We start from the raw sequence: 63,008 nt of genomic DNA, 5'->3' as shown, positions 1-63,008 counted from the left end.
CAGCAAACAAAAAACTTTATCAGGTCATAATGACTTATTAACATGTATAATTGCAGACTTGATGGGTTATTATGAAGTGAAAACACCTTCAGTGGTTTGGATCTCAGTAGCAAATAATAAAAGAGAGTGCTGCAGCTTCACTGAATTTAAATTTAAGATGAAATCATGGCTAGACTCAGCCCAATCATGCACCCATCACACAAACACTTAATTTCATAAACAGTGAGCATTTTAAAGTCTTGAAATCTTGTTGTTATTGCTGTTCTTGCAGTTGTATAGTGTAACTGTATTTTTTTTAAAGCACCCAGATCCCAGAACATCATCGGTACCTATCTACTGAGCACAAGTGTTATCAATCAAGTGAGCACAGAGCCCAAAGGATGCTAAAAGAAAACACCCACCCCAGCCACAGTCTGTTCACCCTGCTTTATCTGCTGCTGCACCACCAGACTACAGAACAGTCGATTCAAATTCAACTCGACACAAATGTGTTATTTAATATTAAAGGAACATTTATTCAAACCTATCAAATGAACCTTTAATTTTCTTCACAGAGACTTACTACTCTGCTCAGGAACTACAGGTGTAAATTAGCTCATAGCTGACTGTGGTGCACTGTCCCCGTCAAATACACAAGCAAACACATAAACCAACAAACAAAAAAAGCATTGCAAACACTTAGAACTGCTTGATTACCAAGTAGAAATTGGAGAAACAACATCAAACCTGGCAACCCAAATGCTGTTTGGGTTGTGAAACCAGTACTAGCAGGGTTGGAGGAAGTATTTATAACCTTGTGTAAGTAAAGTAAAAATACTCCACTACAAGTAAATCCCTTATATTGTTGTTCTATTATATATTATAGGCTATTATCATTTATTACTGCATCATATAGCCTATAAGTAGCATTTTAATTGGGTGAGGAAGAGCTAATTTAACTATAGTATATTATAAGGTGATATGTTAATTGTAAAGTAACTATATCTTTCAAATAAATGTAGTGTAATAAAACGTAATTGTCTACAGTTAGGCCTACCACCTCTGCTTTTACAGCACTCAGTATAGGTGCACAGTCTGCAGGTTGTCCACATTAAACCAGTTCCCTGATGTTATTGTAACTGGTTGCATGCGGACACTTGTTGCTGCTGACTGATGAACGATGCTGACATCCTCAATATGCTGCACGCACTGGTGGCTGCCCGTCACCCGCGGCCTCCCTCCGGCCAAACAGCCTCCTCAGGAAGCGGCGCGGCCCCCCGCGGAGCTGCTCATCCACACGGAGAGAAAATCCCATGCTCCTCCGTCCGTCCACCCATCCGCAGTGCGTTGCCTTGACCTCACATAGCCTCTGTGCCCCGACAAACGTCAATCCGATGTGCCCCGAGTCCTTAAATTAGCTGTCAATTAGTGCAAATTAATCAACTCCTCGCCTAATTAAGCAATGCCGACGGGCAGCTACCAAACATGCCATTGTGGAGGAGCCATGAGAAAGCTGCGGGGCTTGCAAACTCTTTCTGTGCTGGGGAGGAGGAAGAGGAGGAGGAGGAGGGTGGAGGAAGGGGTGCATCGCATCACATCACGCCCTGCAACTGCTTTGGGAAAGCAGAGGCTCCGGCTGTGCTTCAGTTTTTTCCCCCTGACTCGGCTCTACATGTGTGCTGTCATCAAGTTGCTTCAACGCCGAGGGCGCCGCCTGATTCAGCACTTCCAGAGGCTGCTGAAGAGTTTTACACCACTTTGATAAACAAAGAGGGAGAGAGAGGGAGAGAGGGAGAGAGACAGTGAACGCACCAGTGGTGCATGAATAAAAGTTCATATGGGATGATAAATGGAGAATGATTCCGGATCTGTTAATGCATGCATGTTTCTGCTGTGACCTTCGCGCAACGAAAACAAAAAGTTATCTTCCTATTCATGACCACAAACGCATCTCGAGCCTTCACAGTCACATCAGCAGGATCTGATATTCATTAGAATGGGCGGTTTCTGCTTATGAGTTTCTGACCTGCTTGCAGACATTGAAGGTCACACGCTGGGTGCGTTCATCACTGCTGGTCTGTAAAGGTTTGAGGACACTTTGTTCCTTAATTTTTTGTATTTAATTTTATTTCTTTATTATTTTTATCCATTGCATTAAAAGTGCCAGGAGCGGAGGGTTGGTGGAGGAGGTAGAGGGGGCAGATAAACAAACATTTCCCAACAGCTGTTTGCTTTTTTTAATCTGCAGCCGTCAGATCCTGCAGGTCTTTGATGGGCAAACCCAATCTACACGAGTGACTGAACTAAATCTTCCCTTAATCTAGAGCCTTATTAGGCGGGCACTCTCTTCTGCATGTTAAATCAGCGTGCGGCCATTTTTCCACAGGAGATGGATTATTAAAAAGCCACACGGAGGGGAGACGTGTTGCACCATCGGCAAACAAACAAACAAACAAACAAACAAACAAAAAAACACACACGCGTCTATAGATTGCGGTGATGATGGAGTGAGAGGGAGCAGCGAGTCGCCTGTAATTGACGGGTCATCCTGAGTTACACCCCTCCACGTTAATAAATGACTCGATCCCAACAGGCTGATGTGTCATTAGCATATCCTGATAACATTGATTTCTTCATTAATAGAATTTCCACTAAATAAGCCCTAATTAGTTTCAACTGGCCAGCCACTAATTGCAGCAGCAATATTTTTCTCCCTCTTAATCAGCAGCTCATTTCACACTGTTTTGATGTTCTTGAATATGGCTTTTGTGGGCGGATCTATTTTCTGCTTCCGCCACAATCCATATAGCTTCAGGCTGCTTGAGTCATATTGTGCAACATTTTATTTTACTTAATTATTCCATTATTTTTGCTGCATTTCTTTCATGATGCGTTTGCGGGAAGTTTGGAAAGTCAATCTAAAAGCTGCACTTCAATCTGTATTTTGTTCTACATCATTTCCAAACGAATTATAATTATACTACAAGCAAATAGGGAAACAGCTAATATTCATGTCACTCTATGGGTTTTAATTTTGGCCCGAATATGTCAAAATTAGCTTTATTTTATTGAGATTCTCTCTTTTAATCCCCAGCATCAGTTTGACACTGAGACACCGAGAAGTAAAGATGGACTTTTCTTGCATCTTAAATATTCTTATAATAAATAGGATCACATGACCCAAAATATTTTAAATGCAGGCCTGTACTAAAAATGTAAATTCCAATGCAAAAATTACACTAATTGTATTTAAAATGATGAATAAAGCAGCATGTTTCATCAACGTCCTGACAGCAAATGTTTCCCAGTTTTGTTCCATAATTTCACTGAAACTTTATGCCTCCATGATTTAAATACAAGCCTTAATTAGCCATTATTCAGTGTAATCATGAGATGAGTTTTAATTGTGCAGATTCCCTTAATATATAGGCTACATAATATGGCTGTTATACATGAGATAAAAATAATAATAAAATGTTTTACACTTGTGCAAAATTGTCTGTATTATCATGTCCCTGTGCTTTAATCTGCTCTCTCTAGCCTGCACTGCTGCTGCTGCTGCTGCTGTGGGATTAGCGGCGTGCAGGACGGTGCAGGCAGGCAGCTCACTGCACACTCACTCCGCCCGTCTACCGTCCAGCTGTCGGTTTTGGGAGGGCCTTTGATTTGCGTGTGATGAGTTTCCCATAGCATCTGGAGATCAATTATCCATCCGTGTGAGCCAGTGGATCATAGCTGGGGCTCTGCGTGCGTGTGTGTGTGTGTGTGCGTGCGTGCGCGCGCGCGTGCGCGCGCGTACACAGCCTACTGATTTATTCTAGGAGATTGAGGTAATTTTCTAAACCTGCAGCATTTCAAAGAGTAAGTGAGAGGTGTGAAGTACAGACGGTTTAATTAGGCCTGACTTCCTACAGAAAAAAAATATAAACAACAACACCATATATTTGTAGTGAGTTTATAATGGCTTAAACAAAGTGGTGTCTGCTGCCTATAATGTTCATAATTAACGTCTCTGTAAAAACAAAAATAGAGAAGAAAAGAAAAGAAAAGAAAAGAAAAGAAAAGAAAAACATTGTAGCACTCCTGGTTCTTTTTGTCATTTCATTTCCACCCTCAGCCTTTCTTTTCTCCCTGCTGCTTGGAGAAAGCCTTTTTAATTCCTCCCTTTCTGTCTCCAGCCTAAATCCCTGCCGCGTTCATCCATACAGTCCTGAGGAAAATGCAGATATGTATCCGAGAGGGCGTATAATGCATCCATGATCCACAGGAATCCTGAATCCTTGCAGCTGATTGGCTGCTGGCTCCTGCCTCTTGTTGGGATGGACCTGTTGGATAAAAGGACCATTTTCTAAAGGACTCTTGTGTGTTATACAGAGGATCATGCACTGGGGACCATCCTGCAAGACGGCACAGTGAGAACAAAAATAAAGGCCTTTCATCGCAAGAGATCATGACGGGGAAACAAGGCGCCGTGCTGTCGGAAAGTTTAAATCTGTCGGAGAAAACCTCTCTGGGAGCGAATGGAGGGAGTAACAACAGCCACCAGCCGAAGAGCAGCGCGACCCATCCGCCGTCCAGGTGCACCGGCTTCGGCATCCAGGAGATACTGGGGCTCAACAAGGAGCCGTCCGCGGCCCCGAGGAGCCCGCTGGACGCCCTGCCGGCCGGGGCGCACCTGATCGCCGCCAGGTCGCTGCTGGGCCCCGCCGGAATGGGTATGGGTGTCGGGATGGGATTAATCGGCCACGGTGGGATTCCGTCGTTTTACAGCCAGCCCGCGTTTTTGGAGACGGTGCTGTCGGACGCACAGGATGTTCACCTGCAGCCCCACAGCAGGTCCATGGGGCCGCTGGACACCAGCCAGTCTGCCAGCTCAGGTGATCAGCACACACACCACAATAATAAGTCTTATAATAAATACTGAGTCGTGTTTTCAACCGGGCGACTGTGCATGTATTGACAATTATTATTATTTTTATACACTGTATTATTATTATTTGTTTATTTATTACACTGTATTATTATTATTATTATTATTATTATTATTATTTAGGCTAATGTATAATGTGGGATTTTAAATGAAAAAAAAAAATCCGATTCAAAGACGCTCTCACCACAGATGTCATCGCCTCTTTTAACACCTTCCTCCTGCTTTTAATCCAGATTCCGAGGATTTATCTTCAAATGAACGAAAAATCTCAAAGTCGTCAGTAAGTCAGAGCAAGAAACGCAAGAAAAGACGTCACCGGTGAGTGCTGATTTCTGATTAATAGTAAAGTCTGATCGTGTTTATATTTAGAGAAATAAAAAAATGGCAGAAATTTGCTTGTTTTTACCTGTAAAATAAGTAATGAGTGATGATTTACTGGGACTATTTATTCAATTAATATTTGATAGTATTTGTGTGTTTGTTGCAGCCTTACTGATACAGATAGGGTCATGAACTACTCTCTTTACTGTTATGAACATATTGGCCACAGATTAATTGTTATAGTGTCATACTAACATGAAATTTTATCCATTTCCAGATTTGGTTTGCACCATTTTTTGCACATGAATAATAACAGACCTAATTTTTTAAAATTGGCTGTTACCTTTTACATTTTTACTTCCGTCCCATTGACCTTTACTTTACTTGACGAATGATTTCTGCAGGACACAATATATTCTGATCAACATGCCCAAATATTTAAACTGACAATGTATATATCTATATATCCACAGGACCATATTCACCTCATATCAGCTGGAGGAGCTGGAAAAGGCCTTTAATGAGGCGCACTACCCGGATGTTTACGCCCGAGAGATGTTGGCCATGAAAACAGAGCTGCCTGAAGACAGGATACAGGTGATACAAGACTCTGTTTTATTTTGTATTCGTTATTCAATCGAAGGTTTTGACTTGTTGGTGTTATGGAGCCCTGGATATTTTTCTTACACGCAGATGTTATTCTTTTGTTTTTCATGTTTATCATCCTTTATGATGTATTTTAAATATAAGATTTTATGTTGTCAGGTCATTTTGTGTGTGCCAATTTTACATTTGCATTAAATAAGATATGCTGATGTGTTTTAATATTATTTTTTGGCTATGCACAAACAGCAAAAAATACTATTTTATTTAAAATGATTTAAACCTTTTTACTTACACCAAGATTTTATGCTGTGAGGTACGACTTTGGCCAAATTGCCAAACGAAAATGCCACATTTGAAGGAAACGAGGTGTGCTGATGTGTTTTAATTGTATTATTGACTATGCAAAAACACTCAAAATTATTTAAACCTTTTTATTTAAAGCACAAATTGATCTTTATTCTTTTTGAGTGCTCGATGAATAATAACTGGCCAAACAAGCACAAAAATATAGATAATAAATTCAAAGCAGTGTCTTATTTCCTTAATTCAATTGCATTCGAAACACTCAAGATTCCTGAATTTCTCGAGACTGACACTTGTGCACACACACCGCAAGGCACACATCATCAGAATATCCTTTAATAAAAACAGAAAATTAAAATATTTCTTTAATTGAAAGGCTAATTAAATCAGATGCATAGTATAACGTGGGCTGAATCTGATGGTTAATTCTGAATATGCGCCTGTAACGTCCCCATCAGTGTTAATAAGCCCCTGTAAGGCCCCTCATGTTTGAGGGGTAGAGGAGCCCCTCTCTCCTCTGTGAATCGATCAGAGCTGCTCCCCTCCTCCTCCTCCTCCTCCTCCTGTCTCCACACAGCCCCAGCAGCCTCGCCAGGATAGATCATCTCTCATCGGGCTGCAGTTGGATGTGAAACAATTTGTTCTCGGAGAAGGAGCCGCTAACGACCTAATCAAGCTATCAAGGCGGAAGAAGATTGCGGTGTGACCTGGACCATCCATCTGCCGGGAGGGGAGGGGGGGCCTTTTAATCTCATTCTCATTACGCGGCGCGCAACAGACACAGCCGCGGATAAATAATAAAAGGGAAATAAATAAATAAGCCGCGGGTCTAGCTTCCTATACCTAAATAAAATTAACACCCAATTTTCTCGTTGAGTGTAATTAGTTAAATCAGACGAGCTCGGGAGGCCGGGCTGCTGGAGAGGCGCAGGGAGTTCAAATGAAATAACTACATTGAATTTATTAGCACGGGTCAATAGCGCCGCTCCCCCGAGTCCCGGTAGTTTAATTTCCCGTGATATTTGCCCGCCTGCCCGCCATCGATTGGGCCCGAAATTAACTTATTTTTCAATCAGCCTCGGCGTGCCCCAGGGTCACTCCTGCTCGCAGCTCCCACACTCGCTTCTTTTGAGGAGCCTGAGAAGCAATTTCTCTTATAAAAAAAAAAAAAAAGAAAAAGAGAAAAAAAGAAATAGTGTCTTGTATGAATTAAGGGTTATCATCAGAATTACCAGAAAGAGGCTCGAAAAACGGTTTGATCGTTTTCAATTTAATATCTGTCCCCTCTCCTCGCAGAGCCCTCACAGCTGCTGCCCCTAAGTAGAGTGTTTAACAGTCCTGTGTTGTGCTATACAATCAATTTGGCCCCTCTCTCTCTCCGTCGCTCTCTCTCCGAGCTGACAGATAGCCTGCAGGGCCTCAAGCAGCTGTTGGGCTGCGGCCGACTCAAGCGTCTTGATGTGTCAAGCCATCTATAAGGCCAGCGCAGGTATAGCTGGAGATCAGCTCTGACAGCAGGCAGAGATCCTTCACACCTGTAGCGAGCAGCTTATGGGAAATCAATGGGCTGGATCCCAAACGGAGCAGCTGCTATCTTAAGTTAGTTTTGAGTCAGATTCCCAAAGAGGTCATCTTTGAAATAACTGAAATTGAGCTTTCATCTATAATTAAGGGTGTAGTGTTGTAACTAATGGCTCTGATAATGGTTAATAACCCCTTTCTGACAAGTTTTGGGTTGCCAGGTTGTGAAAAGTGATTGTGCAGTGTCATATTATCTGCGATTGTGACAAATGATATTAAGTCATCAATAAAATGTTTCTCACACAATCTGTCAAGTCTGCAGTATATGAATTGGTCCAACTGGACATTACCATCTGGAGAATGACTACAGAGGAGATGGACCAAAATCCAAATTGGGAGGATAACAAACAGCCTCATGGATTTTTCACAACCACCAACTCAAACTTAAGTCTCATTAATAGCTTATAATTGATCTTTAAGCATAAGTAAATGGTTTATTGGTCATCAATACGCCCAAAACCTCTTTTGGGTGCCCTGTTTGAAAGTGGTACCAATTGTTGCATCTTGTCCAGAAGAAAATACAGATTGCAAGCTGCTGTCGGACTATTTCAAACCCTTAAAAGAAAAACAAATCCAAGAATTTACTGGTTATCGACACCCTGCAAAGGTAAAACTTCCATCTCTGCCAACCCCAGATGACTGATGATGTTCTCTTAGTCTGTGCCGTGCTGGTTAAAAGTTATCAGGACCACCAATCTTATTGAATGTGAGCCAATATACCACTCAAGAACAAATATTATGCAGACAAACTTCACTTTCCTCACTGGCAAAAACTGCAACACTCTCTTCTGACAGGCATACGAGATGCTGACTCGTGTCTTATTCGGAGGTGAGGTTGCAGCTACCAAATATTTTGTGTCACTTTGTCCCCCTATCGCAGGTATGGTTTCAGAACCGCAGAGCCAAGTGGAGGAAGAGGGAGAAATGCTGGGGCCGGAGCACCGTGATGGCCGAGTACGGGCTGTATGGAGCCATGGTGAGGCATTCAATCCCCCTACCAGAGTCCATCCTCAAGTCTGCCAAGGATGGCATCATGGAGTCCTGCGCTCCCTGGCTGCTCGGTGAGGCTTCATGTCTGACTGTCTCTGCAAACGTTCAGCACCATTGTCCCATGTATTCATCACATTGTAACAATGCGGCTGCTCATCAAGTTATTCATGCTTAATCGTGACAACACTGAAGTGTTTCACCGCAGTAGTGATGGACTGAATGCAGGCACAGACGCCTCCTATGCACAACCATGGTAGATGCTATCATATGCTAAGTATGACCCTTTAAAGGTGCAATATGTAAAAACTTGCCACCGGTTTAAAGTAATACCCCAAGAAAAAAGGGGGCAGCATATCACTTTAGTGTCATGTTTTACAAAAACAGGACCCAAATGCAGAACACCAAGGCAGGCAGGTGGAAAGTTAAACGCCAGCTTTAATGAAAGCAAAGTACAGAAATACAAAAATACAAATACAAGCAACAGAAAGCAGAAATAAAGGCTGGAGGGTGGACAAAGAGAGGAAGTGGAAAGATAAACACGTCACATTAGGATATACACTACAAAATAAAACACGAAATGCCCAACAGAGAACCCAAACCATGGCACGGACTAACCACTAACTGCTGCAAACTGTAGCTGCCTTTAGCTAGTTAGCTCAGTTAGCCATGCAGCTAGGTGTCATATTAGCTGATTCTGCCTGGGACTGGAAGCTCGGAGCACCAGGGAAGTTTTGGTGTTGTTTACTATGAGACTATCTCCCCTTTAGGTACAAAGTGGCTAGGAGCTAGTTGGTTAGCATGCTAACTTCAATATCTCTCTCTGCAACACAATACATTTTTGACATAACGTCAAAACTGTTATTTCTTCACAATCGGTCGATCATTTTTAGTTTATTTTTTGAATGTTTTAAACTAAAATTAAAATAAATACAACGTATTGCACCTTTAAATACAGAATATTTTGCATTACATGACATTTTTCCAACCTCAACGCTGGTCATACATTGCCATCGTCCCATTCAAACATTATTTTCTAAACCGGAACTATTTTTGCTTGCTATTTTCAGTCCAAGATGGCTTACCAATCAACAGACGCTATTCTAAATCTGAATACCCGCAACTCTTTGCAGGGATGCACAAAAAGTCAGCGGAGACAGCAGTTCCCCCGCCGACTGGAAAGTGCGATGCGCCCCAGCAGCCGAGCTCTCAGAGGGCGGAGGAGTCTGAGGCTGAGGAGAAGAGGTCGGAAGGCAGGTCCACCACCATTTCTAAAGAGGAACTGAGGGAGAACAGCATCGCTGCACTCAGAGCCAAGGCACAGGAGCACAGTGCCAAAGTGCTGGGGACGGTTTCTCAAGACAGACTGCTGGAGGGCAAACAGGAGAGACAGGCGGCCGAGGAGAAGGCCGGGGAGCCCCTGAGTCCGGCAGAGGAGGAGAAGAGTCCATAGAGACTATCACCTTCCTGAGGACTGTTATTCTCCTGAGTGAATGCAGTCACCTGGCTGCTTTCAGCATGTTAAAACTCTCTGTCCAGCTCATTGACTTCTCTAAACTGGCCCGCATCTGGACTTCTTTAAGAAGAAAACTCTGCAGAGAGGATGCAAATGCACTTTTTCTGATTTACTTCCAAACATACAGTTGTACATGCACAGTAGAGAAGGTGTAAGTGGGAGTAAAGTGTCAATATTGGTGTATATATAGATCCCGCAATTATATATAGAGCCAGATGAGTAAAAGTTTATCCATTATAACAGTTATAACACATTAGTTAGGACTACAAATGACCACTGAGCATTCTGAAGGTCTACGTTTCATTCTTGGCATTCATTTTTAATGTTGCTCACACTAAATGGTGACATTTGAAATAGGAACCATCCCACCGACAGGACTCTTTTAAGAGAAAGAAAGTAATTGTTGTATCGCGCTCTGTATAGTTGATATGTTAATCTCTCTCTCTCTAAGGCACAATTTGAACAATGTTTTCTTGTAGTCTTAAAAAAAATGTTTGTGTTTTCATTTCAAAATATGTATAACTCAAAATACAAAAGCATAAAATAGAAATCACCTTTTATTAAATGTGGCTTTTCGGTGTCTGCTTTCTTGTCAAACAAGTGGTGTAAATCTGTAAAAAAAAGTAATTTCATTGTAGCTCTTCAGCGGCATGAAGTTGCCCTCATTGTTGGAGGAGCTACTTGTTGTCACTTGATGCTCTGCTGGCTGGGCTCATTAGGACAGAGTCCACAGCTGCATGCTTGGGCTAGCCCCTGTAATCTGTCGCAGTTGAGAGCCTTCAATTTCAGATTAAATTAGGGGACCGGTGCTTTTGGGACAGAGGAAAGAGTGAAAGCACCCCCGCCTCAAGTAGGATGACCTCAGCCTGATTTCAAATCACTTTAATAGATGCTATTACTGGCCGCCTCTCAAGCTGTTTCATCCTCTTATCTAAACACTTAGCCAAAGTCTAACAGCTTTATTTGTTGGCAATCTTCCTTTTCCGCAGGCTGTGTCCGTAAAACCTTGTATCAGGCCACTTGAACTCAGCTTTACAACACGTCTATGTGTCTGCATTAGCCGTAATCCATATCACATTTTACGCTTCATCCCCGGTTAGCGGAGGCTTCCTAATGAGTTGAACAATCGAGTTCTCGTCCAATTAAACAGAGAGCAATTTCAAAGGGCAAGGGACGACTATTATCAGTATGCTGCTGCATGTCTCAGCACTGAATGGCTCTCAGATTGGAACCATAATGTCACCGGACGGGGAAAAGGTTGCTAATTACATTGTTGACAGAGATAAGTATACACACAATAATTAATGGTGGCTGGGAAATGGACTGGACTGTGTCAGAGTGATAACAATAACATTGATTGGTTGATGTTAGGAAGATGCTTGACCATGTAAACAAGTGAAGAGTGGTATACTTGAGATCTGAAGGGTGAGTTTGTGATGGGGACCTCAATGCTGCAACATGAAGGAAGTTTGTTTTAAAAAAGTAAAAAGACCGAAGAACTTCAGAAACTATGCATCATCATACAGTAAAAACAGTACTTTAAAACCAGAACATGAAACAAGCAACCAAAGAGTCTCCCCGAGCTGACAAAGATTCAGTGTTACATTTCAGCAGAGAGAGTGCTTGAACCTGCTAACACTTGTTTCATTCATAAACTAACTAATCTAATCTAATTGCTTTCTTGGTACTGATGCAGCGTCTATTTTCTAAGTCACCAAGTTCAAGAGATTTTTTAGGGAAGGCAATCTCTGATGGATAGTGTCCAACTGAAACATCTCAAAAACTATTGGACGGCATGCCATCAGTGTTCTCAAAAGTACCCAGAAGTCATACACGAGTGAAAGTCAAGATATAGTGATAAGTATTTCATATAAAATGTACCAAAGTGGCATCAAAAGTAATGGCCTGGTAATAAATGTACCAAACGTACAATTAATATGTATTTACATGTATGTAAATTGTTTATAATACAGCATCTTACTGATGATGATCAGTGTTTTTTAACTGAATGCCCATTATAAATTAATAAAGTGTGGTGGAGTGAAATGAAACACTTAAGTAAAGTACAAGTACCTCAAAACTGTACTTAAGTAGCTACAGTACTTGAGTAAATGTACTTTATGACTTTCCACTGCTGACTGACCGACATTGGTGTTCCTCACAGGCTGAATTACAGTGACTTAACTTTTCATATAGTGCCATCATCATGTCAACATCTCCATTTGTCCAATGAGTTAACCAAAACAAAAAACAAATGACAGACTCATCAGCCTCGGCTGTACTTTGTGTTTAGTGCTAATTTGCACGCTAGCATGCTAACACAGTAAACTAAAATGGTGAACATGGCAAATAGCCTATTACAGGCCTGCTGAACACCAGCATGTTAGCATTGTTACTGTAAGCAGTGTTAGAGAGTAACTAGTTACATGTAACTGAGTTAGGTGATTAACTTACAATATAAATGTAATTCTAATCCATTAAGTTAACGAGAAAAAATATATATTTAAATGGGCTCTGTGAAAGTTGTGTGTTGTCTTGGAAGCTGGACGTCAGTTTATGTTAGCGGACCCCATTTCTGAACTAATGTTAGCTATTGTTGCTCTCTGTTAGCAGAGCAGAGAGAGGCACTCGAGGACGTAAATAAAGTCTCATCCTTTGAACTGTCACAGGAAATCTGACCCGAGTCTTCACAAAGAACTTAAAGCATTAAACAAATTCAACAAACTGTCCACAGGCTTGTATAGACAACCGAGAGGTCTCATTTAATATGTCATGTTATAATCCACTCACAAATGGACAATAAAAAAGTGATAAATACATGTAAATTGCTACAAGAGCCCCTTTAACTTACATTTATTCCCAGCGCTGACTTTAGCATGTTAGCATTTAGCTCAAAGTGCAGCTTTAGGACAGCTAGCACCAGAAAGGATTCTTGGTCTTGTTTACGTGTGAGTCCCTCCTACACCAAAACCTTATTAAAAGTTAAAGTATTAAGTATTTTCCGGCAGCAGTATTTCCAAAAGTATCTTTAAACTCAAGCAAATTGGAACATTTTGATTTAATCTTAAATTTCAGGCAAATGAAACACATTTTAAGAAGCAAAAATTACAAGAAATATGATTTTTCAGATCCTCTTCTAAAGTGGAATTCTCAAGGAATTCTCTGAGGCTGCGTGACTGAAATCATGTGCAACAGACCGAGCCCTCACCTCCACAGACCCTCAACCCAATTCAGTTATTGAGGCCAAGACATATACAGAGTGAGGATTATTCCTCTAAAGTGCAAAGCTATTTAATCCTTTGAGAGTGGGAGGCTATGATAGATCAGATTTGCTGAAGATCAAGCTGTTTACATTGGATATGAAGAGGTAATTCACAGTATCCCTTATGATGGACAGTCTGCCTGCTGAAGACCATCATAAGATCATCTCAATCCATGCAAAGTGAGATCAGAGGGATGCTTATGGGGAGATTTCCACTAATGCAATATTAACATTCAATTGCGTTTTGATAGGGGTGAGAGCTGTTTTGATTTCAGTGGTGAGATTAAGTCCACGCAGATCATTTTGGGAAGGCTCCTGGCTCCTGTTGCATGCTGAGTTGAGATGAAACACAAGATGCAGTGAGACTGAAGAGAAGCCAAATGTGGTGTTGTTCTGCCCTCTGCTGCATGGAGCTGTCAGTGCAGCTGAAGCCAGGGCATACCTCAGTGTAATATAGAGCTGGTTGTTATAATTAATCCTGGATATTCAATTAAATCTAAATAAAGACATGAAAAGAGCCTGACTTTGCTACTTGCATGTTTTTAGTTAAATTACTGCCTAAATATGATGAATGAATATAATCTGTCCAAGTACTACCTTACCCTAATTACAGCCAGAAGTGAACAAACTGAACCTAAATGCTTTAACTCTAAAACTACAGAAATAAAATCATAATAAAGTATCGAGCTGATGGAGAATGATCAGTTATTTTCAGGTCTTTTAAGCCTAATTTCTGTTCTCCAGTTTCTCTCCATGAGAATTAATTTCCTTCTTCAGTACTCATATGCATTTTGGCCCCATGGCTGCTTAAGGCGGAATTTTAATTATATAGTTGAGCAAACAATCTCACAACCATTAATGTCCATTAATAAACACTCTGCAGCATTTTAAAGGGGCTTCTGATTAAAATGTCTTCCCCGAAACTACATAGTGCACCTTTAACAATCTCCTTCTCATCACGAGCCTGAATCAGAAAGAGAGAGAACCTTATGGAGCAACAACTGACTTTGAAAGTACTTCAAATATACAACTGAGCTGTCAGGTAGTGGTAAAGAGATAAAATAAAATGTACTTTACTTTAAAATGCCGGTCTGACATAAGCAGACAAAGACTGTGTGATTTGGTTGAAATCTCTTTAAAAAGTATAAGTAAAAGTAAGTAAATAGATCTGGCGCTGAGATTGTTATATCTTGTTTTCTTAACTCTTAAATACAAGCTGTTGCTTGTGTAATCCCGGGTAAAATAGTCTTGAGCATACATTGAAATCAAGTTTATTGCACACAAACGCATATAAAAAAAACACACAAACAAATATAATGCCTAAAGAACATGCACATATTCATTCATTCATTCCTTCAAACCTTTATTTATGATACACTGTCACAATACAAAGCTGCTGCAGTGCTGTAGCCAATGGAAGATCCAAATAAATCAACTAAACTATTTAAGCCTTGAAAATCTTTGAGGTTCAGGAACATTTCAAAGAACAATACTCAATGAAAACACACTGACGTTAAGTGTTTTTGTTATTGTATACTATGCGATAAATACACATACAAGCATACACAAACTGTACGTGTGTGCATGGGTTTTAGAGTATGTGTGTACTTAATTGTATTTATGAACAATGAGTGTGAGAAGTTACAATATGTAGACTGTGATGTGTGTGTGAATGTGTGGACTGTTGATCTACACATGCAAACAGCACATTCTTTAACATAAAGCATGTTAATCACACACAGATATATGTGGGACATATAATTACATAATCACAAACACTTTATGTTGATGTATGTGTACATGTGTGCATGCATTTTCAAGTGCTTCATTAATTATGTTAATGTTTTAGCTTGTTTGTCATCATGTTTTTAATGCAGGTAATCTAGAAATCTAGAGCACCTAATATTGAAAACAGTGCAACATTTCATCCACATGGTGGCAGTCTTGAGCTTCATCCAGAATCAGAACCTTCTGTAAAAAGATGCTCCTGTGAATTAGCTAACAGGTTCACAATCACATCTTTCCTCTAATACAGTCAATACAAGAAAATCTTGATGCTGAAACATCTCGCACGTCTTGACATTGATCCATATTTGTCCTGATGAAAAAAGGCTTACATTACAAGCCTTTGAGCAGACATCTGATCTGATATCTTGATCAATATTTGTCATCTCTCGTCACTCCTGTGGTGCTCTCAGTGATGATGCTGTCTGCTGTGGGTTAATGGAGACTGGATTGATGCTGCGGCTAAATGATCTGTCCTGGCTGGGGGCTGATTTCATCTCCCAGGTTCTTTTTTTCCCCCTCCAAAACCATCCTGGTTGATCACACAGAGCCAACCAGGTTTTTTTCCACTGGATATAAGTCTTCATCTTACTACTGCAAACTGAAACAAAATCAATATTCAGAATATGTGCAAGATATAAGCTTTATTTGTGAAATAATCCAGCTGCTCATTTGTTGATGTCTGTGGCCTATTGAATCCTAGAAGAAACAGGGAAGTTAAATAATGGAAGGTAAACAGCATTTTATTTCAACTGCTGACCTCTTGGCATTTCATTTAGCATTACAGCTTTAAAATTAATGACTCCATAATGTACAATCCCTTAAAAATGCATGCAATTTATTTCCTTTTTCAAAAAAGAAAAGGCACTGACAGTTCTTTAAATACTGTATTATGCATTAGGATTATGGGGTGATGGAGTTCTGTGTCCCTGGATAACCTTTGCTGTCTCTGCTCAGCTTTATGGACCGTGACTCCTCTCTGTCACTCGCTGCCTTGTCTAGTAATAGACATCGGTTATCTCTTGAAGTCGGACTTGACTGCTTGTCCCAAAAGATTTATGATGTGTGGCACAACCCCAGCAGCCGTCCACTGCTGCCACCCTGCAGCCTCCGCTGCTCGGTATTTTCAGCAGGCCATCTGTGGGAAGTTTCAGATGCCAGCTCCAGTCATACGAGCAGACTTTGACTGTGTTGGCCTGCCTTTTACTTTCATGTAATCTTACTGGCTTTTTATTTCTTCCTGCTCGAACATTTCATGTCGACGTCACCCCTCCCTGTGAAGTGTCAGCCACTCGGTTTGCAATTAAAACCCATCACATCTCCGTTAGAAGCCTCTGCTGGCACAAGACAGCAGATTTGAGGAATGCTTAGAGCAAAAAAAAAAAAGAGGAAGAAAAAGTGTCCAGTCTGGACTTATCAAGAGAGGAGAAACACGAGCAGATAAAACAGACAGTGCTGCTTGTTGCTCGAGAGTGATAAGTGAAGCCAGAAGATGAGGCTGTGAGGCCCTTATCAGTCCAGAGTGTGTCCTGGCACAGAGAGAGGCATGTTGCTGTGCGACAAAGGTGTGAGGCCAGATAAGCATGTATGTGTGAAATGCTTCAAAGATGAGCTTAACTCTGATATTAAAGTGGGGTTTGAGAAGAAGAGAGAAGAAGGGAGGGGGAGGCAGTGAGAGAGGGAAGGAGGGAGGGTGATGGGTTCACAGAAATGGATGCTGACATCTGTTGTGCTGTAGGGATGTCTTCATTTCCTCATGCACACTATGGAGGGACGTGCTGGGAATATAGATTTGTCCTGTTCAAAATCCTACTGTGAAAGTACAGTATGTGCTACATGTACATAAAGAACAGAAAGATTCTTATCTTAATACATCAACACATCGGTAACATTTCACTGTTGTAGCTGGTTGAGGTGGAGCCAGTTTGAACTCCAGTGGTTCTCAACCAGGGGTCGAGCTTCTCCAACTGGTCCCAAAATAAATATGAGGGTTTGTCTTGTCAGATGATTCATAGAGAGGTAAGAAGAAGAAAGAAAGTTCCTCTTGTATTCATCCTTTATATTTGCCTTTTTGGTGAAATATTGGAGGGTTTGCCCTCTTTGGACTTCAAGCGGTCTTTTTTTATAATCAAACAATCTTTAAGTTTAGAGGAAAATCAGTTACTAGTGACACTGCTAACTGCTAACCTCAAGAAACAGTTCACCCAAAAATAAAAATTCTGTCATTATCTAGTCGCCCTCATGCCGATGGAGAGGCTGGAGCTTTTCTCTCCAGAAGCCCAGAGATCCCAAATTGATTGAAAATACGTTCTTTAGACCCTTTTTAAATCCAAAATCATATCATTTTGTATTGCTGCTTAGCTAAAAGCATTAGTGTGTACCACTTCTGAAGTGGGTGTACAAGCACCCAGGGTTTAAATAACATGTTTTCAAATCAACTTGGGTTCCGGAGACTTGGTTTATGTTGGACAAGCTGTGTGAAGCCACTATATGCTTTTTTTTCTATTGTTTTTTTAAAAACAAGTCCCCATCTGCTTCAGATGTTTAGGAGAGTGCCACTATGCTGTTTTGCTGCGAAGCTCCATAAATGTTTTGTGGACCTTGAAACTTTACCCAACTTTCCATCTGCATGTGGGAGAACTGTCCCTTTAAGAGGGTCAAAAGGTTGGCGAATGTGAAATTAATGATGTGGAGCTGAAAGTGCATTATTTCCCTCTGAAACGTGGTGATGTTAAAGTATAAAGTAGCATAAAATAGAAGTACTTAAGTAAAATACATGTAGATCCACCACTTAAGCTAAGAGCTATTAGACTGAATCCTTTGAGATTACCATCAGAGGGATGCAAATTAATAATAGCTGGCATTATTATTTGATGAATATGCTATTATTCAGACAGCAGATGAACAGAATCATTATGCAACTGCTTGTGAGACTGTAGCTTTTCATCAGCTCCACAGTGGACTATCCTTTTTTTTTTTACTGCATTAAGACTAAGTTGCCAAAATATATCTCAAATATAAAAGGACCCTGGCAGCAGACTGATTGAAGCCCCAAAATAAAAAAAAAACACATTCATATTCCTCTGTAGATTTGCTCAATTATATATTTGCTTTGTGCAAGTATCTTTCTGTTTTGGAAGAGGCATATTGACATAGATTCTTGAGACGGACATAAATCTTCTAGGAGGTGTTAGATTTGAAATTAATCCACCCATACGGAGGCTTTTTGGGGAGCCGGAGCTTATCCCAGCCGCGTGAGAGGAGGGGTACACTATTGATGGGTCACAGGCTCATTAAAATACTGCAAAATCATCACACTGACAGCAGTAAAAAAGCTTCTGAATATGTTTGAATACCAGTGTCTGAAAATCCTGGGGTGTTGAAATGCTGAGCTAGTGCTGTTACAGAGTCATTACTATTCATATCTGTGTGCAAACTGTTGAAATCTCAAAGGACGTCCGCCGTGAGTTTAGTTCCATCCATCGAGACGCCATTGGTGCTGCTGTTGACCTAGAAAGTGTCCCTTGAATAATCAAATATACATAAAATACATCTGCCTGCATGGGAAATTATCTCTGGATGAACTTCAAACAGCATCCCAGTGTCTGTAATCTACCAAATGAACTATGTGGTTTTTGATTTAAGATCTGTCGCACAATACAGAGCCAAGAGCTTTTCCACTTTGAGAAGATAACCACCATTTCCCCAGTAGCTTCAAATTTCAGGTCACAGTCTGTACACTCCTCCTTCACATCCTCCCATTGTGTTTTTTTGTTGAAAATTAGTCTGTTGAATGCTCTTTTTTGAGTATTACGCTTTTCATGAGGGAAATTCCTCGATTCTTTTCTTTTCAGATATTGTTTATGCGCCTATGTCCATGACCGGTGACAGGTATTTCATCACAGCGACGACAAGAATCTGAAAATGCCTCTCTGTGGCATGAACAGTCGATAGCATCATGCTCCTTATTAATGCAGCACTCAGCTCTAATGTCTTTTTGTCTTTCCCTTTCATTCTGTTTCTTATCCATGTTGTGTACAGCCCATTCATCATTGTTTTTCCACTACAAATGTGCTTCTCACTTTCGCTCTCATGTGCAACAACCCATTCATTTTCTTTTTTTCGCCATTTGCTCGATGTGACGGGTCAGGATGTGACTTTTGGTTAATTTTAGATACCAGGATTATATTTAGAAACACTACTGACTAATTATATTTTAAAAACACAGACCTTTAATACGCACACCGAAACCGGACATGTAAATTTTGCAGGAGATCAGATTCAACCTGCTGCAGCCTCTTGGAAAGTTTTTAACCATATGGGGGTGGATGACTAATAAAATCAGTTTGCTTCTGGTGGTCTGAGCTAGCTATGGATGCTGTGAGTGACTGAGCGAGCGGGCGTGGGTGAAGCTTCCTATCTATTGAGGGAGAGAAAACACATGCAGCGCTGCGCTCGCTTTGCAGAGTGAGCCCACTTCAGCACCCCATACAGCTCCCATTGATGAGAGCAGCACTTTTCGCCTCCGTCTCCCCCATCGAGCCACATGCATTAAGAGAAGCTGCAAAAGAGAAAATGGACAAATATAGGAGAGGGTCAGGCTGTGCAGGACTTGCTTACCTTGCCATCTGCTCCATTTCTCCTGGTGCCGTGAATGATAAGGCTTGGATGGAGCAAGTCCCCTCTCTTGCGCTTCTTGGGCTCAGTATGTGATCAGTGCTGTCTGCGAGTTGAACCTGAGGGCCACTGAGTGGTTTAGGATACCGTGGCCCTGGAGGCTAATGTTCTGATTAGATGGCAGGTGGGGCCTGATGGTCCTTCCAAGTCCCGGCGGGAGAATAAAGTGCTGCTCTCATTTTGTTCTGACACCCTGACTTGAGAAAACAGGCATTGTTCCTGACACTCACAGCAGTCTGGCAGCGAAAGTCACCTCGAGGATAGACAGTGAGTGATGCCAAAAGACGCTGAAGAGCCATGCCAGTTACGGCCGAGGCTGCAGTCAATATAACGCCCTGTGATCTGACAGCCTTCTCTAACCACACAATCCATGACTTGTTTAGTGGTTCCCAATCTTTGTTGTCTGATTTTGCTACCCTGACAGCCCCATTAGTCGAGCTCAATTACCCCTTCATCGACCCAATCCATCATGTCCTAAACATATTCTTACTGTATGGATTATAAACTGGATGCTATAACACTATTAACAAGGCTATGTAAAAGTGAATTTTGCTGCAGTGTTATTTTATACAATTACATTTCCAGTGTAGGTTTAAGCTAACTGATGCCCGAAGCAGGGACTGCCCATTTTTTGCCTATATTCTGAGAAATGTCCAAAAAGACCCAGCCTTGATTGGCAAGTGATCATTGCTTGTTTAGAGTTTGGTTAGGTGGTTGGTTAGTTGGTCAGGGTTAGAAAAAAATGTCACAGTCAGAGCCAATCAGAGATAGTGTAGTAGCAGAGGCATTAACCTATAAGAGAGGAGACAAACCACTTTGATTTTAAGTAGAAATATCTTAATCTCCGGGGATAGCCGTTGTATGACACATATCCTGACCTCCCTCCCCTTGGCCTACTTAATAAGATCATATCACGCTAATGCACAGGATTACCAAGAAAGGTGAGGTTTTCCAAATATTAGACATTAAACGTAGAAGTGCTGTGGTTGAATGAGCTGACGTCACGGCACGCTGGACTGAGCTGGAAAAGAAGCTGGTGTAATGAAATCATGTGAACATGCAAAAGAAAAAAAAAAAAATTTATTTGAATGATTATTCTGTGCTTGCAGTGACCACTGAAAGTGAAGTGATAGCCCTCTCCCATTCATTCAGATAGGCGTACTTGAACTGTTTCTACTTTTGAGTAACTTGCGTATTTTGACTGGTAAAATGTTTAGGCTACGTTTAGCTATCCCACAAACCTAACTTATCCATTAGCCTACTTTTAGTTATTTAGTTTCAGCCAAGTTTTTAAACTGTTTATTTATAACTTTGCTTCTCTGCTTGCTTGCTGAGGAGCAACTCTCATTTGCAGCATATCCTGTCTGTGTGTTACTACTCACCGGTTGATGGACAGTTTATCTGTGGGAATCAGCATCACACCAATCATTATTTGGCTGTTTATTTTCCTCCTTCACAGAAATATGGGACTGTTTTCCTTTAAAAAATCTCATTTAAGACTAGTTGGTCTTTACACATACCTCCCCTGGCAACTACAGAAGTACCTCGTAGACTTACCCTGATTTGGAAGGCAGACAGAAGCCCACCTCTCAAAGAGACAATGAATACGAGCATGAGAGATTTTCCCGAGCATGTTTCATTATTCATGCCAAATGTATTTATTGACTAATTTTACAGTACACAATAAACACAAATAGCCTAACCCTCTTGAGCACCGCTCAGCATCTGTGTGTACACTGTGAAAATCACCTTTATTCCCTTTCCATAAGGGAGTCCACTTCTCTCCGTTTACTGCACCAGCTTCCAGGATATTCCTCACATAAGCAATCACATAAAAACTGGCCACTGGCTGACTGTTTGTCCAAGGAATCATAAAGTTGACAATACACAATCTGCAATAGTATTGACAGAGAAACACCTACTATGAAGGTAAAATAAAACTGCTGTAAACGGCTATTGTGGTAAAAGGTAGGTAGTTCTTTACTGCTATGAGCTCAGTTTTTGTCTAACATATAAGTACAGCACGGCCTTAGTCATCTTTCTCGGGGCGGATTTCTTCTGCATGTGGTGGTGGAATACCTTGGTGGGAGTGTTGAATCCCAGAAGTAACGATTCAGTCTGGATCAATATGCAGTCCGAGTAATACTTCATCCACACATCTTGTTTTTTCTCCTTTTTTTCTCTCTTTCTCTTTCTGTTCAAGTCTTTTCTCTTCATATAGATTCTTCTTTTCACAGCAGCACAGGCGCACGCCTTCAGGAGAGGTGAAGAGATCTATCCAGCCTAGTCTTTTCCCTTCCTCCCATCTTGCCTCCTCTTTTTTTTCTTTTTTTTTTTATCTCTATCTTCCCCCCAAGCAAACTGGTCCCAGTGCTATACATGTCCAGGCTTGGACAGGTAGGCTATGAGGGCAACAACCACCCCCACATACATCCCTGTTCCAACGGTGATGGAAAGGGCAGCCAGGAATAGGGCTCTTCTGGAGCTCATTCCTGCTCTGGAGAAGTCTCCCTTAGCGATGGCCTTGCCAGTCTGACAAAACAAAGCAGAGAGTGAAATGAGCCGGTGTGTTACTCATCAGCACTGAGTGTATGAGTAGGTGTTAAGCCACAGTTAAAAGAGAGAAAACAAGAAATGCTCTCGGGGAGCCATTAGTTACCATGGCAATTAGGTCATTATCCCTCTGACAGTGACAAATGTGTTGTTTGGGTGTTTTGGTTTCCTATCATAAAAATGAACCTGGCCTTTATTTATTCTTCTGACACATTATTTTCTGCTCCGGTATAATTGTCCCTGCAATTACTGCGGAGGATGTTGCAAACCCACTAAGATATGCCGTACTTTGTTTGAGGGTGCGCAGCGTGAGCTAAATGTTTCCTGACCAGAAAGATACTGACACTAGAGGATGTCAAGGTGCTGCAGTAATTACAAATGTGGTCTCAGCTATGGATGCAACAACCTGAAATAATGTAATTGCAGTGCACCGCTCGCACAGAACACACCACGGACCGAAACCTCAATGTTAATGGTTTCCTAAAGTGAATACGAACGACTGACAAGTGGGCCGAACCTGCTGAATTTACGTAGTCAATCATCTGTAACAACTGCAAAGGAGGGTCGCAGGGTGGAAAATAGGCTTCGGTAGTACCGAGTCTGAGTGCTTGTGCTCGCTGACCTTAAATAGAATGCAGTGTAATCAGAGTTAATGACAGGCTTGAGGTCTCTGGGTCTTTACCTTGTGAGAGTAGTAAAAGGCAACGATGCCCAAGGGCCAGAAGCAGCAGAGCATGGAGAAGATGGCTAGGCCCAGGTAGTCCCGGGGGGGCAGCACGATGAAGTTGTCCTCACTCTCGCTGTCGCTGGAGCTGTCACTCTGGAAGACAGCGGGTTGATGAAGAATAATTAAATGTCAGAAAAAGAGCGGATGATGCACTTTTCACATGACTACGTGTGCTACAATTTGTGAGGCAAACCGCACATTTGCATTTGTGATCTTGATTGACACACAGATAATAATAAACGGAGTGAGGTTGACATGTGTAGATAGTCAGGTGGATTTTGCACATCTTCTCGGTGGCCAGGTCAGTGTATCTGCCCTTGTTGCACCATCGCCCAGGACAGGATGTGCTCAGCCAGCCAGAGAGGATTTGGTGCCTCTGTCAACACCCATGAGCGGCCTGACAGATAACACAGGATTAACGGATTGTTCCATCATTGCACAGTGACAGGGGAAACGGCAAGAAGACAGTGTCATTTATGTGCTAAATTGCTTCTACAGCATGAGCTAGACCTCCACCATCTCTCCTCGATACACCTGCCGTCTTACGGGGCAGCGAGTGTTCAACAAGCTCCCAATACTGCACCTCGATACTCTCAACTCAGGGCCACAGGGGCTGATGAATGATAGATTCGAACGCCACTCAGACACTACATTGGCACATCGCGCCTGCAGCGAGGATGGCAATGTGAATGCATGGGTGACCTTTAAGAGGACGCTGCCTTATACTTCCCTCAGCTGTCCCAGAGACGGAGTGGATGTTTGTCTAAATAAATAGCCCCCATGAGCAGCAGGTTTCATTTGTTAGTCTTGCTGCCTGCAGGGATCAATCAAAGCGGGGAAAAGGAAGGAACAAAATAGAAATCGATATGTAAGGCAGGAACTGGACCAACCATTTTAGAGGTAATTACAGAACAGTCAGGAAGGCAGACAGAGAAGAAAAGGACCATACTTGTGTGCTGACATCCATTTTTGACCATGTTGTGTACAATTTTCCCTTTTAAGCTCTAATCTGATCTTCAGTTACCAAACCACGGGGGCGGCTGTTTTTGGGGGTGTTCCTGTCTGGAGACCTTATTGGGATGGTAGGGAGTAGTTTAGGACCGCAGCTCTATACTATCCAAACAGTTTCCAAACCACGGCCAATAAAAGATTATGAAGCTCTCTGTTATCTGCTTTATGAACACTGTCCACCTGGACAGCCGGGTGTGATCCATCAAAACAGCAGCTGGTCATAACCAAGTAATCTGACATCACATGAATAAACCGGTGGGAACAAACAGCAGTAATCTCCTTTTATCTTTGTAGCGAGACCTGATAACAGTTGTGAGTGACTGGTGCATTCAGTCCTACTGACAATCTGCCTGACACCGAGTGCGGCCGGTTGGGGACACACTCCCAGTCTGGTCTGATGCCAGTATAACTGATGGGGCTCCTTGCCTTTAACAACCCTGTCACAGCTCTCTCTGAGGCCTCGTTTGAGCCTGGAGGGGACAGTCGACTCTACAGCAGGGCACACACGGACCCCTTCACCCTGTTACCCAGGGCAATCACAGAGGCACTGTCCATGTGCTCTTGTTAAGTTGTTACCTGCTATTTATTTTTTCTTCATCACACAGCTGTCAAAAATCTGCTGATATACACTAGCTCTGCACTGTTTTTGTGCTGGTCTAACAATGGATGAGGCACCATGGAAGCTCAGTCACCAGAATAAAATTTGAGCATTTTACGTCTAACCCTTACCCTAACCCTCGGGTGTTTAACCCTGACCACAACCACGAAAACGTTCATATTTTCACATGTCATTCGTATCATATCAACGTTTTTATAAAAGCGGTGTTACAGCGAGGAGAGACTGTGTGAAACAGCTGGATATTTTCAAGGAGGTAAGCCAAAACATGATCTTTCCGAACCCCGATCAAGATGTTTTTGTGTCCAAACCTAACCAGACCATCACAATATAAAATTAAAAAATTGAAGTAACGAGTAAAAAACTGCATCAGCTGACAAACGATACACTGTTTTATGGGTGAAAACTGCCACAGACTATATCCAGGAATTTTAGGATGTGTATGAAACCCTCATCAGCTCTACCCTATCCTTATTCCTAATCTTCATGGCTCTATAAGTCCTCTAAATTGAATTAGTCCTCCCTGCATCAACACACATCTAGCACAGCCCGTGTGTCTTTTTGGGATTCTCAAAACACTGAAGAACACAAAAATACAGACACACAGGATGGGAGAGTGAAGAAACGCAGGTGCTGGGCAAAGACTCTCATATTCCAGCTAAAAAAGCCAACTTTCATCTGTGCACTGTTCATCAGATTCATTTGCTCTTTTGAATTGACGTGGAATAACTTTAGCTCTGGGCACACCTGCTCCGACAGCCATGCATCAGCCGAGCCCCGCTTAATACCCTCGCAGCACGGCATTACTTATGGCATTAATGGCAGTCGGTGCCACGTCTCTATCTATCTGCCAGGCCTCCGAGTGACAAGCGCTGGCTCGATCATCAGCCCAGTTAGGTCGCAATACTTCTTCCTCTGCCAGCTCGGAGCCCTGGGTACTTCACAAGCATGCCTGGATGAAATTAGATTTCTTCTGAAAAGACTTCTGCTCTTTTTCTGTCACGCTTCCCTTTGGAGAGTGAAGTTTTATATCTAAAAGAACAATAGCCTGGGTAGATGAACTCAGATGTGTCGTTTTCTTCGAATGTGATTATGAAACTAAAGCGTACAATTACCCTGCGCTGGATTTGAAAGACTCTGGTAAATTGACCATTTAGAGAACAGAGAGAAAAATGAGCGTGAATCACACTGGCAGTCTATTAAAATGAAATAATGAAATAATAACACTTTAAACGCCGTGACTCACTTTCTGCTGAAAGATGGCTCTGACAGCTACGAGTAAGTGTTGTAACGCCTTTAACTTCATATAGCAACTCAATATTCTAATTACTCTGTCAAACACTGCCAAATGGCTCTTACTTGCATCAATTTGCGCTTTACTGTGTGTAGTTATGGTGATTATTTCCACATAGCTCATAGCAAGAGTGAGAAACCTGAAGCATACTTATTTCGTTAGGCTACAATTGAAACACAGACTGCTTGTACATCTCCAAATGAACCATAACTGAAGCACTGCAATGATATTTTCCTCTCACCTCGTACTCAGGTCCCTGCTCCTCCTCCACATCGTACGACACCGTCTGGATCTTCACATCCTTCTCCCCCTGTATGCTGTCCAGAGGATTTTCTGCGGAAACTCCATCCAACACAGCGTCCTTACTCTCCGTGAAAGTGGTCTCAAAGCTCTCGCTCTTGGAGTCCTTGCTGTGAAGACTGACGTCGTCCTTGTACAGGATGAAATTGGGCCTGTAGAAGGCCTCCACAGCTAGATGCAGGGAGGTGGCATCCAGATACTGTTGAGTCTTATGCTTGCCATTAGTGTCAGTGTAGTAGTAGCCGATGAGGCTGTCCTGGTAAGGCTGGCTCGGGTAGTCACACTGGTAGCCCTGGTAGTCGTTGTGCACCACGTGTCTGCTGGTTTTGTCTAGCAGGGGGTTCTGGAGCTCGCTCAGGCTCTCCATGACGGCAGCTTCAAACGTCTAGTGGGTCAGTCCAAAAGATTTGGCAGTCTGGTACCTGGAAAGTTAAATACAATCAAATGTGTTTAATAAAAACCTTTAAGGGGCAGTTATCCCCCCCCAAAATACATATTTTACCTCCTACTTGTGGTGCTATTTATCCATCTAGATCGTTTCGATGTGAGTTGCAGAGTTTCGGAGATATCAGCCATAGAGATGTGTGCCTTCTATCAAACATAATGGAACTAGACGGCACTATGGTTAACTACATGTTTAAATAAAAAAACAGCAATATCTCTTTCCGGAAATCATGACTGGGTTCTTTACGTTGGAATGGATGTTAAGCAAAACATCCACGAGAGGGCAGCTTAGAGTTGAGAGTTGCTGACAACAACAAACGGTGGACGAGGTTGGGATAATATACCTCAAAAGTCAGGGCAGCGTTGTAGACTGCGTAGAGAGGCCATTGAATACATCACAACATGTGGACAGAGACTCTGTTAGAGTACACACTTTACTGTAAATTGATCGAACACTTAGTTGTGAAGTTGGAGTTAGAATTGTTCGCCCGTAAAGACAAACTAGTGAGCAGATGAGTCACCGTCTTCTTCTGTGCTGCGATACGGGTGGTGTAGTTTGGCAAAAACAAAATAGTTCCTACATGAAACTGCTCCCAGCAAGCTCTGTGAATTATGTGGAGTAACCGGGTCATGATTTCTGGAAAGCGACATTGCCGCTGAGTTTTTCAAATGTATTTTTTCGGCGCCCTAGGCACCACAAGCCGAGTGCCATCTAGTTCGGTTATATTGGAGAGAAGGCAGTCATCTCTGCAACTCACACCAAAACAATCTAGATGGAAAAATAGCACTACAGGCGAGAGGAAAATGTATTTTTGATTTTGGGGTGAACCGTCCCTTTAAAAAACACGAATAATAAGCAGTTCAATCAAATCTTGGTAAATTCTTGGGGGAATACAGTTATGTAGCTATGCAGTCAGACCCAAGATTGGGTTTTTTAGTAACGTAATAATCTAGGACATGAATTCTGTGCAGGAGAGGTTTCATCTTGCCCGGCAATCAGCATTCCTCTCGCAAGCTCTTGCCAGTCTGAGCCATAAAATCACCATCTGCTGCATGTTCAACTGTTGCATCTCACACCCCCTGATTCACACAAACATATAGGGGAAACGTATATTCCACATAGCACGGCTGCCTATATCGAAAACCAGGGAAGGGCTGGCAGGTGCTGCTGTACTTTGTACTGCATACTGATCACTGCGACTGTGTGTGAACCGGCCTCCCTGACTCCTCCTTAATGCTTTCAGAATAGTGATACAGGTGATTTTGAGATCAGTTAAAACATTTGGGGCTTATGTACTAAAAGGAAACACGGTAGCAATGTCAGGAGAGGCCGTCACTTAGGCAACGAGTCCGCCAATGAGATGTGATCCGAGTGTGTGAGTAAGCAATACATTATTTTGTTTTGCAAAGCCAGTACCGATGGTCGATCCCTTCAGGCCAACAAAGACCTCATCCATCCAATTAATCCTGCGTCTTACAGTGTGTTTGATGATGAAATAAGATAATGAGATAATAACAGCTGAGCTGCGGTTGCATCATATTTTAGAATTAGTGGCAAATCAAGTCATTTCATGCTTTTATGTTGAAAGAGCTGTAGTGAGAGATAAGCCACAGGGTAAAGAAAAATGAAAGATTTTCCCCGCATTAGAAAAAAAAACAGGTTGATCTGTGATATTTGGGAGTTGACTGAGTTGCACAGACCTGGACAAAATAACACGAACGCCCAAAAATGGGTTGCCACCTAAAGCAACAACGTTAAAAAACAAAAACATCACAAAGCAGGTTTTCATTGCAGAGCACTGTCTTTCTTTGCGTTATACTACCCACATCTGCAATGATTTCCTGGACTAAGAGTAGACATGCAGATCAACAGCAGACCTTTGCCCTCTGTGACCCCTTTGAGACCAAGACTCATGCAGGCGCAGTAGGTTTCAGAGCTGCTTGACGTAGAGAAGCACGAGTAATGTGGGCCAGTGGCTGAATCTGAGTCCACATATCCAACGCTGTGTGTCCCGCGTTCTCCATCCATTCTCACATGCTTCTGAGGCTGAGCCACTCTCCAGATAACAGGGAATTCCATTACACACTACATTAGACAACAAAAACCACATCCCACATCCACAAATAATTCATCTGACACGAGAAGATGTGCACTTAGCACATGTGAGTGTGTGCTCAGACTCCACAATTATTAATGATCATGAGCACATTCCCCTTCTCTTACAGCTGGTCGTGTAGAGTGTATGCCAGCCTCTATATCTCCCTCACACACACACACACACACACACACACACACACACTCAATCTTCATTATTTTGATGACATCACACCTTTCTCTCCCTCTCTCTCTCTTCTTTAATGTTTTTTTAACCTCAAATAAAACTGCAAATACTTCCAAATTTTATAGAGCTGGTCATGAGAGAAATCTCGCTATTTTTTTTAAATTATTTATTTATTTATTACTGTTTTGCTCTTTCTTTATCATAGAGGCATCTCATATCTACCCAGAAACAAAAGGCTGAGGATATTTTTCTATGTTGGTCGCAAAACATCTGCGAAAATCCTCTTACCTGTGGTGGAAAATCCTCCCGCAGCTTTGTTCAGCATCGTTCCTCGGCGCAACTGACTCGATGGAGACGGACGGACGGACGGACGGAGCCACCACCTTTCTACTTCACATGATCAGTTTTTTGGGGGGGGGCAGAACTGCCACCGCAGCAGCGCAACATATGGCATCCGCTTGAAAAGGTAAACTTATTCCGTGTGTGCGAGAATGGACTTTGCTCGCCGCTGAGCTCTGCCCGCCATGGCACCGCTGCTGCGTCTGACAGGTAGATTTTACGCACAGTATCACACTGAGCTCGGGCTCCAAAACAACTCCGGCTGAGAGGCTGAGCTGACTCCAGCTAACTGATTGGCTGAGTGAGGCGCGCAGCAAACTCTAACACCGACCACGGATTTGACATTTCCAAACTCTTCTTGCCTTGCCTTGCCTGGGCGTCTTCCTCCCTCCCGGTGTCTCATGTGCCACCCTCTGGCATTCCCACTTTGCAGACTTAAATAATTACATAGCTTGGCCTCCTTGAACAGCTGATGTTATCCCTTCCCACTGAGAACGCCCACTTAATGTGGAAAACACACAACAAGCTCTCCTTCTGCCGCATGAATTTTTAGGATCCCCCCTCTTCACATAATTCCAGCTTTTATTCTGTTTCACAAAATGTGCCACTTTACATAAATTTCCTCATCCCTTGTCTCTTGCAGTGTGCTCTGAATTGCTTCCAAATACAGCAGAGGAATAAGCCACTATTAAATTCATTGCACATTTATATTTGATTAATATTTTAGACAAATCCCATGCATTTATCATGAGCCTGCCAATTTTGCTTGCGCCTTTTAACCCCACTCTGCTAAGCTGCTTATGAATCCATGCCATCGTTCATCATTGTAAACACTGTTTACATAAAATTAATAAAGATGCATTTCCCATGCAAGCACTTGGGTGACATAATGGATTGCACACAGCCCAACCAAGCCTAATTTATTTTGATCCCACTGGAGAATAATAATGACATAACTACAGTATTTAGCGGGCCACCGTCTGTGCATTGGACACATGTAAAAACACACTAAAACAGTGCCTGCCTATAATGCTATGCCAAGAACTAAAAAGACTGATATACAGCTTCTGAAGCCTGGACACATATCTTATTCAGAAGGAGCACTCTGTTCCACAGGCTCATAAAAATGTCTGGAGTTAATAATGTGCAAGCCCAGGCTCTGTCACTTTCACTGGGAGATGCATTAAGGTGCTGATGGACACTTTATGGGCGAAACATGGGGCTGCATTTATAAGACTGGGCACACATGAGCTGCGTCCCTCCCAGAGTCACCTTGTGTTCACATGCACGAGGCGACGTGGCATAACAGCCCCGCGCCGCCTCCGTGATGGATGCCACTCCCTCAGGAGACGAGTATATTAGAAGAGGGGGGCGAGGTGGAGACCAGAACCTACAACCGATTATTCTTCTTTCTCTCTCTCTCTTTCAATCAGCATTCACAGCAGGATCCAGAGCAATGTTTTCTAATGAAGATCTGCGTCAAAATGGCACAGGAACGTCCACAGCCACCACACCTCCAGATCAGAAATGTGGCACCATGAAGGCGTGACCGGTATAGCTCAGTAGTGCCACATTAAGCATAGTTTATGAGAAGGGAAGATTTCTCCTCGGACCGGGCTTTTGCCAGCTTTTTCTCTAGATGGACTGTGAATATTTATGGTCGTCGCTGTGCCCCCTTCTTCTGCTCCATTTTCCGCTCTATATTTAGGCATTGTGTCACTATAGAGCAGATGCACCATTTGTCAAGCATTTTCTCATCCGAGTCTTGCAATTTCGGGGGAAACAAAAACATTATTAGAGCTGAATATGCAGGTATTCATGTGGGGCTGATTGACAGACGGCAACACGAAGGCAGAAAATGTTCTTATTGACGTTCCTCCACCCCTGCTTGATATCGCAGTCAACCCCTGACACCGTGAACTTTCCCGAGGCCCATTAACCGGCTTTAATCATTTAAACACTTTTGGGAATTAATCAGCCTAATCCGATTGGCAGAGAAAGTATCAAACCACTTAATTTGATCTGGCCTAGCCGGCTTTCGGGAAGAAAGTGGGGGATTTAAGCAGCTTTTCCCACATGGCCGTCCTGTGCATTATTTCCTGTTTGATTAAACACTTTAACAAAGCGTATGCCAATAGAGCACCTTTGACCGCTGCAACAGCCCATGGGAGTGTGAAAAAAGGAAAAACTACACAATTACATCTCTCTTTGTACTGGAGTTCACACTTGCAGCATAATTATGTGTTTTTAAAGGGTATCTCCACTGATTGTACACATTAAAGTTGGTTTACAGGTCTTGGGGAGTACTACTGTGAAACAAGTAGTATAAAGCCTTTTGTGGCTCCAGAGGAAGCTGCATGTAATCTGATAAATTGCCTCCAGTGATGTCACAAAAGGCTTTATACATTTTTTTCACATACAGTATGAAGTAGTACTCCTCAAGAACACACTTTCATGTGTAAAATTGGTGGAGTTACCCTTTAAGTTCATTCTTCTCATATCAAAAACATCCAAACGTTTCTTATTTTGGCAGTTATTCTCACTGCAGACATCAGGTGCTGTGTAAGGACCTCATCCATTTGGCCAAAAGAGGTCAGTTTGCAGAAAACGGCGGGTCTTCATCCCCCCGCGGCGCCAGGTTCAGGTGCAGGAGCGGGAGGAGGTGTTGGCAGGAGCACCTTCCAGACCTGGAGGCATGCTGCAAGCCTCCAAATGAAACCTCACAGCATTACAGCAAGTCCTGCTAAATACTGCCTCATATTCACCACCTGACTCAGGGGTACAATGAGCTGGCAAGGAAGTAGATGACGGTGTCACGTCATGGGCAGAGTGAGAGTATGTAAATGAGAGTGGGTGATGAATCAGATCGTAGGTACCACCTTCAGGCAGTGGGTGTTTCTTCCAAAGGAGCAAATTGAGCTTAAGAGCCGACAAGCGCAACAAAAGCTCCTTTATACAGCTCAGTTTGTTTACCATAAAGGACCGCTATCAGGCTCCCACAGAATTAATTTCAGAGAGCCGTATTACAGAACTTCACTTTAGTTATTTGTTAAGGTCTGATAGTGAAGCCAGGCGGTCTGCGGGGCATTAAAGAAAATGGATTTATTGCCCTCTTACATCCAGACAAAATGAAAATGAGTTTGACTCCTACAGTAGGTTGTCATAATGAAAAACATAATAGTCGGTGAACGCCAACATTATGAGAAGCAATTTCATTAAAGTGTTAGAAACTTGCACAGTATGTGACTTTTCAAGGTCCTTCTACAAATGTTCAATCAGAATATTAACAGTATGTGTCTGGAAGTTGGCCCACGCCGGTGCCGGTGCAGTGGGGATGGATGCGCGTGGAGTCCCGAGGGAGCGGCGGAGCCTTTTGGCTTGTGCAATTTTCCTGCACACAAATGCAATATGTGTCGAATTAGCTGAAAGCGCTCCATCAGGAGGGGAGAGGTCGGAGTTTGTCATCCACAATTTGAGACAGAAGCACCACTTTGTAGCTTTACCCTTCACCTATATGCACATATCCCTTTAGCAGTGCATAAAAAATGCAAAGTGTGCAACTTGGGAGAGATCCGGTCTGGAGCGGCGGTAGTTAACGTCAATCATAATTGCACATCCTCCCACGGACGGAAAGCGAACGAGGACAGTGGGGAGCTTCTCATCTTCACAGATCGCTGGCAGTGGTACAGTAGTCGACCGTTCCACTCCGGGGAGATGCTGCGTGCAGATTAATGGCATCCTCTGTGGCGAGATTTGAAAACTTCCATTAATGCAACACCAATGATAATTTATTTGGACAGGCGAGCTGCTTCTCTGTGAATAATGAAGTGGCCTTGGGATCATTAATATGATGGATTCCCTCTAATGTGGTGATGCCGTGCCAGGAGCCCTCGCTGTAAAAAATATATATAATAGCTGTGTGCTTTGTTTGCATTATTGATTGTGGACCGAAATGATTTGAAACCAACACTGTCTATCTTTAAAGGGATTAGGGATTTTTAAAGAACTAATACCTCAGAGGATTAGCATTCGAAACATCAGTAGTGCTAATGAACAGCACGCTAATCCTGTGAAGACTGTTTGCAAATATACCAGGTGATGAGTCAGCCGGCCATGACAGTTTGCTGTATGACTTGCAGGGATATGGTTTCATTCTCAGCGGTACAATAAGAAGAATTAACAATGAAATGCTGCCAGAGCTGCAAGTCCTGGTGTGTCACAGGGCCGGCCTTCATATGCTAGACCTCTCCACTTTAGGATGTTCCATTAAACCTGTTTACCAGCGGAGGATTTAGCGTTGTGTCTTATGCTTCAGAGCAAAACAGAGCTGAGACGACGCCAGACTTCCCAGCGTGTCGGTGGTTTGTGGGACTGCTGTGGAAGAGCTATAAATAGGCGATCGTATAGAAGCCGCTGCAGGTTAAGCAGAGGAACGCGCGAGGGCCCGGGTGACTCATCGGCCTGTCTCATTGCATTATGTCAGTTACCTGGCGTCTGCACCTGTCACTGCACCCCCCCACCACCACCACCACTTAAAAGCCACTGACTCGCACGCACTAACAAGAGCCCGTTGAAGGGCGCATCACTGCACTCAACTGTATAAATATTTATACAGCTGATTTATTTCAAGGGACACTATGTAAGAATTTTAGTTGAAAACGTTGAAAAACTTACTAAAAATGATCAACAGGATGTGAAGAAACAGCAGGTTTGACATTGTGATGTCTTTGTATTGTGTTGCAGCAGTGTCTACTGAAGTTAGCATGCTAACCAAACCAAACCGCTAGCTGCATGACCTAACTGAGCTAACATGCTAATGGCCACTACAGTTAGCAGTTACTCTGATGATATCCCTTGTCAAAAGAGTTGAGATCTCTACCATCGGCAAGTAAAAGGACATTATACCTAGTTCTAACAATCGATTAAGAAATATATAAGAGCTCTGCTGTTAGCGTATTGTATTAATAATCAGATGTGTAATGATTGTTAGTTATAAAAATGAGAAACAGATACAGAATCCAATGAAGAGATTAATCAGACAAAAGTAATATACAAGCTGAAGTAGGGTAAGGGTCGAGAGTTCACAATGAGTTTGTGAAGAAAAAGAGGAACAACAGTTGACCAGTAGGCCATCGTGCCACCGGAAGCGGCTGCATGGCCTCATGAGGAAGTAATCAAAATCTCCCTCTTAAGCAATAGATGGCCATCTGAGAACGTATAAAAAACGCACGATGTTCTTCCTCCGCTCTTTTACCTTGGATTAACCTGGCCTATCATCGTAGAATGGACTTCAAGAGATTCACAGTTGGATCCAAAGAAAAGGGAGCACAAGGAGGATTAACCATCTTTACCAATCAACTGTGGATTATAATCTGGACATTGGAGTTCTTTTGTTCACTCTGCTGGCAAGTTTGGACTTTGAGGAAGTTTGGGGACCTCAGGCGGGGTCGTGACTTACCGCAAGGACCTGGACTTTCAGCAGGAAGGGAAAGGCGTACCTGCAGCATGGCCTGACCCTCTCAATCTCTACTACATGTAAATATTTTAACCAGCCTCATATAAATCTTATATTTATACACTGAATTGTGATCTTTATCGATAGGTATTCGTGATAATGATTGATAGTAATTGGGATAAGATTGAGCTGTATGCTTTGCCTTTGCTAAAACTTTGTAATAAACCTTCAACTGTAGTTAAAGTAGAAGTTGTGGGCACTGATTTTATGTCTCTTTGATGGAAGGAAATGTAGGTGATAAGTGTACAAAATATCTAGCGGTACTCTAGCCTACTGAAATTGAAATAGTCCCTTAGGGTTTACAAAAAAGCCCTTAAAATTCATCCTAGCACCATACTGAGTGCTCAGATCATTTAGAGGAGAGCTGTCATTAATGGGCGTGGCTGGTGGCCGTATCTGACTCAAGGGCTCTCTGTGAGTGGAGTGGTGAGAGACAAGACACTCAAGAACGTGTATTGAGTCACATCCTTTAGAGTGTCAAGGAAAATCCGACCCAAAGAAATCCACAGTCGAGCAGCAGTAAACAACTTCAAAAAAAGTCATCCACAGGCTTGTACAGACAACCAAGAGAGACGGGGAACTTTAAAAAAAGATTCATTAATAAATGTAAATTGATTGATATTGTTACACAGATCACCTAGAAGGAAACCATGACCTTACCATGGCTTTTTGAACAGTTCAAACCCGGTGGAAACATTTTCTGCTGAAGCCATGATTGCTTTGTCTTCAACTGCAGTATTTAGCTAGCTTAGCTCTGCAGCTCTACTGCAGTGCTGGCACTTGTGCGCCCTGATAAAGATTTGGGTTTATTTACGAAAGTCTAATGCCTTTGTGCATTCGGAAATTCTTTATCCGTGCAATACAGTTTTTGTGGTGCACATTATCATTTTGTACTTTGTGAACAATAGAACTAAACTGCTGATACACAGATTGTTGTAGATTGCATAATCGTCTGCAGGGTAATATGTCTGAAAACCATACTCTCCCCGAACCTAAAACAGCAAAACCAATTATTTCATTTCATGAAGCTTGTATTATGTATGCGCCGTAAAACTCCTCCTCTGCTTCCCCGTCTGATTTGAATCAACAGCCACGCGTTCCCTAATGTTCCTCTTTAATGTTCTTCTCTGAGCTGTAATTTCAGGTGGGTTTATTGTCTGAGCCTTGGCAGGCTGCTGTTGGCGTCCTTATTTAAAAGCTATTTTCAGTGCGCACTGTCACTGCGGCTGGTGTTGTGACTAATAAACAATATAAGAGACCCTGGGATTCCTGTGGGTGTCAAAAGGTCAGGAAGGACTACTTGTTTGTGCCAGCCTGCCTCTCATCCTGAAAAGCTTCTAATGGGCCCGCAGGAGATGCAACTCTTTCACGGTGAAGGACCGATCCGGACATAATTACAGTCCGCCAGAAAGCTGTGATGCTCTGCCATGCGATCGTTTGCCGTGTCAGTGGCAGCTCTCAACTGCTCCACAGGACATGTGTTGACTTGGACAGCCTTATAAGAGAATCAATGCTCACATGTGTAACCCCCTGGAGGAGGAGTAATCACGAGGATCCAAGATGAAGAAAGATGAATTTCTGTAAGTGCTCATCCTTCTAAGGCACTCCGGTCCAAGGCTCTTTAAATGGCCGGTCTGCTCTGCTATATTAGTTTGGCCATTTATCCCCGGACAGCTGTCTGCTGCAATAGAGCGATCCTCCAAAAAGCAATACAGCGGGAGAGGATGTAGCTCATATTTCTCACCCCCAGTGTGGTCATGGCGTGCTCTTATTTCATGACAGGAGTATTCCCACGTGCTCAAACATAAGAAAGGAATGGTTCGCTTCATGTAAATCCATGAAACAGGCATAAAGTCAACATGACAGCTTCTGCATTGAGTTGATCTGACTATGGACGATACTTGACAATATGTCTGCAATATCATTGACATTGTTTTCCCCTGTTAGGCTGAATAGTGGATGCCTCACTATACATAATTCATCTGAAATGATGTATTTGTGGATTTTTTTTTTTAGGCTGTAGTTGCCACAGCTGCTGTCACCGTGTCAGTTGTGTACTCTCGACATGAAGAGAGAAACGGAGGCTATCTGCAGGATGTAATAAGCGAACACAATTGGACCATTCTGAGCAGGCCAGACCACAGGGGAGGTGTTGCTTTTGCTTTCTCTCCTCTTTGACTGAATTACAAACTGAACATTCATGCATGTGAATGACAACTGGCACACAATATTGGCCTCTGCACCCACGGAACAGATTTCTAAGGTCCGTGGCAAACTAATTGTGACTCCAGAGATGCTGGACACTGAAGTTGAGTCAATTTAACACCAGGGACTGCTGGAAGTATACATATTTTATTGGCGTATCCATATTTTATTGAAGCGCTCATTATGTTGAGTGATGGCTCGGATGGAGATTTAATCAGGTCCTTTTTAATCTCTCATTCATTTCATAATGACCTATTTCCCACTTGACATTGAGTCAGAGGTGGACACGCTGTTTCACTGTGGCGCTCAAAACTGTCGGAAAGTAACATGCAGATTTCCACTTTGCAAGCAAGAAATGACAAAAACTAATATTAGATACGGATGATTTTCTTGATAGCTGGGTAACTCAAGGACTCCCCGTTTGATATCAAGCAGTGACATTGCAGGGAGACTGCCGGAGTTGAGAATAATAAGTCTCCTTAGTCGGATCATGTTTGACGTTAATTTGCCGAATCAGTGTCAGAATGTCATTACTGTATTTAGTTGAAACACAGGTATTAACTGGCTAGTGTGATTTCTGATCCTCTAATTTCTTGTTTTTCTGATGTTGAGATTTGACCTGCTTGTAGCGCTTAAGTTAAACCCGACATTAGGTTTCTGGGATCCATGAATATCTGTGCCACATTTCAAAGGTACTCCATCCAAAATTCGTTGAGATACCTATTTCAGTGTGGGCCAAAGTGGTGCACTGACTGATGAACCGACACTGCCATCAATAGACCCACATCACCAGCATGGCTAAAATTAGTTCCTGCGTAAACCTCAATTCAGTCTCTATACCAATATGTCTGTACTAATTAGTATCTTGTGGCGCCAACATAACACGGTCTGGTGCTGTATTTACACTGTGGGTGCTGTAAAGGGATTAGCGCGAGTTAAACATTACATAACTGAAAATATCAGCATGACAAATAGCTTCTTCCTACAAAGGGTGCGTGTGGTGATCTATATAAAGGCTGATAGTTTCTTAAAATAGGTTTACAATGTGACACCTCAGGCAACCATGGTTACCAAGAATGAGGTAGAGGAAGGGGGGGAGGTGCTGCAGAGGAAACATGGGCTTTCTGGGTTACTGGGGCTAATGGTCATATATTTTCTGTAGACGGTGTATGTGCATGTGGAGACTGCCTTGTAAAGAATAAAGAGAGCGTATATGTTGAGATTAAAGCTACTAAATGGCTTTGTTCCATATAAAGGTGCCCATGACTGTAGGCTTGCTCGCCAACTTCCATTGGCAAGCGAATTTGTGAGAATCAGGAAATCACACAGACAGACAGTCATGGCAGGAACGGATATTTTTTCATCAGAAGTGTTTGATTTTTTTCTGACACATTGTCATTGGCTTTTGTAAAAACGGATGAAAAAAATATACTCTTTGGTGCAGTAATATCAAGCAAGTTTGCAAGTACATGCTCTCATCACAGTAGATATGATTAATATGATATTTTATATGTGTGTCTACATCACACTAACAAAGTGAGATAACGAATAAATGTATCCATTGACAGTAGAATATTGCATCAGTGTTATAGACATCTCCTAACATGATATCGTGTACAATGAAGTAAAACAAAATTAAACAAATCCTGATATTTTTTAAGTTTGAATAATCTATATATGAGAGCTATCTAATCATGTACTGCATGTACTGTAGTTTAAAGTGTCAATCCATGCGCTGGCTACAGAATCCTTCAAATGATACTGTGCAGCAGCATTATGACCTTGTTTTTGCTCATTATTTCTGTTGTCTCTTCCCCCCCTGTCCACTTCCCACTCCAATTGTATGTTTAAGGGACTCTTGCAAGCAATTGCAACACTTCTCGCGCAGCTCAAGTCCGAAGTACAGTAGCAAATCCTAAATATAGGTTTGTAAAGCAGTGGGGGTGACAACTACTGCGGGTGGGATGTACAATCTGTGTTCCTACCCTTGTGTACCCAAATATCCTTACTCATCAAAATGCCCACCACCTCACAAGTCGACAGGGGCCGTCCTGCAGTTTGTGCAGCATATTGCACCATTCGCCGAATCCACTGGGACGTGACAGTTTCTAGGTTCTCTGACATGCCAGGAGAGAGGTTCCCACAGGCGATGTGATGTATAAATGAAGAGCTGTGGTTGCACGGGTCTGAGCTGTCGACTCACATTATCTGCAGGCGTCCTCCCCTCATGCAGTTGCCGAGGCTCGGGTAAGGTCAGGAGTCAGTCGTATCTCTGGACCTCGTGGGTCGATTGAAAGATGAGACCTTGTGAGCGGTTCACCGGCGTGTGTAGTCGTTACCTCGCAGCAGTCTCACATAAATGACTGATGAGCAGTACAGGTATGTTTCGGTTAAATCAAATCTACTCCAATTTGAAACATTGGACAACAATTCAAAAAACAAAAAAGGGCCATCTTTCACTTCCAATTATCCTGTTCTGAAGGAAGTGTCTACAATGCTAATGGTCACTCTCCAGGGACGTCTGCAGGGAGGAAAACATCAAATCACATTAATGGGAACAGTTGGTCGCTCCCTGTGGGTTGGCCGCTCACAGATGGTGGAGAGTTGTGTGTGATGTGTTTAACTTCTCTCCAGTTGAACCACATTAACTTGTGCCCATCATCCGACTGACTCCAGGGATCAGCAAGGTGATCCTCGATGAGTACAGTGAAAAATAATGACCTGAGGTAAGTCTACAAGTAAGACAGGAGTTATGCAGTGTCGTCGAGCCAAAGCAGTCACAATGCTAAACTTTTTCAAATTATAATTACAAGAAGCTGCTCAATATCTAAATGATGCGTCATGCATTTTACATTTGGGGATTTTATTTCTTGCCAAGAGTTAGATGAAAAGAGTCTCTATGAACTACAGCCAGGCATAAGCATAAACATTGAAGAAAGGGGGAACCAGCTAGCATTGTTCTTTCCAAAGGTAAAAGCTTGGTGAGAATGGAGCCAGGCTAGCTTGCCAAAGTGTAAAAATGACAACTTGTAGTTTTACACAGGATTATGTGCAAAAGTGTATCTTGGCGGCAACAGTGACTTGGCACAAACACAACTTCATTTACTTTTGGTTTAAACAAGATATGTTTTAAGGGTAATAGGTGGCTTATTCTCCAATAAATGCATTTCCTAAAATGGTGAATGCTTCCTTTAACTGTTTATACTGTACATAAGTAGTTCTACCATTGACTGCATAAAATATATCAAGCCAATGCGGAAGTGCACGGAAGTGGTTTCAACACTGGTTTCAAAAGAGGTCAGATTGTATGTAATCATATGAGAAAGTTACCTTCTTCAATACAGCATGATGTTCATTTTGGGACTAACTGTCCAATTCGGAGTACCTTGTGATTGGCAAGTTGCTGCCATGGCACGGACATCCAATTAGTATCCTCCCCCACCTCCACACTCTCATCCAAGTATGGTCACCTCTGGCTCCAAAAAACAAAATGGAGATGAGTGTAATGCCAAACTCAAGGTTACAGGGATTACAGGGAATTATGTGCAAGAGTACTTCTTGGCGGGAGCAGCTGGCACAAACACCGCCTTTACAACCACAACTCCACTCTTACACGTAGGTTTTCGACAGATTAAACAATTTATAACAAGATAATTAGTCAGTTTTAGAGGAGGTGGTGAATGGATTATTTATTACTTGGGCTACTTAGTTACTCCCTCTTTCCTGTCTTTATGCTAAGTTAAGCAAACTGTCTCCCGGCTGTAGCATCATATTTATAATACAGACAATAGAGTGGTGTTTATTTCCTCTCCTAACTCTTGTCAAGAGAGCAAATTGGTGCGTTTCCCAAAACTATTCCTTTACTGGAGGATACAAGTGTTCTCCTATGCTGTGAGTAGTTTCACACATTGAGTTAATAGATAAAAACTCAGAGGAAGGTTTCACTCGTGTACCTAATTGGGAGAATTTAATTCGCTGTCACTACAACTGAGCACCCACCAAATATATCACACATCATTGTTCTTTGAAATCTCCAGGCAACTGTTCTAATACCATGAAATAAAGTAAAAAGCTGGTTTCCAAACAGAAGCTGTGCCACATTTTGTTTTCACCATCCAGAGACTGCACGGCTTCTCCTTTCCACTTTTTCTCCTGGATATCTGACCTTCAAACAGAATATATAGTAGATGTGGGGAAGGAATGATAGAACCATGTCTACTCGTGACCTTTACATGATGTATTGCCACTGAGCGGTAATTCATATCAATGGTTTTCGTGCCGTTATGATGTGCCAAGTACATATGTCACTGTATCCTCCAGGCATTCTAGGTAGACTGTGCTGAACACGTGGACATGTCCTTATGTCTGGGGTCATTGGAGAAATCAACAGAATGTGGTGGACCAACAGCAAGCAGCAAACAGCCTGCTGGCCTTCATTAAAGTCCTGTGGCTATTTCAGCCAGCCATGATGGAGAGGTGTGGGACTGATGGTGTGAATAAATGGACACTCACACTCTCTCTGCGTTGTCTCTGCAACAAACAACCTATCATTATACAAAGATGCACTGCCGAGGCAAACTGAAGCTCCTTTAACAAACTAGCCCAGCTCTGGTGCAGTGATTGTGTTTCAAAAGCCCTGAAATTTGAGCATAATATAGATTGATTGTAGCATTAATTAATGCAACGTGAGTGCAAGTGAATATCACAAGCTCAGTGAGGTCCCTTGGTCTAAATGTTAAATCAAAAAAGCCTTGAAATATTGGCCCACTCCAAACTGGGGCCTAATTAAAGAGTAAATCCATCAGGCATAACAGAATATGATACGTAGCTCGCTGTCTGTGTGTATCATTTCTCTAATAGTGTTATGTTACATCTAATTTGTATTTTCACTTTTTATAGGGACACATTCAGTGGACACGCAGCAGTTATTGCAGATGATACAATTAATGTCCCATCACACTGAGCACAATATATTAATGTAAAAGACATTGCTCCCGTTATTAAATTTGTCCACACAGTTTTTATTTTCTGTCTGCTCCTATGATATCTACAATGAATCTGCTCCTGCTGGAGCACACATATTGGAGCAAACTATGATTGTTTGGAGATACACTGTGCAAATATACTGTCTACAGGCTGGTGTATGCAAATGAGGAGCAGCAGCTGTAGAGGTCTTGCCTCAAGGAAAACAATAAAGTCTTGCCAGAACAAGAAGAATATGAGAAGAGAAATTGATTTAAAGTTAATGCTCTCTGTTTGTATGACTTGGCAGTAAGTGAAATGGAAAATCTACAAGCTTGTTCATAATTTTAGTCACCAAAGACACATCGTGTCACGAACAAAGGCTCTGTAGGGATGGAGATGTCGATCGGTCAGTCCACTTTGGTCCTGATATCAATATCTATACAACTATTGGCTGGATTGCCAAGAAAGTTAGATATTTGTAGATATTTGTACTCCCCAGAGGATGATTACTACCGATTTCGGTGAGCCCCTGACCCGCCATCAGGTCAAGAATTTAATTTATCCAATAGCCAACAAGCTGCAAAACGGTTGACATTTCCAGCTGTTTAGTGATTATAAGCAAATGATAGCATGCTAACACAACATGCTAAACTAAGACGGTAAATGGAGCACACATTAAACATCATCATTTTCATTGTGAGCATGATAGCATGCTGACATTAGCATTCAGCAGTGAAGTACAACCTCACAGAAAACGATAGAATAGGTCAGCTGCCAATGACTGCCAAAATTATTTATCATGAAATGGTAGCAGTTTGGTTAGGTTCAGACAACAAAACCGCTTGGTTACGTTTTGGAAAAGGTCATAGTTTGGGTTAAAATAAATATGTTTCGTACAGAATTTAAGTTAAGTACATTATGTAACCTAACCTAACCCTAACCAAACTTAAAATAAGTTAACATTGACTTTTGGTTTTACACAGGGCACAAACTGCAGCCTCCTGAAAGTCCTGTGTTTAACCCATTCATCAATTTTTGACCGCTAAAGACACAAAAATAGCCCTCAAGAGTTGGTGGAGACCAAAAACAGAGCTAAAAGAGTGTAAACATTGGACTTACAGGTGACCAGAAACACGACTACAAATAGATGCTAATGTTGCTACACAACTTACCTTGCGAAGTGATGTGATCTTACGGATCCATCTTGCCAGGCTCTAATTTATGTGCACATGGCAGAACACACTGTGGTTAAACGAACCAGCGTCAGGTGGGCATGGTTAAGTTGTGATTGGAAAAAAACAATGGTGGCTCCTCAAAAGGTTAGTGCAGCTGCTATAGCATCACTTCTAATTTTCTTGATTAAAAGAAGAACAAAGACCGACACTGAAGGCTTTTCTTGGTGAAAAAGATGTTTTCTTCCTCCTCTTGAGTGACTTCGGTGACAGTTTGATTTACCCTGTAGCTCTGCAGGTGGCAGCGCTCTCCTACTGTTGATCCGATTGGTTGAGTTTGTCTGTGTTTGACAATCATAGACAGATGGTTCCTCTTACCACCTGCTTAGTATCTTTTGAAGGGTCCTGGTCTTTTCCAGACAGTTAATAGCGGCTTCTTTCCAGATGTTTTTTTTATAACTAACCATGTGGCGCGCCAGGTTTCTCCTGATCTGCTTAAAATAAGCAACTGTTTTATGTCGCATTACCTTAAAAGGTGATAACGTGTGTTTACAGCTTGTTTGTGCTGCAACAACATATAATATTTTCTTACTAAAACTAAAAATCACAGCACTTAAACTGTTTTCTAGGACCTACCATATTTTACAAATCAAATAAGCTCAAGCTCGAGCTCTTTATTGAGGATCCTGCAATACAAACACACACAGGTGTTAAAAAAAGCAAGTTGCAGCTGTAACACCATTGTGATTTCTCATTTCAGCTATCTGTACTGCACTTTCTATTTCTGTTACTGTAAGCTGCAAACTGTGGTTTCTATTAGGCGAATGGGGGAGTCCAACTGTGTCCCACTGCGCGATGGAAACAGAAGAAGATGTTGAGTGTACAGGGTTCAGATACAGACCGGCTCAGGCGAGCGCTTGATTTGCTCTGCGTTACTCACCTTCACAAGGGATTTTCACTGGGGGAAATTCACTCTCCCGCTGCTACTTCCTCCCCACCTCGTTCTATATCTGTTCCTTTGCTGCAATGCTTTGCTTCACTTTCCTTGATCCTGGCAATGTGTTGCTTCAGAAGGTTCTGCTGATTGTCGAAGGCGCTCCGGTTGCTTCAGCACTGCAGCATCTGCTCCTCTATCAGCTCCTGTCTCTCAATTCCATTGCTTCTTTCTTCACCCACCTGCTTCCTTTTTTCATCAATAAATCTACCTCTTCTGCAGCATTTGTTCTGTTATACACCATATACTGTACCTTTCAATTCTGGGCATGAGTGAGAACTTCACATCAAGGGCCATGATGCAATTTGGCAGCCTCGCCATGTGAGGCTTCGTGGCTTAACACGGCATAAAGACTTGGGTATTCTGCTCTTCAATTCAAACTCAAACATGATCCCACACGGTGCATTTATGTCAGCGCAATTGCAACATTTACATTTCTGTTTATTCCACCAACAGTTTCCATCAAAGTACACCTTGAGGACGGAAAATAGGGAATGAAAATCAATCATAAATCATTCTGACAGCTGCACTGGTGAATCGTGTATTAACATAAATCTCCCATTAGCTAAACAACATGTTACTCCAAGCTGCATCCTGTTTCCTCTCTCATCATGTGCATTATTTATACTGTGACTAACAAGTCACGGGAACAGGCAGTCTAACTACGACGGCACCCAAAAAACAGCCTAAATAAGGGGTGTGTTTCTGGCTTTTTAAATGCATCGTCCTGCAAGGGTCGTAAAGTATGCTCCTTTGTATTCAGCCAAAATATAGGCCTGTGCCAAAGCCAATTGGGAGCCATTACCCCAGGAAGAGAAGTTGCATTGTCTGGTGTGCCAGCAAGAGAAACACTGTGAAGCCACCTCATTGGATATAAAATTCTGGGCCCATAGATTGCTTTATGTGTGTACAGTCTTATTCAGAGCCAGAAATGTAAACTCATGCTTCGCTGTTGGTACTTTCACAGTCAACAATTTTGCCCGCAAATTCATTACCCTCAGGTTTTGCCTCTTCTGTCTCTACTCTGCATTTACCGAGGAGCTGATAAGTGGATTTCGTCTGCATTATGAAGCTCCGACTACGTGACTGTTAAAGGCCAAAGAGGGACACAGCTGAGCGATGATGTTTCTCTTGGCAAACTCCTGTGCAGCCCCTCTCTTGTTACACTCCTCCGCTATCATCAAGGTTAATTAAAAATTTCACCATGGCTTCACACAATTTTCAAACCACCTCCAGAAAATTTCCACAATGTGTGTGTCTGTCTCTCTTTTCCCACCTCCTCCACTAGAGTTTCTCTCCCTCCGCTCCTCCACAAGGGTCCTTTGGCCATCATTAGAACTTAATGAACTCAGTTTAATAATCAAGGGAATTAGTGGAGTTGAGTTCGGCAGTGGCGTTTGCTGTATCCTACAGGCTCTTCCTCCTTGTTTTCAAATGAGTGTCGCCCGTGTGTAAAATGTGTTGTGTTCACATTGTGTTTTCCGTGTCCCACACTTTGCTATCTGGGGGACATAATGGGATGTTCCACATCTTTCCCCTAATTAGTTTCAGAGTGTGTTCATTAGACTTAGCAGATTTAGTTAACTTATGGGTATCTCGCAGTGGCCCAATTCCCCCAAGTACACTGATGTCTGGGTGATAAATCATCTCTGTCTGCCTGCTTTAATTACGCAGACTGGTGAAGTGTCATATTTTGCTCTGAATGTATGGAGTGCTGAGTTATAGGTAGCGTATGCATGTCTCGCAGTCTCCTTCAGGCTCAAATGCACCACAATTAATTATGTTTACATTCTCTGTTGGGCTTGTAAATGGATTTTAGACTGATATATTTATCTTTATGATGACTACTTTTACATGTCAGGGTGCACACATCTCTCCTTTCAAGCTTGCATTACAGCCTTGATGGAAAACAGCAGCCTTCGCCGGGGCATCGTCCCCCGAGTTTAACACATGTTCTCTCTGTCACTTTCTCTCAGCCAGCCATGATATTGGAAATTATTCAGCATTAGTGTGAATGGAGCCTGGTAGACTTGGGGTGTTACTCCCTTGCAGCTGGGTGTCACATTCAAATAGAAGTAAATTAGCTGTCACCGAGGCTGGGCTCGGGAGCGGCTGCTATGCCTCAGAGACTATCCTTTATAACAGGATCCGTGCTCACTGCCAAGTCGATGCAAGGCAACAAGTCATTATACCTGTGAGAAATAAAGAAGCACAATATAATTAGGGTCAAACGGCTGTCTTTATCTGAGGGTGGATTCCCGCTGTAGGACTGTACATACAGCAGCATAGCAGGGAAGATATAGCAGCGTAAAAATCACCTGCTGTTTGCAGAGTTGTCTAAAGAAAGCTCGGGGATGATGTACTTGGTTTGAATCTCTGCTTCTCCAACAGCAGACGGTTGCTCTCTCATTATCTACAGGCCAACATTTACTGTGGAGCTGGGCTCATTACTGGCAGCTAAGCCCAAGGGACAGGCTAGACTGGCACAGTCTCCTGACAACAGGGTGACACCGCCTGCCTCTAAAGGTTTGTGTGACACAAATCCATCACTCCACCATTTTATAGTTACAGATGTGGCTAAGCTGCTTAGATTTATCTCTTAATTACAGGTCTATCTTTGCTTTTTCTTATTAAAAGTCTGTTTTTTTAACTCATCTTTAAACTTTCACATATTTATTTTTTTAATTATTCAAATTATCCACAACCAACTGGAGATAATTAAACGATTTTGATGGGTTTTTTTGTGCTTTAACTTGACAGAGAGAGTCTGACTTAAACACACAGGTAGCTAATTAGGGTGCAACATTTATAGCACAAGTCCCAGAGATTCTGAGAACTGGACGTCAATAATCATTAGCAGGAGGCTTGAGAAGTATTCTGAGGCTTCAGCGACCCCCAGTGGTCAAACTGAGTGACACAAGCAGTGATTTCATGTGGAGTTTGCAGTATTTATTATAACAATAAGAGAACAATACTGAGAGAAAAGGATGAACCTCGACTTAATTAAGATGGCACTGTGTATACTTTGTATTTACACATTACAAACACACGTGTCTCGACTCCCCCGTTCACAGTACAACACGGCTACAAATCGACCACACGATAATAAACATGACATGGCAATATGAATTAAAAAGGAACGATATGATGCCAACACGCACGAGCATAAATAATCCACTGAAAGTACCAGCATACTGTACAAAATGTGAAATCACTCTTTATGAAGTGTGTAGTGTTTGAGACAATAAATATTAACAGAAGCACTGAAAACATCTTGTGCGATGATATTAACAGGGACAATGATGCGGAGCAACAACAGTTCTGTACATTTGAGGCCTCCAGCTCTCGTTCTGCTGCTATCATCTGTGGGCCCTCGTCATTGAGAATAATAATAATAATGCATATTCACAATAAACTTTGATTTCTTCTTTTTTTACCGCAGCCTCTGATTTCCGTTTTATGTTTAACATAAATTATCTGGTCTCATTAATGATCGAGAATTGATCAAACACAAGCTGCGATATCTTCCTCTAAAATACTGCACTCCGTCAGTCGATATTTTCCCATGTTTACATACCTTTCACACGAGGTACTCCATTCCAACTTCAGCTATTCTCAATGGTTCACTAAATAAAGTGAGTAATGCTCATTGTGATGACTTTCATTCTTCTTTCAACAGCACAACACAGTAAAAAAGGCACCGTCTGCTCACTCAAAACTTCTTTAAATATAACACTACAGCCTTTTTAGCTTTAGTACTGTATATTCTTTGAAAATCTACTGGAGCTTCTTTCGAAAAGAAATCTCAAAAATCTCCTGAACTTCTTTAGTGGTGACATACTGATCAGCTTTTGTTAATTGACCGTGCACCAACAGCATTAAAACACCAGCTATGTGCACTGTATTTTATACCATGTGATGCCAATTTGCCTGGTTACACTTGCACTTTGGATCCAGGTTTACTCGTGCTGCCATACGGGGGCAGCACCAGTCTCCCTGGGAGAGATCCAGTGTGTGCGTGCGTGTCTAGGAGGAGGAGTCCTCCTCCACAGGGTGGAGAGCGTGCCTCTTCAGCAGTGTCTTTAGTATTTCCACCTCCCGCTCTGCCTCCTTCAGCTTCCTACGTAGTGTCTCATTGGCTTTCTGCAGCTTCTGGTTGTCCTGGGAAAGACACAGAAGATTTGTGTGATGTAAGCTAACTGTGGCCCATTAAAGTGCTGCGCATCTGTTAGGAGCGAAAGCCTGACACTCACTGATTCCAGAGATTCATAGGGGGGTTTGCTGTCCTCTTCTGGCTCTTTAGGCGCAATGGACGCCCTGTTTTCCCACTTGGCACAGTGTCGCTGTTTTCTCTGGGGCACGGGGCTGGGGCACGAGGTGAGGGTGGGCGTTACTGGGATCAGCAGAGACGGCTGAGGGCGGCCGGGCTCGGGCGATGCAGAGGAAAGCTGGGGTCCCTCCGTCTGGGTGCCACTGTGGACCCTCTGAGGCCTCGAGTGGGAGGTGACCGGAGAGTCTGGGCTACAGTCTTTGCTGCTGTCATCTGACGGGTAGGGAAAAGGGAATTCATCCGAACCTGGAGAGCGCAGCATTAAAGCATTAAAGGAATTATTTCAAATGAGACATGGGAAAATGAACATGACTTTTCATTCTCACGTTGGTCTTTTATCACTTCATCTAAGTTATCAACAACCACAAAACAAAATGACTCAGTTCGGTATGCAAAGAAACAGATTCAGAGTCAGACCACAAAACAGTACGTCATAGAGAGTCATCTGAAGAGGGGCTATGTTAATATAGCCGCCGTGTTTTTGAAGATGTGTCTCACTGAGTCAATGCATATTAAGTAAAATCGAAAGTTCTTCTGTTCTGAATATAGTTTCTTTCTCGCAGAAGGTGGGCAGCTTCAGTATTACTGTAAGTAAAACAGGGAAATAACCTTGACAGTAGACCCTGTGCTCTTTTTTTTTTTTTTTAAGCTGCAGCAAACTGCAGTGAAATCATGTACATTCTGTCTTTTCTTGTTTTCTGTACAGTGTGGCAGGCAGTGATTACAGGAAACACCAGATGGCACGTAACATAGACACTTACTGTTAACTGATGTCACATTAGTGTTATTGTCTGCATAACTTAGGTGAGAGTGTGGGTTTGTGGGAACTTGTGTAAGAGATTTCTATTTGTTGTGACTGTGTGAGGAATAATATTGTCTGTGTTCAGCGCTCATCGTCAAGCCCACCCTCTGAGGTGCCCGTGGTGACAGGCGTGGAGCTCGGCGTCGGACTGTCGATGGCGCTGGTCAGTCTGGTGTTCTTCTTGCACTCGAACGCCACCTGGTCCTTGCACAGCTTGTGGCAGTTCATACCGCAGTCTGTGCGAGCCAGAAGAATGCACAACATGTCAGGAACAGGAACTCAGTCTAACATCAGCAAACTGACTTCTACCGACTTCTCTTTGAACGCTATCTGTTCTGCAAACGCGGTTCTCGGAGCTTTGCATGCTTACTGTCAAGGAAACAAATAGCTCTCAGACCTTTTGAGGGACGGGGGAGGGGGAAAAACTGTGGTTCTGGCTGCAGACTGTTTCTTTGTTTTTTTTCATGTGCTGCAAGGTTCAGCTAGCTGTGTGCACTACAGAAAACCACAGCACACCTTCTCAAGATAGCTCCGCTTTACCTGCTCCCCACAAGAGGCTGTGTGTATCTCTTCATTTGTACACGTTACTGACTGACAAAGATAGACACGCACATGATAAAGCGCCATAATTACCTTTGCATCTGTAGCCTTGCTTGATGACACCCCACAACTGTTGGAATATGGGGGAAAACATCACTCAATGTCAAAAGCGAAACTTAAACTGACATAACACCCTTCAACTTGCGCAGTGACTTACAAATCCTGAGCAGTTGTCACAGAAGGTGGGTTTCATGTAAGTGGTCTCCTGGAAGTTGTGGACAAAGCCAAGACCAAGTTTGGAGCAGATGACACTGGCCCGCATGAAATAGGCTGTGATCTCCTCTCGGCTGACGAGGCCCTCTCTGGATAACCATAACACATATACAGCATCATTTAACAGAGGAGATAGAGCTTAGATAATACAGGATATACACAGGAAATAAACACTTTGACAGATATTTATCTTAACTTCATATCATGTTTGCTAATGTCTGACCAGAAAAAACCCATCTGCCCGACTATTCTTTAATGCAGAAACCATGACATCAGCGATGGTGGTTTTCATACAGGTCTATGAATGTGAAATTACAAGCCTCTCTTTGGTTTGTGAGAATCATGTACCACTTGACGTGCCTGAGAAATACAAGAGTGAAAATGTTGTGGTGGAGGTTAGTGTTAGGTCTGCAGCTATTTTATGCTTCCTGTTGCTACACTCGTCACTACAAATACCACTTTTTCTCTCTCTCCCCTGTAGTCGCAAATGAGCCGAGTGCGTGACCCGTGAAACACTCACTTCTCTTTGTCCATGACACAGAAGGAAAATGGAAAGCTAGCAGCAATTTTCTCAAATTCCCCTTGAGAAATGAAGCCGTTCTCGTCGTGATCGTAGTTCTTAAACACGGACTGTGAAAGACAAGAGGCAAACACCATTGTTGCTCGACTATTAGTGAACAATAGCTGCGAGAGCAGCCTGTCAAAATGGCAGCATCCAGAAGAACAGTTGAAATAAATGATTATGGTTATATAACAGCATCGCTGCGTAGCCATGCAGAGGCTACACTTGAAAAAAGGAAGCACTTACATCCACCATTCTCTGCACATGTTTGCTGATGGTTCGGGGGTCAGGTTTAGGAGCCACTCCTGATGCCCAGTCCACAACCACTGGAGGTCTTGAGGGGGTGGCTGGCTGATAGAAAATTAATTAGTCATTAAAAAAAACAAGCCTGTGCAGGCAGATAAACATGTAAAATATTATCTGAGCAATTACTACATTTATTCATAACCTGCTCTACAGAAGCAGAAGCAACACTGTAAACCAGCAAGGCGTCAGATAAACAAGCTTAGGACCTGACACTGAAGTATTTCAACATTTTGGGAAATACACTTCTCTTTCTTGCAGATACTTAAATGACAGGGTTAATGCAACTAGAAACTCTCATGTGTGTAGTTGTAGCGAGGGTTAGCTAGGGTGTGATTTTGACAGCGTTTCCCCTTTGTTCCCAGTCTTTTCCCTATGCTAAGCTAACCAGCAACTGGCTGTAGCTTCATATTTAGCGAGCTGCTTTCCCTGTATTTAGTCTTTATTCTAAGCTAAAAGGCTGCAGATGTAGCTTCATGAGAGTGGTCTCAATCTTCTATATTTTACCCTTTGCAAGTCAACAGGCTCGTGTTTCCCCATGTCGCCGGTCTTATACTAAGCTACCTCGCCGCTGGCTGTAGCTTCAAATTTTGCATAAAGACACGAGAGCGCTATCAATCTTTTCAACTAATTCGGCAAGAAAGTGAATGAGCATATTTCCGAAAAAACGTCAAACTATTCCTTAAAAGCGAAAACTTAAAGCATCTCTGCTTCTATCACTCACAGGTGCTCTACAGTTCTTGGGTTCCCTGGTGTAAGACAGTTCATAGATCTCATCCTCAGTGTAGTAAAGGTCCAAGGACAGCTGTGGGGAAGGAGGGAACACATGTTAGCACACGGGAGGTAAACAGATAGAGAAAGAGCTCCCTGTGTATCTCGATGTTTCTCCTTGAAACATGTTTTGATGAGGGCAATATCGGGTCACAGGGTAACTCTTTTCTCTTCATGGGCATTCTGTCGTTCAAGTACGATTTCACAGATAACACAACAATACAGCTATCTGAACTCACTCTCATTCACACTCAGTTCGTCACCCACACACTCATAGATCATAGACTCTCATCACACCCACACAGAAGTGCGGACAATCCACATGCTGTAACGTGCTCATTTGCATCTGTGCTCGCGTTCAACACAATCTAGTGAATCACACGAGGACACACGACAATTTAACGAGAAATGCAAAGTTGCACTGAGGGGTGCGCTACCGTCAACAGATGGACCAGGTCCTTGTTGGCGTCCAGCTTGGGGGGGATCTGCTGGAGCTGGATTAGCTCATTAATGTGGTTGTAGAGGGCCTGGAGCTTCTGGACGTTCACCTTGTTGTCCTCCACATAGTCTGACATGGCTTCGTTGACCGAAATCAGGTCTTTGAGGTGGACGCCCAGGATTGGGATTTTAAAACCTGTAAACCTGTTGTACGCTTGTCTGTAGTTGTCGTAGTTTCTACAGGAGGACAGCAGGTCTGTCATCTCGTTCAGTACCTGGGGAGGAAATAGAATTTTTGTTGTAATGATTAATGTGAGGATGTTGTGGCTCTGTCATCAGCTGGATCTAACTGCGGTAGGAGCCGTTTACCTTGGTGACCTCACTGGGTACATGCGAGGTGGTGTCCTTCAGTCTGGAGATCGAGCTGTGACACAGCCCTCCCACCACCGCCATTAGTGTGTTGTAATTGTGCATATGGTGTAGACACTGTTGGACACACACACACACACACAAAAAAAGCACACGTATCAGTCCAGCCGCGCACACACGTATAAACACACACAATTAAACTTGTTCCAGGTAGCCCTGGTTATATAATCCACAACACTGCAGTTACATAAGCCACTTATATTGTTGGCTTTTTCTTACTGCGCTCTGATATCTCACTCTTTTTTGGAAGTGCTTTTCCCTCTCTTTTCAGCTCTCTAATTCGTGCTGTCACTGGAGCATTATGGTGTGAAATTCGTTTCCACACCCGTGGGTTTCAAGGTTGACAGCAGTGAGCAGCAGCAGACTGGTGCATTAGTGTTGCAGTGCAAGAGGTCCTCCAGAGTACAAGTCTGACTAACGGCTCCCTGAAGCCGGCGTGTCACTTCTCAGCAGGCTGCATGCAGCTTGACATTGGAGCGGTTCGAACAAGCTAGTTCTGATCTGTGACAACGCTCACGAGTCGTTTCTCTCTTTTCCACTTCCCTAATCCCCTCAGTGTCTAAGTGTGTTCCACTTGATGGCTCCATTAGCCTGCATTCAGTTAATATTTTTCTATTGGTAAAATCTTTGGATATGCTAAAAGCCTACAGCAGAGCTCTTAAGAATCATTACCTGCTCTCTGTGAATATGCATTATGCAACTGCTAATTATGTAGCATCTATAGTGTTGACAAAAGACTGCCATTAGTTAGATAAGGTGTGTGAACAGCAGCACATAGGTGCGAGCAAAGAGGAAATGTGTCAAAGATAGTTCCATTTTTCTTTGTTGCTAAACCAGGAACAGAGTGAGAGTAACAGTGAGCGAGGGGCTGACTGAAGTACTACCTGTGCCACGTGGATAAACTTGGTGAAAACCTCAGCTCTCAGCTGCGCGGTCGGCCTGCTCAGCACCATCAGCTGAACCCACTGGGAGATACCATTGCACAGGGCAATGGAACGCTCCATCACAGGGATGTCCTTCATGCAGCACTTGCGGATGTAATTCTGATAGTCTACAAACTGGCACAGAGGGCAGAGAGAGACGAGCATGAAGTGCTGCACGGAAACTGCAAAGCATTTCCCGTGGGGAGGAAACAGCCTAATGTTTTTTTTTAGTTCACAGAGATGCATGTCAAATAAACACGCCATCAATGAAGAAATAATAAGCCATACAGCGGGTTAGTCTTTAAGCGTGTATACTCACTGATATCCTGCAGAAGGACTTGAATTCTAGGTACGTTAGATGCTCAGCCAGCTCGATGGGCTCCAGATGATCAAAAAGCAGAGAGACCTTCCTCTTTTTACTGCTGTTAGCTTTGATTTTCTGGCTGGCCTTCCACGACCAGTCCCGCTCATTTCTAGAACACACCATGGAACATAACGCAACCAGATTTTCAATCAGCAATGGTTAAATGACAGCATGAGCACACACCCGTTGATGTGGTTAGGCATTTGCTCATCATCTTAAATTTTAGTTGAGATGCAGAAACTTTCAAAGGCATCAGTATGGTTAATGACATGTCAATTTTGCAATTATATTACATGTTCCATAATGGTTATTTTGGCCTTTTCGTGGTGTTTTATTTGATAGTACAGCTTGAAGAGTGACAGGAAATGCAATGAGACAGAGAGGTTGATATGCACCCAAGGGCCTCAGGTCAGACTCAAACCCTGCGCTGCTGCTGTGAGGACATAGCCTCTGTACATGGGGTGCATGCTCTACCAATTGAGCTACCGGGGCACCCCCATATAACACATTTTTAACCAAAGTTTCAACGACTCAGTGGTTCCAGCTTCTGAAATTTAAATATTTGGTGTTTTAAAATAGTTTTCTATGATAGTTTTTTGGCTTTTGGGTTGGGGCTGTTGTTCAGGGAAAACAAGAAATCTGAAGATGTCGGCTTGGGCTCTGAGAAATTGTGATTGACATTTTCTGCCATTTTATAAACCAAACGATCAATTATTTAAGTTAAAAAACAATGGGAAGCTTTATTTATTTATTATTTATTCTATCTAATACTAAGTAGTCAAGTGTAGAGCTGCAAAAATAGTAATTTGAAAGCAAATTAATTTGCTAAATTGTGCTGAAAATGATCTTTAGTTGCATCCCTAAGTATGTTAAAAGACACGCTGGAACAAGAAGACTCAAATGTAGAGTATGCGTGATGTCAAACTGTGTGAAATCTTTGATCTAACTTTGAAGATGCACGAGCTGCCTCAAAGTTACGTTGGTCACAGTTCAAAGTCTGTATTCGCGCTCGTGACTGATTTCAGTATTTTCCATGAGTGAACAAACAACTGAGAGTCGTGTAGGCCTAATGTCAGTTGCCAGCTGGTCAGAGATTAACACTTACATCCACTTGGTCTCTAGGAGAGAGCAAAGATGCTCCTGTCCCTGCTCTCTGATCAGCTCGCGAAACTCTTCCAAGCTGTCGGACAAGCTGTGGTTCAACCGGAACATCACCCAGAATTCCTGGATCCAATGCCTGGAGGGGGTCAGGAAGACACAACGTGACTGATACAGAGGGTACGATTAAAGTTAGACTCTTAAAATGTGTCAGTGGGTTAAACTGACCTGATGAAGAAGCATATCCTCTGGCACTCTGCTGGCTGCTCGCTGTCCAGCGCTACTTTAAATGTAAGGGCTTGGGTTAAGGAGCTGACTGACTGTGATTACCAACCTGAAGTAAAGTGTAGTTTTATGTGAAAGTGTTTCAGGCCTATTCACAACTTTGTTTAGGTGAAAACAGCTTGACAGTAAATCTGCTGGTCTTCGATATTCTTCAGGACAGGAATGTGTTGAGTAAATAAGGAACATATGGTCGAATTTCCTGCACTGTTACTTTTATACAAGCAAAAGTCTTTCATAAAAAACTACACCAACCAAACAAAAAAGGCGAACAGAAGTGGCATTTGGCAATGTGGGAGGAGGCGACTGCATGAAGCGAAACTCTGATGAGCATCACTGAATCATTCTGGCATACAGAAGTCAGTGAATAACAGAATGTACAAAGAAAACACACGATGCCTCGTATACCGTGGAGCAACTGCTGTTTAATGTGCATTGTTTACTGGTCGGACTCTAAAGATGTTTCAATCCATGTCTTGTTGTTTCTGTCTTCCATTTTGCACAGGCTGACCACAAGAACATGACCCCCATCGATTTATATACAGTGCACACAAAAGCGTTTCCTTATTCTACGAAGTAGCTCCCGTAAACAGACCGACACTATAGCTCTCAATTGGCAGAAATCAGCGTGAAGTGATGCACATAAAAAGGCTAATTGCGTCATGGGAGCAGACGAACCGCCCACGCAATCCCAAGGCCAGACTGTGATGAAGGCTGTTAATGGCCCCTGTGTCTCTCCCCTGATCCTAACCCACACACTGAATTCATTTGATGTATCCTTTTGGGTCTTCGGCTCAGAACGAGAGGGTTAAAAATAGCAGAGGGGGCATTCGGCGTCGAGCGCTCTGACGTGGGTTCGCGTGATTCGGGGGCCTCTTTAAGCAAGAGAGGGTCTGTGTGTATATATAGTTGAAGAGGACTTGTGTCTGAAAGAGGCAGAGGTAATTAACACCTGAAACCCCAAGGCTGCTCGCCTGGCCAGTGGGCTCCTCTGAGAGGCTGTGTGACGCCACTGCAGCTTCCTGAATGGAGGCCTAGATTATAGGCCCTCCGCTCAAGTCACAAGACACTACGACGACGACAACAACAAAACAAAAGCTTTTTCTAGGTGTGAAGTGGCGGAAATGGAAGCGATGGAATCAAACATTTTGAACGAGAACAAACAGACATCGGTAAAAGACTCCCTGTTACTGAATGCATTGGATACAGAGCCGAGAGTGAAGGACATTTACACAGACAGAGATGTAAAAGGTCTAAAGCAACTGACAGCAGGAGTAAACACGAAGTGCCACTTGCCTATCACATTTTGCACTGACAGCTACAGGCTGCATTGTAAGCCAAGTACAAGCTTGATTGCCTGTTGCTGTTGACAACCACAGGAAAGCAGCACACAGCTCACAGCGAGCTGATCCGATCACTGCAAAACAATCTTACCAAGTATATTTGTCTCGTTCCTAGTCAAAACATCTTCTTACACACAAAATCACCTAAAAGGTAAAATGCCAGTATGATGTAGGGACTTGTTTTAAGAGAATTCTAATAAGATGGTTATTTACTTATCACAAGCAAGTAACACTTTGTCTTCGTTGTTTGTTTCACTTGCGCTTTGATGCTCAAAACTGACCAGCTCACTGTTTGAATCATCTGTCTGTGACGTGGTAGCAGTTACGGCCTCATGTCGGACTGCTGAAGGATATAGAGCGATGAGTTTGTCCAGCAGATCACTGGAGGAGATGAGGAGACGGTGCATGGTCAGGCTGATGTTCAACAGGTGGCTGCTCCCACATACACAGCCAGCCGAGTCTGCAAGACAACGTGCACACACTTTAGCCTCAAATTATCCAGTCTTATTACTAAGTCTTATTTACATAGCCAAAAAAATCACAATCACATTGCCTCAGTGGGCTTTACAATCTGAACAAGGGATGACATCCTCTGTCCTTAGACCCTTGATCCCAGTAAGGGGAAAAAAAATGTTCAGACAACACAGGCAAAAACAATAAACTTTATAATCTAAAACAAAACCAGTGCACCAAAACAGTAAACTCACAAGTAATTTAGTATAAGTATAAATTATCCCAAAGGCCATTATTTGATCTGTCAGGCTCTTTTTTCTAAAGGCTGGTGACGATCTATATCTTCCTTACCGTCAGGAATTACTATGAAAAAAACAAAAACCGACAATGTGTCTGTGAACGCTGACTTCCATATCCTGTCTCTGGCTGTCCTTGGTTCTTTACGGGGGAAAATGAGAAATAATTTCCTGGAACAGCACTGTGCTATTTAGCAAATGTTACTCAAAAAGTAGGAAGTAGGAATAAAATATTTAATTGTGACTAATTTCAGCAGCTGCTTAAAACCCTTCATGAGAAATAATGGCTCCCTCATCACAATGGAGAACCCAGTGTGTTGTGGCTCACTGATGATCGATCTCACTGGTGTAACATGTACCAGGCTTTGGCTGATATTTGTTAGCAGGATCAATTCCTTCTGGGTACTTGGTGCCTATTTTTGGGATAAAACAATGTCCATTGATGAAAACTCATAGATAACAAATTTTCTTAAATTATGCACCGGATTGAGGACAAGTAAAGAAATATATTATGGTTATGGTTAGGAAGAATGCTGAAAACCCTCATGTGTTACCTGTGAAAACCATAACACAGATACATTATTTCCATCAAGGACATCAGAGGGTTAGGTTAGCCAGGTAAAACACCAACTGATGCACACACTGTAACATCTCATCACACAATCCACAGACCCACGTTTGTGAAGATTTGCCTTTTCCGCCGATTGTGAGAACCACTGCGGCTTGTTTGTCTCACTAACTCCTCGCTTCCTTTTTCCTTGTGTGTATATCTCACTTCCTCTCTTTGTGCCCCGACCACCTTCCCTTATCTTGGTTGTCTGACGCTACGCTGCCGCTAACATCTTGAGACCCACGGAGTGAGAAATTTCGCTGTCACCCGCTTTTAAAAAAAAAAACCGAGACTTAATGTGTACAAAATATTACGCAGCGTCACGATGCAGGATCTGACCTATAATTGTAGAAAACACATTTTCCTTGCCCACTTAAGCAAAGCGACACACCACTTATCGTCTGTGGAAACCTAAAGCCGCTGCGACGTGCAGTGAATTAGTGGCTGACATACAGAGGAAGAGCTTTTAATTGCATCTTTGAAAATATTATTTATGTATACCACAGGACATTTTAGGCTGTTTACATTTCCCCCCACACACAATCTGTAAAAAAGGAACAGACTGTGCTGGAAATGCGAGGAACAACATTTGTGAATTCTCCAGCTGAGCATTGTTTCCCTCTAAGCCTCACCAGTATTTTGACACCATCAAGGACAACGGGCGTCTATGGACACACTTTCAAACCGAATCACCTTGGAAATACCTCGGACGCCATGGCAACATGTTTTCTAATCTTTGTTATCTGTAAGCAACTCACCACTCCAGCCGCAGCTGACTAATCCAGCCCTCATATCCTGCATGGGGTGTGTTTCTGTTTGTAACACACAGCCGCCGCCACCAGCTAAACCCAGTGAATGTCAATGACCTCATCAAGTCAATAAGAGAGTAAAAGAGACAAGTGAAACAACGTCTTGTATTCTTAATGACACGGCTGGTTAACTAGCAACGCTTCCCTGCAGTTAAGACAATATATAAAGCAATACCCACTTCTCCTTTGTGACTTGATGTGTGGGAACTCACACATCAGGTAAACCTGTTTTAACAAAAATATTAATATACACCCGTGTTTCAATTCAAACTCTGATAACAATCAGGTGTGAATCAGCCAAAGTCAGACAAATTCACAACAGGAAGTCATGACTCTCATCAGGTAAACAATTGCTCCATCCTTTTTTTCACAACTTTCCAACCGCTAACCCTCCCCGTGCAGGGTTAATTGCAAGAGGAAATCCTCTCCGCACTGTCTGTTCTCGACTGGAAAAATTAGGAAAGCTGCCGCCCGCTACACTGGAACGTACGATACCGTATGGTGACAAACATACGGCGAGGGCACACAGCGCCTGACCCATTTTTTAAGGTTATCTTGGACATTCATCGGTGTCTCCAAACCTGCGTGTCGTTTTTCCTTGTTTTGACAGAGCACATCAGATTAGATGGTCTCTTTGTTTTAGAGGAATGCGAGTCAGCTGCAGAGTGATGCTTATCTCTCTGTACTCTCAACAAACTTTATGGACTGGGTCTGAATTTATAGGCTACATTAGAGCAGAGATTCCCAATTAAGGGTATTTGTACCCCAGAGAGCAGGCTGCCTCTCCAGGGGGGGTACATGGGCAGGCTGTGGAGAGTCTATGTTGGATAGGATGTCGGATATAAATGAAAACATATACCCACATATTGAATCAGCTATCACACTCGGACATCACATAACTAAGTGTGACAGTTAGATAAAAGTGATGTAGGTAAACAGTTGAAACAGTTTAGAAAAATTGATAAAGGGCTAAAATAGCAAAAATCATTGATGAACACAAAATTAGCTAAAAGTAATAAATCAATTGTTGCCCAAAGGTTAAGAATACAGGAATAAAGTTAAAATACCTAGCTAAAAATAATGGATAAAAGATGTGTTAAAAGTAGTCCTAATGGATAAACTGTTGAAATAATTAGCTAAAAGTATTGGATGAACAGTTGGGCTAGGTAGCTTAAAGTAATGGACCAAACAGATAGAAATGTAAAAATAGGGTTGAAATAGCTTTAAGGAACATTTGAAATAGTTAGCCTTCAGTAATGGATAATACGGTTTAAAAAGCTAAAAGGAACAGTTGAAATACCTAGCTTAAAGTAATGAATTACATAGTTGAAACTGCTAAAAGTAAAAGCTTAAATAACTGGCTTCACATAATGAATTTATGGTAAAAATAGCTTGAGGAAATGGATCTATGGTTGAAATGTCGACGACAGTTCAATTGCATGATAAATTAACTATATCATCCACTTTTATATCATGAACAAACAAACAACTGCAAGAATATTGTTCAATGAGTCACATATTTCATAATTTATATCTCATAAAAATGTAAATATATATATACATGCTGTACATAGTAATTATAACCGAGATATAACACAACATGTATGAATAAGGCCGACTGTTCAGAGCGTGCGGCACAGTACAGTACAGTGTGGCCTACAGACGGTGATGATGTCAACAGCTATTGATCCACACCTCACAGTGCTCTGCATTTCAAAGGCTGGTCAGCATCTGAGGACCACTGTTAGAGGAGCTGACCTTTCCGCTCAGCCAGGCTTGAAGCCGCCATCAGGTAATCCTTCAAATAGCTCTTACGTGCACTCTCACATTTGAAAAGGTGGCAGGACTCGTGGACCTTGGGGGTTCGCCTGTGATGTGAGCCGGGAGGAACAGGGCTGTGCTCCATTTTATCGGGAGAGGCTGTTCAAGGAAAACCCCCAGTCATAACACACTGTACTCAAGTGAGATACCATCTCGAGCATGTGCGTATGGATCTCACATTTTGCATCGTGACAGTGAACGACTTTTTCAATCAAACGTTCGGAGCTCTCTGCACTACCTTAACTCTTCTTCCGATTAATTGTTTCCTTCGTGAGTCTGAAATGAGCAGCGGGCTGTCGTCACTGCCCGGATCTACCTCTCCACAGATAAATGTAGTTATGGGATGTCATTTTATGTGCAGCCCATTGTGACACCTCTCCATTGCTCTTGCTCCATTTGTGTAACCAGGCAACGGCAATTTGAAAGCTTGTCTCTTCAGAGACGCAATCACCATAACTCTGAGAGCACTCCAGACAACTTGATGAAGCCAATGATCTTTGCCTGATTGATCCAACTACAGCCTACTCAATCACTGCTGTTCACTTTTCATATAGTAAACCCTCCAGCAGACAGTAAAAAAATAATGCGTGAATCCACAAATACAGCAAAGCCTACAAGTGCAGATGTAGAAGAAATCAGAATAAATGCAATTAATCGTGTTCAATTTCCAACATTTTCACAGCACACAGAACAAAAAAACTGAAAAAAATCAGACTCGAAGGCATCAATAAGAGTGATGTCTCCCTTAAAACATGAAATCCTATAATAAACAACAATGTCAATGTCAAGAAAATCCATTTCCGTTTGTTCAGAGGCCTGTCTTAACTTGTTGGAGATTGCCCGCAAAATGCCAGGGCAACAGAGTCTTCTGGGAACCAGCTACAGTCTGTGATCTCATAAACTGAGATGGAGTTTTTCCTGCCTTCGGGGCTTATTATCTTTTTGTTTTTCAATAACAGAGACAAGCACTGCAGAAAAGCATGAGTCAAACTTAAAACAAAGGTGTCAGTGTTACACAAGCATGGCCCAGAAACACCTGCGGCACACTTCAGGGTACTATTCCACCATGTCAAACTAGACACCGGTGCCAGGGCAGGTCAGCGTGGACTTACCGAAGGACTGCAGGCAGGCCTGGATGAGTTCCTCCCAGCTTGCCCCCTTGGTGAGGTGTCCCAGGGGCATGGTGGATTTGCCCTGGGTGGTCTGGGCCGGGCTGGGTTTGTGGAACCTGTGAGGACGGCCTGGAGGAGAAACTCTAGACCTGGAGCTGCATCCTGGAGTCGCCCTCCTTGAGAAAAAAAACCAACACAAGAGGAGTGAGGGGGGAGGAGGCCTTGGTGGACTGAAAATGTGCGTTTCTCCATTTGCATATGAGGATGTAGAGTATGTGGACGTACAAACCATAATCTTATGAAACCGCCGCAGATTATTACGCATGAAACAAGCTGTGTTATTGCCGCAAATACTGGAGCCATTGTTTGAACTTCAGAAACCCCCCCGAGATTTTGCTATTCATTGTTCTCATTTCCTTCCTTTGACTTAGGGAAATACCGGTTGATTGCGGACATCCACTTTTAAACTGTTGAGTGACCGGTAAACAAGAAGGAATTTATTTTTTGAAAGAACATTTGTTTGTTTTTTTCACCTATTGCGCGTTTGTGCGCAAACTAGTTTGGTAGCACGGTTTCACTTTTACGCACCGTGAAGGCGCAAATTAAGATCTGATCCACCGCAGAGAGCAGTCACTAACGCAGACCCGACAACTGAAATAATCAACTGTTGAATAAGCGGCACATTTTCGCCAAAACCACACCTGACGCCCCTCTTTTCAAAAAAACAAAGAAAGATTATCTGACTTACGCATCGTCTTTTCCCTTTTCTTCCGACGCTACACTTGTGTCGCTGTGGATGTTTTCTCGTGATTGACATCCCATGGCGAGGTACTGGGCGACGAGCGGCTGAACGAGGCTGTCCATCTGTGTTCTCCTCGATGGGAGCATTTCATCGCTCTGCTCGGCTAAGTGCGCCTCCGCGGTCTCAGCAGCATTGTGCTGACTCGTCAATGAACGTTACACAATTAAGAGTCACCCGGCTTGTCTGCGAGTGGGCGGCCGTGGTGCCGGGCTTGTCACTCACACGGAGTGGGCTCCTCCGTGCGTGCTCTCGCTCCAGCAGTCTTCACGACTTGCGTCAAAAA

At 42.7% G+C, this 63,008-nt stretch overlaps 3 protein-coding genes across 3 annotated transcripts; 1 reads left to right on the top strand and 2 right to left on the bottom strand.

The window, feature by feature from the left end:
- Window positions 1–4,429: 4,429 nt before the first annotated feature.
- Window positions 4,430–10,681, top strand: vsx2 (visual system homeobox 2; the record flags this gene model as incomplete). The annotated part of the gene is made up of 5 exons (XM_084380538.1): window positions 4,430–4,856; window positions 5,143–5,227; window positions 5,704–5,827; window positions 8,601–8,781; window positions 9,841–10,681. The coding sequence occupies 5 exons, from the start codon at window positions 4,430–4,432 to the stop codon at window positions 10,158–10,160; spliced, it is 1,137 nt and encodes a 378-aa protein (XP_084236664.1). The 3' UTR covers window positions 10,161–10,681.
- Window positions 10,682–21,410: 10,729 nt separating this feature from the next.
- On the bottom strand, window positions 21,411–29,973 carry LOC311273505 (synapse differentiation-inducing gene protein 1-like). Its single transcript, XM_084380612.1, has 4 exons — window positions 29,463–29,973; window positions 26,390–26,870; window positions 23,183–23,320; window positions 21,411–22,479 (listed from the first exon to the last, which is right to left on the bottom strand). The coding sequence occupies exons 2-4, from the start codon at window positions 26,813–26,815 to the stop codon at window positions 22,321–22,323; spliced, it is 723 nt and encodes a 240-aa protein (XP_084236738.1). The 5' UTR covers window positions 26,816–26,870; window positions 29,463–29,973; the 3' UTR covers window positions 21,411–22,320.
- A 17,325-nt stretch (window positions 29,974–47,298) lies between these two features.
- LOC311274034 (RAS guanyl-releasing protein 1-like) lies at window positions 47,299–62,957 on the bottom strand. Its single transcript, XM_084381448.1, has 17 exons — window positions 62,672–62,957; window positions 61,924–62,099; window positions 57,177–57,282; window positions 55,426–55,488; window positions 55,205–55,336; window positions 54,055–54,208; window positions 53,697–53,870; window positions 52,753–52,869; window positions 52,383–52,658; window positions 51,899–51,979; window positions 51,118–51,222; window positions 50,830–50,939; window positions 50,254–50,398; window positions 50,130–50,166; window positions 49,601–49,732; window positions 48,618–48,940; window positions 47,299–48,525 (listed from the first exon to the last, which is right to left on the bottom strand). The coding sequence occupies exons 1-17, from the start codon at window positions 62,809–62,811 to the stop codon at window positions 48,391–48,393; spliced, it is 2,406 nt and encodes an 801-aa protein (XP_084237574.1). The 5' UTR covers window positions 62,812–62,957; the 3' UTR covers window positions 47,299–48,390.
- Between the last annotated feature and the right edge of the window lie 51 nt (window positions 62,958–63,008).

The sequence above is a fragment of the Pagrus pagrus genome (genome assembly GCF_965226575.1).
Source record: "Pagrus pagrus genome assembly, chromosome: 18".
NCBI classification, from domain to species: Eukaryota; Metazoa; Chordata; class Actinopteri; order Spariformes; family Sparidae; genus Pagrus; species Pagrus pagrus.
The sequence above is the reverse complement of the archived record's forward strand: the minus strand, read 5'-3'. Positions and strand labels throughout refer to the sequence as shown.

Coding starts and splice junctions, on each gene's coding strand:
- LOC311274034 (XM_084381448.1), bottom strand. CDS start 62,811: ATGCTCCCATCGAGGAGAACACAGATGGACAGCCTCGTTCAGCCGCTC. Junction 55,337..55,425: donor AGGATATGCTTCTTCATCAG/GTCAGTTTAACC, acceptor GACCCCCTCCAG/GCATTGGATCCAGGAATTCT. Junction 54,209..55,204: donor CTCCTAGAGACCAAGTGGAT/GTAAGTGTTAAT, acceptor GGTGTGTTCTAG/AAATGAGCGGGACTGGTCGT.
- LOC311273505 (XM_084380612.1), bottom strand. CDS start 26,815: ATGGAGAGCCTGAGCGAGCTCCAGAACCCCCTGCTAGACAAAACCAGC. Junction 23,321..26,389: donor AGCAGGGACCTGAGTACGAG/GTGAGAGGAAAA, acceptor GCTGTCTTCCAG/AGTGACAGCTCCAGCGACAG. Junction 22,480..23,182: donor CCTTTTACTACTCTCACAAG/GTAAAGACCCAG, acceptor TTGTTTTGTCAG/ACTGGCAAGGCCATCGCTAA.